The sequence below is a fragment of the Ranitomeya variabilis genome, chromosome 5 (assembly GCF_051348905.1).
Source record: "Ranitomeya variabilis isolate aRanVar5 chromosome 5, aRanVar5.hap1, whole genome shotgun sequence".
Lineage (NCBI taxonomy): Eukaryota > Metazoa > Chordata > Amphibia > Anura > Dendrobatidae > Ranitomeya > Ranitomeya variabilis.
The window spans coordinates 607,768,324-607,840,412 of record NC_135236.1 but is presented as its reverse complement, the minus strand read 5'-3'; positions in this window follow the sequence as shown (position 1 = coordinate 607,840,412).

Here is a 72,089-nt window from a genome sequence, read left to right as displayed (position 1 = left end):
TACTGCTGCCTTTCCAGCTTCTGCCATTGTAGCCAGTACTGGGCAGCGGCGAGCAGTCGTGTTTGGGACTAAGTCCTGCTCTTCCTTTTCTGAGCATGCCCAGGGCAAGATCTCTCGTTGGAGATCAAGGGTCACATGCTTAGATACTGCAGCAAATCCCATTGGTCCATTAGGAAGGTCCTGAAGGTGTTCTTCTTCTGTGGCTGACTCCCATTGGTCCTTCTGGGAAGGTCCTTTTCTTGCTGCAGCTATAAGAGGTTCGCATAACCGCACGGCCATGCACTAGTGTACATTTGGAATCGTGTGTGTGTTGATGAGTGCTAGTCATTCTTTAAAATCCCCTCCCTTGTGTATGACTGTTTGCAAAAGGTGGATGCTTGCTGTCTAGCGCCCGACTAAGCTGTCAACATAAAGACACATGATACAGCATCTATTGCTGTAACCGCCAGTGCGGCGCCGTGCGCTTATAGAGCGCTTTCCTATCCCAAGTCTGGGTGGTTAGTGGCGTCTGCCAAAGCGGCACAGCACGCAATCTTGTGCTTTAAGTTATATTTTCTGTTACTTTGACACCCCAGTTGCGGTGTCAAGCGCAAGTGGTCTGAACGTACTCTAATCCTGTGTCTTGGGATAGAGTCCTGAGACTCCTTGCTTGCTCTTTTGGTGCAGTACTGCGGCCCTGTGACGCAACAGGGTTTGCTTCCTTCACACAGGGTGAAGTTAACCCGTGTGTGTATCCACATTGTACCACCATATAGTCCGTCATTAGTAGCAGGTTCCATCTCTGCACAGTGGACCCCGGGCTGCGAACGCCACCTTATACCATCTCTATTATAATTTGGTGCATGCCGCTAGCCCTAACACTATGTAAATGCCCTGTGTCCGGTCCGATGGGTGGTGTTTCCTCTTCTTTCATTCACCCCTCCCTTTCCCGCTGGCTGCAATATTTTCTTGAATTTCAGTAGGTTTCCTCCCTTGTTCACGCATGCACAATGCAATCTTGCTTTGCGTGTGAGCAGTATGCTTTGCCCAACTGCGGGCAAAGCCATAAAGCATTAGTGTGCATGCACCGCCACACTATGTCCCGGAAGTATTTGGTTGTGTTCCAGGACATTATGCGGTGGCGCATGTGCACTAATGCTTTTCGGCTTTGCCCGCAGTTGGGCAAAGCATACTGTGCGTGTGCAAGGCAAGATTGCATTGCGCATGCGTGAACTACGGATGAAACCTACTGAAATTCAAAAAATATTGCGGCCAGCGAGAAATGAAGGGGTGAATGGAAGAAGAGAAAACACCGCCCATCGGAGCGGACACAGGGCATTTACATAGCCCACCAAATTCAGGTGACAGAATCCCTTTAAGCTGTTGGGGCTTGATCCCAGAACCATGAAAAATTTGGTTGCAAATAGTCAATAAGCGTACAGAAAAAAGACTCATTTTAACTTTCAAAGATGTGAAAAGAATCAAACGTGAAGCGACCAGCAACCCCTTATCCTCTAGTGCTGTCGTATTCCAGAACTTCAGCTGCTCTGCAGTGCCCAGAAGTACACGATGTTCAGTGCTTAGTGACCAAGGTAAAGAAGGCTTCAACTTGATCAACAACACACAGAAATTAAAACATCAAGACCGGGCTAAGATTTGAGAAGAGTCAAACGTGAAGTAACATGTGGATTTATCAATAACGACACAGATCGCCCTTTCTTCCATAAGTTAAACAGGTAAAAATCTACATCATTCAAAAAACCATGATTGTTATGCTGGACAATGCTCCATTGCATGCATCAAAGTCTCCAATGCTTGGCTTGTCAGTAAAGACATTAAATATTAGAGAATGTGCCACCTTCCTTACCTGATCTGAACCATATTAAGTACTTGTGGACCCTTCTTAAATGTAAGATTTACAGTGAACACACCTCTCTGAGCAGTGTCTGGGAGGCTGTGGTTGGTCTTGCTTACTTTTCTCACTTAGGGCTGGAGTCACACTACTGTAGAATATGGCCTAGTGCTATGCGAGAAAACATCACATAGCACATGGCCCAGTTTTAATCTATGGGGCCGCTCACATCAGCGTTTTTCTTCACAGGTGTATTCGGCGTGCGTGTAAAATTGCAGCAGGCTGTGATTGTACTCGTATCATTTGAGCTTCGCAAATGCAAACCTATGGGTGCGAGAAAAACTAGGAGGCCACACGGACCATCCGTATAGCATGCAAAAAATATGCACAAATTTCCGGAAGCCAGGTAATTTCATCATGCAGATTGTCCTGGCAGCCAATAAAAAGACAGGAACACGCCTCCAAGGATACCAGCAACATGGCCAGACATATCAATGTTGAAATACTGATTGTTCTGGTGCAAGAGAGACCTGAAATCTGGGATCAATGTGACGCCAACTATGCAGACAGCAATAGAAAGGATGTAGCTTGGAGATGCATATGTTGCCAGATGCTCCCCAACTGATGTCCCAAGACGGTGGCACAGATGCCGAGATCAGTAACGCCATGAGCGTCAGCAGCGGGCCAAGAGTGATGCAGCAGCCAGTAAAAAGCGGAAAAAATATATATTATGACCAATTGAATTTCCTAGCTCCCATTCTGGATTTAGTTTAGTAAGTGTATGCTTGACATTCATTTTTATACATGGTCTTAAAGTACATAAATTAAGAATTTGTTAACTTAGAATTTTGTCAAATAACAGAACCAAATCCAACATTACTGAACGAGAAACAACATCAGATTCCAAGGTCAACTTGAACCCTGTAAGCTAAGTTGAAGGGGAGGTTGGACCTTCTTCTGGACCATCAGCAACAAATAAACCACCACAACCACAATCTTCTGCATGACAGGAGTCCAGTCGAGATGAGGATGAATGTGGATGTAGCAGTAGTCCTACGCTTCACCTAGATACCTCACCACAGGCTGCAGCTATCCCATGCCGGAGCTGCACAGGAGGGAGCTTCCTACCACTGGTAACAGGCGCCAAGTAGACATTGGTGTTTTAGAATATCTATCGCACACTGTTAACGATGATGTTGAGGTGGCATATGGTCATAGTCTTGCACGGTATATGCGCACAATTCCCAGTGAGGTGAGGCTGCATGCCAGAGGTGAGGGACAAATTATGATAGATTCGTACACCGAACCAAACAATCCAAGTCTAGTTTTCAACTTCCTTGAAAGATGGCAGATGTCCACCAGCAGCCACCTACACATACCTGGAAGCCATGATGACCAGCCTATAGCACGCCCAGGACAACCTCCACCATGAATCCCATCACCTCAGTCACATCAAACCCATACCAACACTGCCAACCATATGTGCACTTCTCAAATCCAGCTGCAAATGCCCAATATGGCCACTTGAACATACCCAATGTAGGAGAGTGGTCTCAACATGGGTATGGTCAACATGGCCATTCTGGCCAAATGTCAAACAAACTATATATATATATATATATATATATATATATATATATATATATATATATATATATATATATATATATATATATATATAGTGGGGCAAAAAAGTATTTAGTCAGTCAGCAATAGTGCAAGTTCCACCACTTAAAAAGATGAGGGGCGTCTGTAATTTACATCATAGGTAGACCTCAACTATGGGAGACAGACTGAGAAAAAAAAATCCAGAAAATCACATTGTCTGTTTTTTTATCAGTTTATTTGCATATTCTGGTAGAAAATAAGTATTTGGTCAGAAACAAACAATCAAGATTTCTGGCTCTCACAGACCTGTAACTTCTTCTTTAAGAGTCTCCTCTTTCCTCCACTCATTACCTGTAGTAATGGCACCTGTTTAAACTTGTTATCAGTATAAAAAGACACCTGTGCACACCCTCAAACAGTCTGACTCCAAACTCCACTATGGTGAAGACCAAAGAGCTGTCAAAGGACACCAGAAACAAAATTGTAGCCCTGCACCAGGCTGGGAAGACTGAATCTGCAATAGCCAACCAGCTTGGAGTGAAGAAATCAATAGTGGGAGCAATAATTAGAAAATGGAAGACATTCAAGACCACTGATAATCTCCCTCGATCTGGGGCTCCACGCAAAATCCCACCCCGTGGGGTCAGAATGATCACAAGAACGGTGAGCAAAAATCCCAGAACCACGCGGGGGGACCTAGTGAATGAACTGCAGAGAGCTGGGACCAATGTAACAAGGCCTACCATAACTAACACACTACGCCACCATGGACTCAGATCCTGCAGTGCCAGACGTGTCCCACTGCTTAAGCCAGTACATGTCCGGGCCCATCTGAAGTTTGCTAGAGAGCATTTGGATGATCCAGAGGAGTTTTGGGAGAATGTCCTATGGTCTGATGAAACCAAACTGGAACTGTTTGGTAGAAACACAACTTGTCGTGTTTGGAGGAAAAAGAATACTGAGTTGCATCCATCAAACACCATACCTACTGTAAAGCATGGTGGTGGAAACATCATGCTTTGGGGCTGTTTCTCTGCAAAGGGGCCAGGACGACTGATCCGGGTACATGAAAGAATGAAAGGGGCCATGTATCGTGAGATTTTGAGTGCAAAACTCCTTCCATCAGCAAGGGCATTGAAGATGAAACGTGGCTGGGTCTTTCAACATGACAATGATCCAAAGCACACCACCAGGGCAATGAAGGAGTGGCTTCGTAAGAAGCATTTCAAGGTCCTGGAGTGGCCTAGCCAGTCTCCAGATCTCAACCCTATAGAAAACCTTTGGAGGGAGTTGAAAGTCTGTGTTGCCAAGCGAAAAGCCAAAAACATCACTGCTCTAGAGGAGATCTACATGGAGGAATGGGCCAACATACCAACAACAGTGTGTGGCAACCTTGTGAAGACTTACAGAAAACGTTTGACCTCTGTCATTGCCAACAAAGGATGTATTACAAAGTATTGAGATGAAATTTTGTTTCTGACCAAATACTTATTTTCCACCAGAATATGCAAATAAAATGATAAAAAAACAGACAATGTGATTTTCTGGATTTTTTTTTCTCAGTTTGTCTCCCATAGTTGAGGTCTACCTATGATGTAAATTACAGACGCCTCTCATCTTTTTAAGTGGTGGAACTTGCACTATTGCTGACTGACTAAATACTTTTTTGCCCCACTGTATATATATATATGTATATATATATATATATATATATATATATATATATATATATATATATATATATATATATATATATATATATATATATATACAGATATACAGTATATATATATATATATATATATATATATATATATATATATATATATATATATAATGATTCTGATATACAGGGGGTATTTTATCACATAAATTGTCTTCATACATTCATTTTGCTCCATAACAGTTGTTTAATGAAAATAATTGAACAAATGATATTATAACACAGGCACAACATAGTCTTGCCATGGAGTATAACCCTCTGGTGATGGAAAATTATTTTGTTAATATGTCTGTATTTACTGTTATACTGTAATGTGTATTGTGTGTACAAGTATCCTCTATAATGTAAAGTGTTGCAGAATATGTTGGTGCTATATAAATAAAAATTATTATTTTTGTTATAATATGTCCCACACTTTAAGGCCAGAGGGCTGCTGACGTGGATTGGCAACATGTGCTGGATCCCTGCCATTATTCCCATAGTTCCATAGTCTCCATAATCAGCATCATTTAATGGACATTAATGGATCCTCGTAAAATTGTGAGAAATGACACAGGCTTTAATGACACCATTGACATTAGCTTCACTTAATTGTATGGCTGACATTAGGATTCCAAAAACTATGAACATAAGGATGAATGACCTCGGGGAGATCAAAACATCCAACACCGCGGAGACACCATCACGTGTTTCTCAACGCAGTGATCCAGAACACTGCCCCCATCCCTTAAGGGAAATATGCACATGCATGTAGAAAAGCCGCGGAGACACCATCACGTGTTTCTCAATGCAAGCAATGAATAGCCAGGTCTTTCACCGGGAAGGAGCAACCACAGGAAGGGCAGCATCCAATTAAGGAAAACTACCTATGCCAAAACATGGTATCCATCCACAGACAGCTGTTTCGGGGTATTTGCCCCTCATCAGTGTGGAGTAGGAAACTGGCTATTAGGAGCAGTGCCTAGTGAAAGGACTATAAACATAGGGATGAATGACCTCGGGGAGATCAAAACATCCAATACCGCGGAGACACCATCACGTGTTTCTAAACGCAGTGATCCAGAACACTGCCCCCATCCCTAAAGGGAAATATGCAAATGCATGTAGAAAAGCCGCGGAGACACCATCACGTGTTTCTCAACACAAGCAATGAATAGCCAGGTCTTTCACCAGGAAGGAGCAACCACAGGAAGGGCAGCATCCAATAAAGGAAAACCACCTGTGCCAAAACATGGTATCCATCCACAGACAGCTATTATCGGGGTATTTGCCCCTCATCAGTGTGGAGTAGGAAACTGGCTATTAGGAGCAGTGCCTAGTGAAAGGACTATAAACATAGGGATGAATGACCTCGGGGAGATAAAAACATCCAACACCGCGGAGACACCATCACGTGTTTCTCAACGCAGTGATCCAGAACACTGCTCCCATCCCTAAAGGGAAATATGCAAATGCATGTAGAAAAGCCGTGGAGATACCATCACGTGTTTCTCAACGCAAGCAATAAATAGCCAGGTCTTTCACCGGGAAGGAACAACCACGGGAAGGGCAGCATCCAATAAAGGAAAACCATCTATGCCAAAACATGGTATCCATCCACACTGATGAGGAGCAAATACCCCGAAACAGCTGTCTGTGGATGGATACCATGTTTTGGCATAGGTGGTTTTCCTATATTGGATGCTGCCCTTCCCGTGGTTGTTCCTTCCCGGTGAAAGACCTGGCTATTTATTGCTTGCATTGAGAAACACATGATGGTGTCTCCGCGGCTTTTCTACATGCATTAGGATTCCAAAGGCACACTCCACCAATCGTCATGCGCAGGATAGCCGATAATTAAACATTCATCGCTGGTGGTCTGTTGTGAATTTGGTTTCTGGGCTCCCCCGGTGGTCACTGGTGGTACTGAACGTGGGTTTGTCATCTCCTCTGTTCACCTGTTTCCATCAGGATGTGGGAGTTTCTATTTAGCCTTGCTCCTCAGTCATTTCTATGCTGGCCAACAATGTTACCAGAAGCATTTCTGTTGCATGTTCCTGCTCCTAGACTACTTTCAGCTAAGTTGGATTTTTGTCCTAAGTTTGTTTGCATTTTTGTTCCAGTTCTCTGTGTTTGAATATTTCTGAGACTGGAAGCTCTTGTGAACTGAAATTGCCACTCTGGTGTCATGAGTTGATATTAGAGTTCTAAAGTAATTTCAGGATGGAATTTTGAATAGGGTTTTCAGCTGGCCGTGAAGTCCCCTTTTCTGTCTTCCTTCTATCTAGTAAGCGGACCTCAATTTTGCTAAACCTATTTTCATACTTCGTATGTCAATTTCCTCTAATATCACCGACAATATTTGTGGGGGCTACTGTCCGCCTTTTGGGGAAAATTTCTCTAGAGGTGAGCCAGGTCTGTATTTTCCTCTGCTAGGGTCAGTCAGTTCTCCGGCTGGCGCTGGGCGTCTAGGGATAAAACGTAGGCACGCTACCCGGCCACTTTCAGTTGTTGTGATAGGTTTAGCTCACGGTCAGCTCGAGTTCCCATCTTCCAAGAGCTAGTCCTTTGTGTATGCTCAACTATGTTCTCTGTGTGTTGAGAACCATGACAGTTTGGCCGGCCAAGGGTTAAAATAATTGGCTGAAGAAAGGAGAGAATTAGAAGTCTGCAGATAATTTTTATTTATTTTTTTTTTTTCCCTGAGTTTGCTTCTCTGCTTATACTGCAGCCTTCGTCTCTCTCTCCTTCTAATCCTTGAATGGCTCTGATCTCACCTGATTAAAATGGATCCTCAGAGTTTAGCTACTGGTTTGAGTAATCTCGCTAATAAGGTTCAAAGTTTACAGGATTTTGTTATTCATGCTCCAATATCTGAACCTAGAATCCCTTTACCTGAATTTTTCTCCGGGGATAGATCTCGCTTTCAGAATTTCAAACATAATTGTAAATTGTTTTTGTCTCTGAGATCTCGCTCCGCTGGAGATCCTGCACAGCAGGTCAGGATTGTAATTTCCTTACTCCGGGGCGACCCTCAGGATTGGGCATTTGCTTTGGCACCAGGGGATCCTGCGTTGCTCAATGTGGATGCGTTTTTTCTAGCTTTGGGGTTGCTTTATGAGGAACCCCATTTAGAGATTCAGGCTGAAAAAGCCTTGATGGCCCTGTCCCAGGGTACAGATGAGGCGGAAATATACTGCCAAAAATTTCGTAAGTGGTCTGTGCTTACTCAGTGGAATGAGTGCGCCCTGGCGGCGATTTTCAGAGAGGGTCTCTCTGATGCCATTAAGGATGTTATGGTGGGGTTCCCTGTGCCTGCAGGTCTGAATGAGTCCATGACAATGGCTATTCAGATTGATCGGCGTTTGCGGGAGCGCAAACCTGTGCACCATTTGGCGGTGTCTACTGAGAAAGCGCCAGAGAATATGCAATGTGATAGAATTCTGTCTAGAAGCGAACGGCAGAACTTTAGGCGAAAAAATGGGTTATGCTTCTATTGTGGTGATGCAACTCATGTTATATCAGCATGCTCTAAACGTACAAAGAAGGTTGATAAGTCTGTTTCAATCAGCACTTTACAGTCTAAGTTTATTCTATCTGTGACCCTGATTTGCTCTTTATCGTCAATTACCGCGGACGCTTATGTCGACTCTGGCGCCGCTTGGAGTCTTATGGATTGGTCCTTTGCCAAATGCTGTGGTTATGATTTAGAGCCTTTGGAAGTTCCTATACCTCTGAAGGGTATTGACTCCACGCCATTGGCTAGTAATAAACCACAATACTGGACACAAGTGACTATGCGTATTAATCCGGATCACCAGGAGATTATTCGCTTTCTTGTATTGTATAATCTACATGATGTTTTGGTGCTTGGATTGCCATGGCTGCAATCTCATAACCCAGTCCTCGACTGGAAAGCAATGTCTGTGTTAAGCTGGGGATGTCAGGGGACTCATGGGGACGTACCTTTGGTTGCCATTTCGTCATCTGTTCCCTCTGAGATTCCGGAATTCTTATCTGATTATCGTGACGTTTTTGAGGAACCTAAACTTGGTTCACTGCCTCCGCACAGACATTGCGATTGTACAATAGATCTGATTCCGGGCAGTAAGTTTCCAAAAGGTCGTTTATTTAATCTGTCTGTGCCTGAACATGCTGCTATGCGTGAATATATTAAGGAGTCCTTGGAAAAGGGACATATTCGTCCTTCGTCATCTCCTTCAGGAGCCGGCTTTTTCTTTGTATCTAAAAAGGATGGCTCTTTGAGGCCGTGTATTGATTATCGGCTTTTGAATAAAATCACAATTAAATATCAGTACCCTTTGCCATTGCTTACTGATTTGTTTGCTCGCATAAAGGGGGCCAAGTGGTTCTCTAAGATTGATCTTCGTGGGGCGTATAATTTAGTGCGAATTAAACAGGGGGACGAGTGGAAAACCGCATTTAATACGCCTGAGGGTCATTTTGAGTATTTAGTAATGCCTTTTGGTCTTTCAAATGCCCCTTCAGTCTTTCAGTCCTTTATGCATGACATTTTCCGTGAATATTTGGATAAATTTATGATTGTGTATTTGGATGATATTTTGATTTTTTCGGATGACTGGGACTCTCATGTCCAGCAGGTCAGGAAGGTTTTTCAGGTTTTGCGCTCTAATTCCTTGTGTGTAAAGGGTTCTAAGTGCATTTTTGGGGTTCAAAAGATTTCTTTTTTGGGGTATATTTTTTCCCCCTCTTCCATTGAGATGGATCCTGTCAAGGTTCAGGCTATTTGCGATTGGACGCAACCCTCTTCTCTTAAGAGCCTTCAGAAATTCTTGGGCTTTGCTAATTTCTACCGTCGATTTATAACTGGGTTTTCTGATGTTGCTAAACCACTGACTGATTTGACTAAGAAGGGTGCTGATGTTGCTGATTGGTCCCCTGCTGCTGTGGAGGCCTTTCGGGAGCTTAAGCGCCGCTTTTCTTCCACCCCTGTATTGCGTCAGCCTGATGTTACTCTTCCTTTTCAGGTTGAGGTCGACGCTTCAGAAATTGGAGCTGGGGCGGTTTTGTCGCAGAAAAGTTCCGACTGCTCCGTGATGAGACCTTGCGCGTTCTTTTCTCGTAAATTTTCGCCCACGGAGCGAAATTATGATATTGGTAATCGTGAACTCTTGGCTATGAAGTGGGCTTTTGAGGAATGGCGTCATTGGCTTGAGGGGGCTAGACATCAGGTGGTGGTATTGACCGACCACAAGAATTTGATTTATCTTGAGTCTGCCAGGCGCCTGAATCCTAGACAGGCGCGCTGGTCGTTATTTTTCTCTCGGTTTAATTTTGTGGTTTCATACCTACCAGGTTCTAAAAATGTGAAGGCGGATGCCCTTTCTAGGAGTTTTGAGCCTGATTCTCCTGGTAATTCTGAACCTACGGGTATCCTTAAGGAGGGAGTGATTTTATCTGCTGTTTCCCCAGACCTGCGACGGGCCTTGCAGGAGTTTCAGGCGGATAGACCTGATCGTTGCCCGCCTGGTAGAATGTTTGTTCCTGATGATTGGACCAGTAGAGTCATCTCGGAGGTCCATTCTTCTGCGTTGGCAGGGCATCCTGGAATCTTTGGTACCAGGGAGTTGGTGGCTAGGTCCTTCTGGTGGCCTTCCCTGTCACGAGATGTGCGAGGTTTTGTGCAGTCTTGTGATGTTTGTGCTCGGGCCAAGCCTTGTTGTTCTCGGGCTAGTGGATTGTTGTTGCCCTTGCCTATTCCGAAGAGGCCTTGGACTCACATCTCGATGGATTTTATTTCTGATCTCCCTGTTTCTCAGAAGATGTCTGTCATCTGGGTGGTGTGTGACCGTTTCTCTAAGATGGTCCATTTGGTTCCCTTGCCTAAGTTGCCTTCCTCATCCGAGTTGGTTCCTCTGTTTTTTCAAAATGTGGTTCGCTTGCATGGTATTCCGGAGAATATCGTTTCTGACAGGGGGACCCAATTCGTGTCTAGATTTTGGCGAGCGTTCTGTGCTAGGATGGGCATTGATTTGTCTTTTTCGTCTGCTTTCCATCCTCAGACTAATGGCCAGACCGAGCGAACTAATCAGACCTTGGAGACTTATTTGAGGTGTTTTGTCTCTGCGGATCAGGATGATTGGGTTGCCTTCTTGCCCTTGGCGGAGTTTGCCCTCAATAATCGGGCTAGTTCTGCCACTTTGGTTTCTCCTTTCTTCTGTAATTCGGGGTTTCATCCTCGTTTCTCTTCCGGTCAGGTGGAGCCTTTGGATTGTCCTGGAGTGGATGCTGTGGTGGAGAGGTTGCATCAGATTTGGGGGCAGGTGGTGGACAATTTGAAGTTGTCCCAGGAGAAGACTCAGCATTTTGCCAACCGCCGTCGTCGTGTTGGTCCTCGTCTTTGTGTTGGGGATTTGGTGTGGTTGTCTTCTCGGTTTGTCCCTATGAAGGTTTCTTCTCCTAAGTTTAAGCCTCGGTTCATCGGCCCGTACAAGATATTGGAGATTCTTAACCCTGTGTCCTTTCGTTTGGACCTCCCTGCATCTTTTTCTATTCATAATGTCTTCCATCGGTCATTGTTGCGCAGGTATGAGGTACCTGTTGTGCCTTCCGTTGAGCCTCCTGCTCCGGTGTTGGTTGAGGGTGAGTTGGAGTACGTTGTGGAGAAGATCTTGGACTCCCGTGTTTCCAGACGGAGACTTCAGTATTTGGTCAAGTGGAAGGGCTACGGTCAGGAGGATAATTCTTGGGTGACAGCCTCTGATGTTCATGCCTCCGATTTGGTCCGTGCCTTTCATAGGGCTCATCCTGATCGCCCTGGTGGTTCTGGTGAGGGTTCGGTGCCCCCTCCTTGAGGGGGGGTACTGTTGTGAATTTGGTTTCTGGGCTCCCCCGGTGGTCACTGGTGGTACTGAACGTGGGTTTGTCATCTCCTCTGTTCACCTGTTTCCATCAGGATGTGGGAGTTTCTATTTAGCCTTGCTCCTCAGTCATTTCTATGCCGGCCAACAATGTTACCAGAAGCATTTCTGTTGCATGTTCCTGCTCCTAGACTGCTTTCAGCTAAGTTGGATTTTTGTCCTAAGTTTGTTTGCATTTTTGTTCCAGTTCTCTGTGTTTGAATATTTCTGAGACTGGAAGCTCTTGTGAACTGAAATTGCCACTCTGGTGTCATGAGTTGATATTAGAGTTCTAAAGTAATTTCAGGATGGAATTTTGAATAGGGTTTTCAGCTGGCCGTGAAGTCCCCTTTTCTGTCTTCCTTCTATCTAGTAAGCGGACCTCAATTTTGCTAAACCTATTTTCATACTTCGTATGTCAATTTCCTCTAATATCACCGACAATATTTGTGGGGGCTACTGTCCGCCTTTTGGGGAAAATTTCTCTAGAGGTGAGCCAGGTCTGTATTTTCCTCTGCTAGGGTCAGTCAGTTCTCCGGCTGGCGCTGGGCGTCTAGGGATAAAACGTAGGCACGCTACCCGGCCACTTTCAGTTGTTGTGATAGGTTTAGCTCACGGTCAGCTCGAGTTCCCATCTTCCAAGAGCTAGTCCTTTGTGTATGCTCAACTATGTTCTCTGTGTGTTGAGAACCATGACAGTGGTCAAGGCCTCTACATGGAAATGGCCTCATTACATTGTGGCTCAATTGAAGTGCCTCATCAGCAAGCATAACATAAGTAACTGCTTCCAAACATGAAACCAGTAGAACACATGGGATGGGATGTCCAAATCATTATTTTACATCTGACGATCCATTATGGAAGATTTGAAGACTCTGGAGTCTCCAGTTCTTCCATAGGCCCCAATATAGACAATTATAAACCTGCATGTGCTGTCGATCAAGGCCAACAGCACTACGGGAAAAAAATTGCTTATAATTGTAATATTGGGACCCTGAGTTTGGTGGCTTACGAACATGGATGTGCTTCCCCATCAAGGGATCCTATGCAGTTGGGGAACTGGCATATTTACTCAAAGTCACGGGATATCCTCAGCCAATCTTCTTGTTTGGGCTCCAGCATAACAGAATTATGGTTAGCCCATATTTCTGTACACGTGGAACGTACACTGCCTGGAGATGGTCAATTTCCCAATCAGAAACTCCAGATGAAGTGCCGCATAGGAGAGACCCGTGGATAGAAGTCTAAAATTAACAATAAATAAACGCAAATTTTGAAAAAAAAACATTTTCACACATAATATTAACAGTGTAGTCCATCATAAATGTAAGCAACATAGCAAACTAAGCCCTGGGTGAACAATAAATGACACTATTAAATGCTAAGGAACAGTTCATTTTGTGAAACCTCAGGGAGTGATAATGACAAAATGTGGTTAAGTAATTGAAGCAAAAATGTCATAAACATTCACACAAATTTATTAAAAATGTATGGTTGGAGCGGATTTTAAAATGATAATAACATTCTATATACCACAAATATAGGATGAATACATACTGTACTGAAAGTAAACAACACTCCTTTGCCGAAATACATTTACACATATTTGTGTCCTGGAAGGTTAGGCCAGGTTGCACTGCCTCCAAAAGAAGGGCAAGTGTAGAGAGGCTTATCCGACAGTACTGAGAGAACTTATCAGGATGGCTGCGTAGAGAACCATACAGTGGAAATGTTCTTTAGTGAGCCATCATCTTATAAGCGAATGTACCCACATTCGCCTCCACCTCCTCGGATCAACAATTACTTGGAAAGGCTCACCAAATCGTTAAGACAACAACCAATATAAAAGATCCCGCTTAGTTGTCTTTAAGGTTAGGCTCTTACACATGTTTGTCACAAACCAGCAAAAACAAGACACCAGTAGGTGCTCGATTTGAAACACTGAGGGAGGGAACTTATTGTGGAGCAAATTATGGCCTCCTTAGTAGATTTTATTCATTTCTGACCATTGAGCATTTTAATTTCATGGGGAAAATGAGTGAGAAATATAAAGCCATACGCATGTCATACGGATACCTAGGTGCGAGAAAATCTCATCATTGCACTGCAAACGCAATGCACATGGATTACCATATGGAGAACACTTGTGCGACTCACGGCAGGGAGACTCCGGTCTTATAGATTAAAATACTGTATACAACTGAGAAGAGAAATTTATGTTTTTAAATTAGTTGTATAAATAATTCTGTACACCAATATTGCTCAGTAATTCTGCACACATACTGCAGATGCTCTCCCTAAGAAAGACAAAACCTCCCTTTTACTTTCTAAAACATTCAAGTTTCAGGTTTATTAACCTTTTTGATTGATCAACAGCACTGTAGTTGTTCAATAATAAAATTAATTATCAAAAATACAAATTGACAGATTATTCACAGTGTACATTTAATGTTTCTGTTCTAAAGATTCCCTGTAATGGGATCAATGGGCCCTTACCTTTGGTCTCTTGTATTTAGAAGACAGCATTGATTGCAGCATTAGAGGTGGTTAAATCATAGATATGTATTACAGTCTATGCCTTACTATATAGGAGAGTGTGATAAAAAAGTCACATGTTCAGCCCTTAGTGCAACATTTCCTTCTCCTCTACTTATTCTTTTTCTGCAATAGCAATAGTATCTGAGTACATATCCTTGATCTATAAATAAAACATGTTCAGATGGGTTTTTATCTGTAAATTATGCTTATACTAGATATTTTTTATCCAAAAATGCACATAAGCATGTGTATTTTTCCAAACTTTAGCCATGATTGCAGGATTTTGGATCAATGTTATGATTGAAAGTCACAACTTTATGATTTTAAGTAAGAATATTGTACTTTTCTTCATAGATAGTGTTGACTCATCTACAAATATACCAATTATACTGTAGTTCTGACCATAACCTTACAAGTTCGTCTCACCACTAGTGATGATCGAGTGTACTCATTGCTCAGTTTTTCCTGAGCACACTCACATGACCTCCAAGTATTTATGACTAGTGTTGAGCATTCCGATACCGCAAGTACAGGTATCGGCCGATACTTGCGGTATCGGAATGCCGATACCGAGATCCGATACTTTTGTGGTATCGGGAATCGGTATCGGGATTAATATCAATGTGTAAAAGAAAGAATTAAAATCACCTCTCCGGCGGCCCCTGGACTTTACCGCCGTAACCGGGAGCCGTTGTACCTAAGAATGCGCGCTTGAAGGGCCTTAGATGACATCACGGCGCTCTGATTGGTCCGTAGCGGTCGCGTGACGGCTACGCGACCAATCAGAAGCTGCGGACGTCTTCTAAGGTATTTCAAGGCCCTTCAAGCACGCATTCTTAGGTACAACGGCTCCCGGTTACGGCGGTAAAGTCCAGGGCGCGTCAGAGGGTGAGTATATCCCTATTTTTTATTTTAATTCTTTCTTTTACACACTGATATGGATCCCAGGGCCTGAAGGAGAGTTTCCTCTCCTTCAGACCCTGGGAACCATACAGGATACCGTCCGATACTTGGTGTCCCATTGACTTGTATTGGTATCGGGTATCGGTATCGGATTAGATCCGATACTTTGCCGGTATCGGCCGATACTTTCCGATACCGATACTTTCAAGTATCGGATGGTATTGCTCAACACTATTTATGACTGCTCGGAGATTTAGTTTTCATACCGGCAGCTGAATGATTTACAGCTACTAGCCTGCTTGATTCCATGTGGAGATTTCCTAGCAACCAGGCAACCCCCACATGTACTCAGCCTGGCTAACAGCTGTAAATCATTCAGCTGCTGCAATGAAAACTAAATCTCCAAGCAGTCATAAATACTCGGAGGTCACCCGAGTGTGTTCGGGAAAACTCGAGCAACGAGTACACTCGCTCATCACTAATCACCACACATCATTTTACTCACGTTTCTCCATATTGTGCTAATTGTGGTTTAACTAAAACAGTCAAACCAGTTGTTTCAGAGCAGTAGTTTCTTATGATTTGTAAACACTATTTCAAACAGATTTCCCTAACAGTTTTGTCTTTATTTTTGTTCAGTCTGATAGCGGCTTGTTGCCAACCAGAAGCACCACTAACATCAAAGGTTCGGGTTCTAGCCATAAACTTCTTGCACAGGGCCCCAGAAATGTTTCAGACTCAACAAGACACAGACACAGTATAGTTCCATGATGGAGAAGGGAAACACACGGTCTCCGCCCTATCATTTCCCACCATGAAGGCCACAGTCCAATGTAGACCTGTCGCTTACAAGATGTACACAAAGAGGTGGAGGAGAAAGACCAGTAGTTGCGTATATTAAAAAGTTTTTTAATAGAGCTATGCATTGTGGGGGTGTTTTTTAAAAATCATTACCCCATATCTGAGTCATTAGAAAGACAATTTTTTTTTTAATAACATAATATGTCACAAAGATCACTATAGACCAAGGAAATCTGGTGACAGTACATCCATATACATCATCATCAGATCTCACTTTTGTAAAATAGCATTAAATTTGCACCGTGATTTTATGAAAGTGCACAACTGCAGATCATAATGCCCCCGGTGTCAGAAAAAAAATCATTTTATTTAGATTATTATTTTAGTATTATAATCCCTTAACTGTCAAAAATGCACTGATAGAACTAGATTCCAAGATTACAAGATATAAACGTACCCATGCAAACCTCTGCCGGCTTGCTGTAGAAGTCAAAAGAGGAGACGGAGGCTTTGTTGGATGGCAACAAGGATTGGGTGAGTATATATTTTTTTACTTTTTATAGTATCACGCAGTAGGGAAATCATGTTGTATATAGTTGAATACATACTGTATATGTAAAGAACAGTGAAAGCATCATGCTGTATATAGGGAGCTACTGTATGTAGATATTATACTGTATAAAGAGAACGCATATACTGTATATAGAAAGCGCTGGGGTCATAATGCTATGTAAAGTGAGCTGTCTAGACTTCATACTGTTTATAGAGGGCTATGAGGCCTCATAATGTGTATAAGTAGAAGTGTGGGCCATAGCACTGTATATAGGGAGCAGTGGAAGCCAGGGGCGGACAGAGACAGCTTGGGGCCCCTGTGCAGGAAATGTGTCTGGGACCCCCTGCTTTTAAGGCGACAAATATATATATATATATATATATATATATATATATATATATATATATATATATATATATATATATATATACTCAAAAAAATAGAGGGAACACTAAAATCCCACATCCTAGGTATCACTAAATGAAATATTCAAACCTTTATTCATTACATAGTGGAATGTGTTGAGAACAATAAAACCTAAAAATGATCATCTTAAATTGCAACTAATATCCGTCGGAGATCTGGAGTTGGAATGATGCTCAAAATCAAAGTGGAAAATGAAGTTACAGGCTGATACTGTCACGGGGGGACTAGGTGAGCGAGAGCTAATAACCCGGGCCCCTGCAGTTTCCCTCAGACTAGGCAAATCCTGACTGATCCTCTACCTGGAGTTTACACTGATGGTGTGCATGTCCAGGCCTCGAACCTCACCCTCACTCCTGTTTTAACCCTAGGCTGATACCTCCGCCCTCCACCCAGTGAAGAGGTAATATTCCAATACCCACAGTTAGCACAGACAAGGATAAAGGAAAATATACACCACGCCGCAGTCACTCAGGAACACACTATAAATGTGCAGGGCAAAATAAATACAAATATAGGAAGGAGTAAATAAGACAGAGGAAAATACACCACCAGCAACGAATCTCCAACAACCAGCTCTCCTCTCCAGACCGAGATAACAACGCACAAGACAGAAGCTATAATCGGTGACGCTCAATGAACAGGAGAACTATTTAAAGGCCATGGGAATGGCCCAGCTTCCAATCCGAGGATAAGGTAAATTAACCCCGAAACAGCTAGATAAAATGTAGCAGACGCCAATGAGCAAATAGTAGTCAAAAGCGGAATTACCGCTGTCTGTCAGACGACCTGGTCTGAACAGCGTCTGACATGACAGTACCCCACCTTCTACGAGGGACCCCAGGGCCCTCACGGCTTATAGGACCCGGCTTGTCTGGATGGCGACGATGAAAAAACCTGACCAGCCGATCCGCATGAATGTCCGAGGCTGGTACCCAGGACCTCTCCTCAGGCCCATAACCACGCCAGTGTACCAAGTACTGTAAAGTGCGACGCACTACATGAGAGTCAACCACCTTGGAGACTTCAAACTCCAAATTACCATCCACCAAGACTGGAGGAAGCATAGGCGCTGCACAGAACCCACCACCTTCTTTAGAAGAGACCTGTGGAACACGTTGTGTATCTTATACACCGTAGGGAGCTCCAATCGGTACGATACTGGGTTAATAACGGCGGTGATCCTAAATGGACCAATAAACCGTGGACCCAATTTAAGGGACGGTATTTTGAGTCTTATGTTTTTTGTGGATAACCACACCCAGTCATCCACACTCAGGTCCGGACCTGGCACACGCCTACTGTCAGCCACACGCTTGTACCTAGCACCCACACTCAACAGGCGCTGCTTAACTCTCCTCCAGACTGATGACAATTGTGTCCCCAACTGGTCCTCCTCCGGAACGCCGGAAGAGCCCCTCTGACTCAAGGTACAAAATTGAGGATGTAGCCCGTAAACACAAAAAAAGGAGACTCCCCAGACGACCCCTGGCGGTGATTATTGATGGCAAACTCAACCGAAGGAAGAAAGGTAGACCACTCCTCCTGGTTATCAGAGACAAAGCAGCGTAAATACTGTTCCAAATTTTGGTTCATATGCTCAGTCTGACCATTTGACTGAGGATGAAACGCCGAAGAATGAGATAACTTGATCCCCAGCCGTGAGCAAAATGCTCTCCAAAATTTTGCCACAAACTGAGACCCCCTATCAGACATGTCAGACGGAACCCCATGAAGTCTGACCACCTCCTGCACAAATACCTGAGCCAGAGTCTTAGTGTTAGGCAACGAAGGCAAAGACACAAAGTGCGACATTTTAGAAAACCGATCAACAATCAACAAGATGACCGTGTTCCCAGCTGATGAGGGCAAATCAGTGATGAAATCCAAGGAGATTTCCGTCCAAGGCTTACTAGGTACCTCAAGAGGAAGTAGTGTGCCAACAGGATGGGAGCGAGGTGTCTTAGCCCTAGCGCACGTGGTACAAGCTGACACGTATGAGACGACGTCCTGTCGGATCTTGGGCCACCAAAACGTGACACCAACTCCAAGGTACCTCTAACCCCTGGGTGGCCAGCCAGGACAGCATCATGATGCACCGCCAAAACCTTTAGGTGGAGATGAAGCGGTACAAAAGATTTGTTGACGGGAAGCTCAGATGGTACCTCCTCCTGAGCCTCGGCAATCTCAGCCTCAACCTCGGTAGTGAGAGCCGAAACCACAACACCCTTTTGGAGGATGGATACTGGATCCTCCCGAGGTTCTCCCCCCAAAAAACACCTGGACAGAGCATCCGCCTTAGTGTTTTTAGACCCCGGTCTGTAAGTGACCACAAAATTGAACCGCGTGAAAAACAATGCCCAGCGAGCCTGCCTGGGGGACAGACGCTTGGCTGACTCCAAATACAGCAGATTCTTATGATCGGTAATAACAGTAACCTGATGTACCGACCCCTCCAAGAAGTGTCGCCATTCCTCAAAGGCCAACTTATTTGCCAACAACTCCCTGTTGCCGATATCATAGTTACGTTCGGCGGATGACAGTTTCTTGGAGAAATAGGCGCACGGACGTAAACCACTGAAAGATGAGCCTTGAGATAGTACCACCCCCACACCAACCTCAGACGCACCGACTTCCACAACAAAGGGTTTAGATACGTCTGGCTGCACAAGAATGGGGGCTGAAACAAAACTGTTCTTAAGAAATTCAAATGCGCGCACAGCAGCGTCAGGCCAAACGGAGAAATTGGTACCCTTTTTAGTCATGTCAGTTAGCGGTTTAGCAATGATGGAAAAATCCTTTATAAATTTCCTATAGTAGTTAGAAAACCCAAGGAACCGCTGAAGTGCTTTCAGGTTATCAGGACGTTCCCAACGCAGCACCGCCTGCACCTTAGCGGCGTCCATTTTAAAACCAGAAGCAGACACAATATAACCCAAGAAAGGCAACTCTTGAACAGAAAATACACATTTCTCAAATTTAGCATACAGCTTTTTCTCTCTGAGAAGCTGTAACACCTGCCTGACATGATCTAAATGAGCATCACGGTCGCAAGAATATATGAGAATGTCATCTAGATACACGATAACGAATTTCCCCAAAACATGCGAGAACACATCATTGATGAAATGTTGGAACACTGCAGGTGCGTTAGTCAACCCAAACGGCATCACCAAATTTTCAAAATGACCCTCAGGGGTATTAAAAGCCGTCTTCCACTCATCACCTTGACGGACTCTTATGAGGTTGTACGCACCCCTGAGGTCAAGCTTGGTAAACCACTTAGCACCTGCCACCTGGTTGAACAAATCTGGTATCAGAGGCATAGGGTATGGATCACAAACCGTAATCTTGTTCAACTCCCTGAAATCCAAACACGGGCGTAATCCACCATCTTTCTTCTTCACGAAGAAGAACCCTACTGCCACCGGCGAGGATGACGGCCTGATGAGCCCTTTGCTCAAGCTTTCAGCAATGTAATCTTTTAACGCTTGTCTCTCCGGACCGGAGATGTTAAACATTCTTGCTTTAGGCAATTTGGCCCCTGGTTTAAACCTGATAGAACAGTCATAAGGACGATGTGGCGGCAACTCTGAACAACCCTTCTCAGAGAACACATCCACAAAATCCAGTAGTGACTCCGGAACGCTTGAAGTCACCGCAGCCACACATGTGGCCAGGCAATTCTCCTGGCAGAACTTGCTCCACCGAATTATGTCCTGAGTTTTCCAGTCAATAACCGGGTTGTGCATAGACAATCAAGGAAAACCCCAAACCACCTGAGCAGGAAGATTCCTGAGCACCTTACATGTAACCCGCTCGGAATGTAGAACTCCTATGTGGAGTTTCACCTCAGCCACAAATTCAGTTATCTCCCCATAAGAGAGAGGAGCAGCATTGATGGTGACCACGCGGATAGGATGAGACAGTTTTTCAATCCTAAAACCTGCTGTGCGCGCAAACTCCTCATCAATGAGATTTGTGGCTGAACCACTATCCACAAAAACAGTAATTGGCAGCTCACTGCCAGCAATAAAAACCTTAGCAGGGAGCATGCATTGAGAAACCTCCAAGGAGGCTATACATAAGCTCAGATTGGTCTCCTCCACACCCTCTGAGCTTAGAAGTTTTCCGCCGTTGCGTTTTTCTTAGGCAGCAGAGGACAGATGTTAATAAAATGACCAGTTTTACCACAGTAAAAACAGGCTCCCTGCTTCCTGAGCTCAGGGGCTTGATGCTTGACATGTGACACCCCTGCGATTTGCATAGGTTCCGTGGGCTCACCTGCAAAAACCTCACGTGAACCTAAACCTTCTCCCACAGGCGGCGTCTCATGCTCCCCCTGACGCAAACGACGATCAATGCGGACAACCAGACTCATGGCGGAATCTAGAGAAGCAGGAGTCTCGTACATCAGAAGGGCTTTTTTAACCCTTCCAGAAATCCCATGTATAAACTGACTCCGCAATGCTGGATCATTCCATTGTGTATTGATTGCCCAGCGACGGAATTCAGAACAGTAATCCTCTGTAACTTGCTCCCCCTGGCGAATAGTGCATATCTTAGATTCTGCTAGAGCCATTCTGTCAGGTTCATCGTAGATTTTCCCAAGAGGAGGAAAAAAACTCTCCACAGAGTCTAATGCAACAGAATCAGATGGCAAAGAAAACGCCCATGCTTGGGGATCCCCGCTTAACAATGACAATACCAGGCCCACACGCTGAGCCTCATTACCTGAGGAGATCGGGCGCATGCGGAAATATAGTTTGCAAGCTTCACGAAAAGAGACAAATTTACTGCGTTCCCCAGTAAATCTTTCAGGCAAAGGAAATTTAGGCTCAGCAACTCTTCCTGTCGCTCCAGCCTACACATTAGATACTGCTAGTCCCTGTTGCTGCACTGCCCCCCTCAACTCCGTGACCTGTAGGGACAGCGCCTCCAAATGGCGGGTTATGGAAGTCATGGGATCCATGACAAAACAAAAAAAAAAGAAACCCCTTTTTTTTTTGCTGTTGGGCCGATTATAATGTCATGGGGTGACTAGGTGAGCGAGAGCTAAAAACCTGGGCCCCTGCAGTTTCCCTCAGACTAGGCAAATCCTGACTGACCCTCTACCTGGAGTTTACACGGATGGTGTGCATGTCCAGGCCTCGAACCTCACCCTAACTCCTGTTTTAACCCTAGGCTGATACCTCCGCCCTCCACCCAGTGAAGAGGTAATATTCCAATACCCACAGTTAGCACAGACAAGGATAAAGGAAAATATACACCACGCAGTCACTCAGGAGCACACTATAAATGTGCAGGGCAAAATAAATACAAATATAGGAAGGAGTAAATAAGACAGAGGAAAATACACCACCAGCAACGAATCTCCAACAACCAGCTCTCCTCTCCAGACTGAGATAACAACACCCAAGACAGAAGCTATAATCGGCGACGCCCAATGAACAGGAGAACTATTTAAAGGCAATGGGCATGGCCCAGCTTCCAATCCGAGGATTAGGTAAATTAACCCGAAACAGCTAGATAAAATCTAGCAGATGCCAATGAGCAAATAGTGGTCAAAAACGGAATTACCGCTGTCTGTCGGACGACCTGGTCAGAACAGCGTCCGACATGACAGATACAACTTCAGTAGAAATGCATCAAGACAAGGAAATGATGCTCAGTAGTGTGTGTGGCCTCCATGTGCCTGTATGACCTCCCTAGAACACCTGAGCATGCTCATAATGAGGCGGTGGATGGTCTTCTGAGGGATCTCCTCCCAGATCTGGACTAAAGCATCCGCAAACTCCTGGAAAGTCTGTGGTGCAACGTGACATTGGTGGATGGTGCGAGACATGATGTCCCAGATGTGTTCAATCAGATTCAGGTCTGGGGAATGGGTGGGCCATTCAATAGCTTCAATGCCTTCATCTTGCAGGAACTGCTGACACACTCCAGCCACATGAGGTCTGGCATTGGCCTGCATTAGGAGGAACCCAGGGCCAACCGCACCAGCATATGGTCTCACAAGGGATCTGAGGATCTCATCTCGGTACCTAATGGCAGTCAGGCTACCTCTGGCAAGCACATGGAGGGCTGTGCAGTCCTCCAAAGAAATGCCACCCCACACCATTACTGACCCCCTGCCAAACCGGTCATGCTGAAGAATGCTGCAGGCAGCAGATCGCTCTCCATGGCGTCTCCAGACTCTGTCACATCTGTCACATGTGCTCAGTGTGAACCTGCTTTCAACTATGAAGAGCACAGGGCGCCAGTGGTGAATTTGCCAATCCTGGTGTTCTGTGGCAAATGCCAAGCGTCCTGCACAGTGTTGGGCTGTGAGCACAACCCCATCTGTGGATGTCGGGCACTCAAACTATCCTCATGGAGTCATTTTCTAACCGTTTGTGCAGACACATGCACATTTGTGGCCTGCTGGAGGTCATTTTGCAGGGCTCTGGCAGTGCTCCTCCTGTTCCTCTTTGCACAAAGGTTGAGGTAGTGGTCCTGCTGCTGGGTTGTTGCCCTCCTATGACCCCCTCCACATCTCCTGGTATACTGGCCTGTCTCCTGGTAGCGCCTCCAGCATTTGGACACTACGCTGACAGACGACACAGCAAACCTTCTTGCCACAGCTCGCATTGATGTGCCATCCTGGATGAGCTGCACTACCTGAGCCACTTGTGTGGGTTGTAAAGTCCATCTCATGCTACACTGTGTGAAAAGCACAAGCAACATTCAAAAGTGATCAAAACATAAGCCAGAAAGCATTGGTACCGAGATCTGGTCTGTGGTCCCCACCTGCAGAACCACTCCTTTATTGTGTGTGTCTTGATAATTGCCAATAATTTCCATCTGTTGTCTATTCCATTTGCACAACAGCATGTGAAATTGATAGTCAAACAGTGTTGCTTCCTAAGTGGAGAGTTTGATTTCACAGAAGTTTGATTTACTTGGAGTTATATTCTGTTTAAGTGTTCCCTTTATTTATTTGAGCAGTGTATATATATTATATATACTGTATATAGCCACACACACATACATGTATATATTACATAGTCTCCTTTATTATGCATATTGCCTTCCCATATTATAGTGCCCTCTCTTGTTATGTACAGCACCGTCCCTTACATATTGGATTTTATAGAGCCTTGTTTTTTATTACATACCATCCTGTCTTGTTAGACTACTTTCAAACATCAGGTTTTTTGTGTCAGTCTAAATCTGGCTAATGTTGTAAAAAAAGGATCCAACTTTTTTTGCAAAGAACTGAGGCGCCGGATCCATTTTTTTAACAGGATCCAGTCTTCTTTAATGCAGAGAGAGAGAGAGACCCCAGAATGGAAAATCTCCATGATTTGCATGGAAAATGCTGGTGAAAACCTCATCCGGACGCCAGATTCTTGTTTCACATCTCCATTTCACCTGTTTTTTGCCGATTCCGTCACTGTGCTTTTTTTTCCGCCGGACAAAAAAACGTTGCAGTGGACGTTTTGTCCGTCCGCCGGAAATGACTATATGGATGTATCCGGCAAAAAACGGATGAAACATGTGGCCATCAGGCACAATCCGGCGCTAACACAACTCTATGGGAAAAAAAAGGATCCGGCGTAAAAAAAAAATGTAATCCATTTTTTTCAAAAATTGCCTGATTGTGCCTGAAACAAAAAGTCTGATGTGTGAAAGTAGCCTTAGCTGTATAATGTAATGATGGCTGATGGAGCATGGGAAAGCTTCTTTTCTAAAGGAGGAGCTGATGGACTGGTAGTCTGGTCACTGGCTTCTCCATCAGTTGTCATTTTATATCTCTAACAAGAGAGGGGACTATGTAATAAAAGAGGGTGCTGTGAATAACAAAAATTACAAGAATACACTATGTAAGAGACAGCACTGTACATAACAGCAGAGGAAGCTATATAAGGGAGGGCATCATATATAACTAGAGAGGATGGTATGTAATAAGGGATGGTGTTATACATAACAAAAGAGGAAACTATGTAACTAAGGATGGTGTTATACATAATAAGTGAGTACACTATACACTAAGCGACTGTGATATACATAAGTAAGTATACTATATACTAAGGGACTGTGCTATACATAATAAGTGAGTACACTGTATACTAAGGGACTGTGTTAGACATAATAATCGATAATAATGTCTTCTTCCACCTCCCTCTGTTCCTAAATCCATAAAACATACCCCTTCCTCCAATCCCAATCCCCCACACCCCTTATTATGCTCCTCCCCCACATCCCATTATTGCCCTCTCCCCCACCCCCATGATTGCCCTCTTCATGACCTCTATCATTGCCTTCTCCCCCACCACCCCATCCTTACCCATTCCATCACCTACATCATCTTCCCCTCCCCCAACACCCCCATCATTGTTTTTTCCACCGCCATCATTATCTTCTCCCCCACAACCCCATCATTACCCATTCCACGACCTCCATCATTTCCTCCTCCCTCACCATCCCCATCATTGCCCTTTCCACCACCACCATTAATGTCTTTTCCCCCACCAACCCACAGACACACAGCATCATTCATCTCTCTGCATACACACACCTCACCTCACCTCTGCGCATGGTATCCTGAAGCCGCACCATCGCCTGCAGCTTCCTGTATCACACAGCTGCACCGCTGAATGATGATGTCATTCAGCCGCTGCTGTGTGAGACAGGAAGCCTAGGCAGGAAGCAGGATGGATACATTCCCTGCAGCTCTGCTGCCATTTTCTCTTGCAGCAAGATTGTTCCCTGCCCGCTGCACATGAGCGCAATCTGGTCAGGGCCCCCTGGAGCCTCAGGCCGGATAAACTGGCCAGATTGCCCTCATTATTAGCCACCCTGCAGGGGCCCCCTGGAGCCTAAAGTCCCCGGTGCAGCCACACCGGTTGAACAGGCGGTATGTCCGCCCATGGTGGGAGCTTCATACTGTGTATAGGAAGCTATGGTGGCCATTATAATGTGCCTTTGAGAGCAGTGATGCCATTACACTTTATAAAGTGAGCTGTTGGGGTCCCATACTGTATGTGGTAGTTGGTAGTATACTGCTTTTTGTAATTGTAGGTACAGTAGGTGCCTGAGGAGAGTTCCAATGAGACAATTGAACAAATCCAAAAAATATGACATTACTGGTCAAGTATTTAGACCTTCATAGAATGAGACTGCATTAAAGTGATAGTGCTATTGAGATAACCAATATGCATTATAATGAAGATCATTAGTTGGCAGCCTAAATACCAACATAAAAGGATGATGATTAGTGTTGAGCATTCCGATACTGCAAGTATCGGGTATCGGCCGATACTTGCTGTATCGGAATTCCGATACCGAGATCCGATACTTTTGTGGTATCGGGTATCGGGTATCGAAACAACATTAATGTAATAATGTGTAAAAGAGAGAATTAAAATAAAAAATATTGCTATACTCACCTCTCCGACGCAGCCTGGACCTCAGCGAGGGAACCGGCAGCGTTGTTTGTTTAAAATTTGCGCGTTTACTTGGTTACGTGAAGTCCCGGCTTGTCATTGGTCGCGGCGGCCATGTTGCCGGGACGCGGACCAATCACAGCAAGCCGTGACGTAATTTCAGGTCCTTGCAGGATTTTAAAATTACGTTCCGGCGTTGTGATTGGGCGCGTCGTGGTCACATGGGCGACGTAACCAATCACAAGCCGGGACGTCACGGGAGGCTGGACACGCGCACATTTTAAAATGCGCGCGTGTCCAGCCTCCCGTGACGTCCCGGCTTGTGATTGGTCGCGGCGGCCATGTTGCCGGGACGCGGACCAATCACAACGCCGGAACGTAATTTTAAAATCCTGCAGGACCTGAAATTACGTCACGGCTTGCTGTGATTGGTCCGCGTCCCGGCAACATGGCCGCCGCGACCAATCACAAGCCGGGACGTCACGGGAGGCTGGACAAGCGCGCATTTTAAAATGCGCGCGTCCAGCCTCCCGGCTTGTGATTGGTTGACCGCGATGCAACCAATCACAAGCCGTGACGTCACGGGAGGCTGGACAAGCGCGCATTTTAAAATACGCGCGTGTCCAGCCTCCCGTGACGTCACGGCTTGTGATTGGTTGCGTCGCCCATGTGACTGCGGCGCAACCAATCACAACGCCGGGACGTAATTTTAAAATCCTGCAGGACCTGAAATTACGTCACGGCTTGCTGTGATTGGTCCGCGTCCCGGCAACATGGCCGCCGCGACCAATCACAAGCCGGGACTTCACGTAACCAAGTAAACGCGCAAATTTTAAACAAAGAACGCTGCCGCTTCCCTCGGTAAGGTGCAGGCTGCGTCGGAGAGGTGAGTATAGCAATATTTTTTATTTTAATTCTTTCTTTTACACATTAATATGGTTCCCAGGGCCTGAAGGAGAGTTTCCTCTCCTTCAGACCCTGGGAACCATCAGGAATACCGTCCGATACTTGAGTCCCATTGACTTGTATTGGTATCGGGTATCGGTATCGGATTGGATCCGATACTTTGCCGGTATCGGCCAATACTTTCCGATACCGATACTTTCAAGTATCGGACGGTATCGCTCAACACTAATGATGATTAGTTCACGCAATGCGTAAAAAAAACATAAAAATTTGAATAGGAAAAATATAAAAAAATATTAAATGACAAAAGTGAAGTGGAAAAATGGTGTGAAAAAGAGTGAAAAAGAGACTTTATACTGGTCATCAAAACAAGGAAGTACATGAACAATATTCCAATATTCCTATGACAAAACCATGTTACATCTAGCTGCTGTGGATGTGACAACTGGGGGTACACAAAAAGTATTTGCATTAGCAAGTCTATATAGTTGTTGTCACTCTTCACAATGAGGTGTCATACATGGTTTATGAAAATAGACAGCAGAGAATGCAGCTAACAAACGATGTACAGGCATATAGTACATCATTATTTGTATAGGGGATTGGATAAGGTAAGATATATGATAGCAGCATGGTAAAAAGAAAATGAAGGAGTGAAGTTATTGGACACTAAAGCTGTATGCTTATCAGATTGCATAAGGAGAAGATTGACATATATGTGTCCAGCGCTGTAGATAGTCCATCGCTGTCAGTGAGGTGCTGAGCTGCACTGAGGCTAGAGACATGGAATTTATGCCAAAATCATGTAATGTGGGGATACACAAAGGTGGCTGAGGGGAGAAGATGGGGAAGGAAAGAAGACCCAGGAACAAACCAGATATATCATGTATCAGATATACCAGAATATATCAGATTTTGCTCCCATTAAGAATGTTAAGGTACCGTCACACAAGGCGATATCGCCAGCGATCCGTGACGTTGCAGCGACCTGGATAGCGATATCGCTGTATTTGACACGCAGCAGCGATCTGGATCCCGCTGTGAAATTGCTGGTCGCTGCTAGAAGGTCTGCACTTTATTTGGTCGCTAGGTCGCCGTGTATCGCCGTGTTTGACAGCAAAAGCAAGGATACCAGCGATATTTTACACTGGTAACCAGCACATACTCACCAGCGCGTCCCCCAGCGTCTGCTTCCTGACACTGACTGAGCGCCGGCCCTAAACTGAAAGTGAAAGCACAGCGGTGACGTCACCGCTGTGCTGTTAGGGCCGGAGCTCAGTCAGTGTCAGGAAGCAGACGCTGGGGGACGCGCTGGTGAGTATGTGCTGTTTGTTTTTTTAACTTTTACGCTGGTAACCAGGGTAAACATCAGGTTACTAAGCGCGGCCCTGCGCTTAGCAACCCGATGCTTACCCTGGTTACCCGGGGACCTCGGCATCGTTGGTCGCTGGAGAGCGGTCTGTGTGACAGCTCTCCAGCGACCAAACAGCGACGCTGCAGCGATCGGGATCGCTGTCGCTATCGCTGCAGCGTCGCTTAATGTGACGGTACCTTTAAAGTACCTCTCTTTTAAGTCCATTAGAATTTTTGGGTAGTTATAGCAAGTTTGATCCCTCAACTACATTGACTTTCTGTTCATGAAGGTTAGGGTGGCGTCAGAAGCAAGAAGCAATAGATTTGTGCATACAATAGGCAAAGGGGTGAAATTTGTGGACAAAAGCCAGCCTTTTGAGGTTAATCCTATTGTTGTTTTGTGAAGTATTTTTTGTGGGTATTCTCGATGAGTGAATTTGTTGTGCATCTCAAACAGTCTAATGAGTCTGAATTGGTTATGTGAAACAATTCTCTCTAGTCCACAAAATTGAGAAGAAGGGATAGATCTTATTTTGGCCATGGGGTGACAGCTGGTAAAGTGTAGTAAGCTATTATGGTCATTGTATTAGTAAACAAAGGCTTCCCTTTCATTTTTGAGAATGGTGCTGTCAAGGATGTTAATTGCATTAAGGTCATGATTAAAGGAACATTGATTTCCTTCAGATTTGAATGGAAAGTAAGTACAGAATCTGTCATGCCTTTTCATATGAGAATGTCATCAATGTAGCTTCACCACATTTTACAATATGTTCAGAAATGATGATTTAAAAAAAAAATTACTCCATGTAATACTGTTGTAGAATACTTCTATATAAGACAGTTTTATAACTAGATTTTTGTAATAATTTGTGTTGTCTAAACTAATACATCTGTGCTGCTGTTTTTTATTACAATCGCATTCCTTCCCTTACCTCATATATTTTTTTTACAAAACCAATAACGTGACTTCCTTCCTGGTATATTCTTTCATCCTTATTTTCCCCCCATTCACTTCTTCCCTCTCCACTGAGTCTTCCCCCTACCCCATTCCACTCTCACATTTTAATCAATAGATCATAGAATAATAATAAGTTTCACAATTGGATGCGTAAATAAAATGTTCCTGTGCTGAGATAATCTTATAAATGTTCCTCTACTGTGTACTGTGTAATGGCCGTGTCTGACCGTATAGGAACATGGTCTAAGCATACCACAGCTCCTGGGCAGGGGAGGAAGCAAAAGACTATACAGACAGGACATCACTGGGTCACAGCTGATTCTTTTTGTGTGCTTTCCATAAATTATCTCATTTTTAGAAGTAGCAACAGGTTGCTGTGAGGAAAGAGAAGAAGCTTTGGCCTTTTTAACCCTGCTGTGAAACCATGGGGTCATATAGACCCCAGCGCTGAATAAATGGAAATATTTCTAAAACTGGTTAATCTCAGACATTGAACTTCTATGTATTTTCAAGTAGCATATTTCTGCTTATGTTAATGATATTTTGAATTTGTTTTTCAATTTTGTTTCAAAGTTATTTTCAATTTTCTGTGTTTGGGATCCTTCTGACCCCATAGTACCTTTATTGTCTGATATTTTTTTTTATATTTTCTGTTTATTCACAGGTTTTGCAATGCAATTGTAAATAAACAATGGCTAGACGAACTGTGATGACTCCTGATTAAATATTGGCAGCTTTGGATGCTACTGGTGATGTCGATACTGATAATGCAATGACTGCAAGAAGTTCATTTGTAAAGAACATGGCACTATGACGTGCAGTGAATGCAAGGGCTAAATTTATTGCCAGATCATTCATTGTCATTATGATTTTACTAAAATCCACACAGTTGCAGTTATTGTACATTTTTTTTATTGAATTTGAATACTTTCAGTTATTAGTAAAGCATTTTGGTATAAATTTCAGTTTGTGTTTGATGATGACAAATAAATCACTTCAAAGTTACGTTGATTTCCTAACTGTGTTCTGAAATGATGACAGAATAAAACTTGATTATTCTGAACAGCCAGCATGTTCATTTTCATGAAATATGACGATTTTGAGCCTGGGGTCATATAGACCCCATGGTACCAAAGCAGTGATTATTTTCATGGTTCCACAGCAGGGATAACTAGCTATCCCAAAAGTATCTTTTTATTCCAATATCAACAATATGTTTGCTGTTTGGAAAATAAAAAACTAATGGCTTTTTAACGAGCCATTAAAAGTATCTATTTGATGGTAGTACTAATGGGTTTGCTGATTTTCAAATAAAGAAGCAATGCCTTCTTAAAAACTGAGCAGAAATTACTCCTGTTTGTGAGCAGTTTAAAGGCTATTATTTTGCCTGTAGAGTAAAGCTCTCAGCAGCAGTACATTATAGCTATGAAACACGCTGGAATTTTGTTTGGCTGCCTAATATCAACTTTTGCAATCTTTTATTGGATGCTAATGATTTATGGAATGGAATATTTCTATGTAATATAATATATCCATTACATCCGCTCATTGCTCACCATCATAGAGGGTTTGGCACCAATGATCAAACTCTATAAACAGTATAAAGCTCTGGCAAAAATTAAGACCACCACATTAAAACCCTGTCATGGAAAGCCCAGTCTCCAGACCTGAACCCCAATGAAAACCTCTGGAATGTAATCAAGAGGATGATGGATAGTCACAAGCCATTGAAAAAAGAAGAACTGCTTACATTATTGCACAAGAAGCAGTGTGAAAGACTGGTAGAAAGCATGCCAAGACGCATTAAAGCTGTGATTAAAAATCATGGTTATTCCACAAAATATTGATTTCTGAACTCTTCCTGAGTTAAAACATTAGTATTGTTGTTTCTAAATGATTATGAACTTGTTTTCTTTGCATTTTTTGAGGTCTGAAAGCACTGGATTTTTTAAAAAAATTGACCATTTTTCTTTTTCAGAAAAAAATACAAAATTTATTGCTTGGAAATTTGGAGACATGTTGTCAGAAGTTTATATAATAAATGAACAATTAACATTTTACTCAAAAATATACCTATAAAGAGAAAAATCAAACTGAACATTTTGCAGTGGTCTCTTAATTTTTGCCCGAGCTGTATATACAGTGGGGGAAAGGAGTATTTGAATCCTTGCTGATTTTGTAGGTTTTCTCCCTGACAAAGACATGAATTGTCTGTAATTTTAAGGGTAGGTAATTTTAAAGGGAACCTGTCACCCCCAAAATCGAAGGTGAGCTAAGCCCACCGGCATCATGTCCTCTTCTTGTCTTCACGCTGCAGCTCCGGTGCAGGCATACTTTGCCTGCCCTGTTGAGGGCAGAACAAAGTACTACAGTGTGCAGGCACTGGGAAAGGTCAGAAAGGCCCAGCGCCTGCGCACTGCAGCACTTTGCTCTGCCCTCAACAGGACAAACAAAGTACGCCTGAGCTGGAGCCGCAGTGTGAAGACAAGAAGACGTCATCCTATGAAGATGGGAGGCCCCGGACCGGACCGCGATGCCCAACGGATCGGACCGCCTGCCCAGGTGAGTATAATCTAACCTCTTTTCTCATCTTTCAAGATACATCGGGGACTTATCTACAGCATTACAGAATACTGTAGATAAACCCCTGATGCTGGTGGGCTTAGCTCACCTTCGATTTTGGGGGTGACAGGTTCCCTTTAACATTAAGAGATAGAACATCAAAAATAAATTCTTAAAATCACATTGTATAAATTATATCAATTTATTTGCATTTTGCAGTGAAAAATAAGTATTTCATCCCTCTGGCAAACAAGACTTAATAGTTGGTGGCAAAACCCTTGTTGGCAGGCACAGCAGTCAGAATTTTTTGTAGCTGATGATGAGGTTTGCTCACATGTCAGAAGGAAATTTGGTCCACTCCTCTTTGCAGATCATCTATAAATCATTAAGATTTATAGGTTGTCACTTGGCAACTCGTTGCTGCAACTGCATAAGTGTTCTACTGCAATAGGTCTGGAGACTGGATAGATCACTCCATGACCTTAATGTGCTTCTTTTTGAACCACTCCTTTTGTTGCCTTGGCTGTATGTATTGGGTCATTGTCTTGGTGGAATACCCAGCCACGACCCATTTTTAAAATCCTGGCGGAGGGAAGGGGGTTGTCGCTCAGGATTTTGCGGTACATGGCTCAATCCTTTCTCCCATTGATGCAGTGAAGTAGTCTTGTACCCTTAGCAGAGAAACATCCCCAAAACATAAGGTCTCCACCTCCATGCTTGACATTCAAGACAGTGTTCTTTGAGTCATAGGCAGAATTTCTCTTTCTCCAAACACAGCGAGTTAAATTAATGCCAAAGAACTCAATTTTTGTCTCATCTGACCACAGCACATTCTCCCAAATCACTCACAAAATCATCTATATGTTCATTGGCAAACTTGAGATGGGCCTGTACATGTGCATTCTTGAGCAGGGGGACCTTGTGGGACTGCAGGATTTTAAACCGTTATCGCATAATGTTTTACAATGCTTTCCCTAGTGACTGTCGTCCCAGCTGCCTTGAGCTCATTAACAAGTTCCCCCATGTAGTTTTAGGCTGATTTCTCACCTTCCTCATGATCAAGGATCCCCCACGAGGTGAGATTTTGCATAGTACCCCAGATCAATGTTGATTGACGGTCATTTTGTATTTCTTCCATTTTCTTACTATTGCACCAACAGTTATCTCCTTCTCACCCAGCATCTTACTTATGATTTTGTGGCCCATTCCAGCTTTGTGCAGGTCTGTTATCTTGTTCCTGGCATCCTCATAAAGCTGTTTGGTCTTGCCCATGTTGTAGAGATTAGAGTCTGACTGATTGAGTGTGTGGACAGGAGTCTTTTATAAAGATGACTATGTAAGACAGCTGTCTTTAATGCAGGTTATGAGTTGATTAGGAGTGTCTAACTGGTTTGTAGGAGCCAGAACTCTTAATGGTTGGTAGGGGATCAAATACTTATTTCTCATTACAAAATGCTAATAATTTTATGTAATTTATGCAATGCGATATTCTGGATTTTATTTTTGATATTCTATCAATGATAAAATTAACCTACTCTTAAAATTATAGACTATTCATGGCTTTGTCAGTGGGCAAATTTACAAAATCAGCAAGGGATCAAATACTTATTTCCTCCACTGTATGTGTATATACAGTAAGTACTTGAAAATACCCTTTTTTAATAAATCATCTTCCAATGTTCCTGTAGCTATTGTTGTTAATTAATATTAACAGGCACCTCAAAAGATAGTAAAATCCTCTCTGTGTGTGAAGAAAACAGAATTTCCCCTAAGAATGAATATAACAGCACTTCTCCAGTGTATTAAAAAATAATATCTCTCTTGAGTACAATTATAACAGCATGACTCCTGTGTATAAAAGGTAACAGAATCTACCTGTATGTGAATATAAGAGTTCTTCACCCACTTATAAAGAAAACAACATATATATATATATATATATATATATATATATATATATATATATATATATATATATATATATATATATATATATATATATATATATATATATATATATTGGGCTGTCCTAGGCAAAATGATGATCCTTGATACAATAATATAAAGCTGCAGTTTTTATCCCACAATGCACTGGCATCTTTATCAAGTGTAAAAAAAGCTGCAACAACTTGTACAATTGAGAAAGATGCCAGTCCGGAGTGGAAACGCATTGTAGAATAAAACATCTTCTTTAAATTAATGGAGCAAAGATCTTCAATTTGGTTAGCGCAGCCAAAATAGGGATTTGTCTTTACCTTTAATCATCCTGGTGGAGGTCTTTCCTCAGCCATGGGACAGCAGTAACCATTACTGAGCTTTCACAGGAGTTGTGTCTACATAACTCGCTCAGGTGACCACAAGTGATGAAAGTGCTCAAGTGCTCAGTACACAAATCAAGCAGGTCGGTTGCTTGGACAGGGTCTACACAAGTAGTGAAAATAATTGAAGCCAATGCAAACTTACGTTTTTTTCGTGAAGACCATTAAAGAAGGCCTGGGGGGGATTCCTGAAATAGATTGAAACAGCACTCTAATAGAATGGGAACAGCATGGGGAAGATGACTGGTTGTTGCTGGGAACAATTTACTTCACTTTTATGAACTGACAATAAAACATACAAAACCGAAGGTAAAATAGATTTTATAGAAAAAACTATTAGGAAACATTTTTTCCTGTATAATGACTTGTATGTAAGGCAAAATTAAAAAGAGAAAAAAAGGGAAAGAAAACCCCCACATCCTCCAACCCTTAATAGCGGGGCTATCGCTCACTATATTTCCCCATCGCCTATGACTATAGTAAATGACATAGTGGAGGGAGAAATGAAAGATTTTGAGCGGGAGTGCCTGATTAACCTATAAAGATTTTGAGCAAGAGTCACCTGATGACTCTGGCTGCTAATATAGTAGAGTAGATGGATGAAGACAAGAAAAAGAAAAAATCATGAACCATATACCATTTTTGGGGTGAAAAGGGGTCCATGGGATTACACTAGTAAAAAATGAATATTTGAATTGGCTTTATGTTCATCTGCTGTCATCTGGTTGGGTTGAGAAGTCTGGCCAACCCAAGCCTTGTTGATTTTGATGAGTCAGCCTGTCAGAATTTCAGTTGACAGGAAGATACATCTATCAGTTATTATGTTACCAGTGGTACTCAAAACCCGCTCTCACAAAACGCTATTGGCAGGGCAGGCCAGCACCTTCAAGGTGTAGAGGGACAGTTCATGTCACGTGTCCAGCTTTAATACCCAACAGTTGTATGGCACAGAGAAATCACGGAGGATGCTGGTACAGTCGGCTAGGTACTCCTTCAACATCTTCAAAAAGTATTCCCTCCTTGTTAGACTCCCCCACGCATCAGGGCCTGGGAGCTGAGAGGGTCCAATGACATTGTCCTAGATAGTGTTCCCCTGACTGTGTTGAACCTGGTGGGTGCCTTTTTCATCTTTTCTTCTTGCTTGCCCAAGGATCTAAGACCTATGCCGCCAGTGTTGAAAGATGGAAATAGTTGTATTAATTGTTCTAGTAGGGCCTTCTGATTTCCTAACCTTCTATGCAGCAGCAAAGAGAAAAGGAAAGTTCTCCTTGTAGCATAGCTTCAAAAGAATGAACAATAATGTGAGGATCACAGGAAAGGTAGCCAGACATAAAGTCCGCCATATATGCCTAATTTCAAACAGGCAATACTTCCTTGTCCCCACCAGGAGGATGACTCTCCATCTACTCCATCTCCCTCTCCTACTACTCCTCTAAAGCCCATCCATATTGAAAACATGGGCTGGAGCTGGTGTGGGTAGTACCCTCTGTTGAGCAGGCAACCATCTCCTTCCTGTTCCTCCTCCTCACTATCATGCAATCAGTTCTGAGAAGATGAGATAAGGCTGGGCTTAGTATTACCACCCTTTGTAATTTCTTCCTCCATGTTCACCTGGTCCACATGGACATCCTCTTTAATTGTAAATAGAGAACATTTGAGTATACACAGAAGGTTATGCTGATTATGACATCATTGCAGCTCCCCATTTTGGTTGATTCTTCAAAGTTTTGTAGAACTTCACAGATGTTAGGCATCCATACCAATTCGATGTACTTATGTGTGGAGGCTGACCGGAATACCGATGGGCATGGTGTAGCTGGTATTCAACTACTTCCCTCTGCTGGTCACAAAGCCTTGTCAACATGTGCAATGTGAAGTTCCAGTGTGTGGTCACGTTGCAAGTCAGTCAATGAGCTGGCACTTGCAAGAGCTGCTGCAGCACTGGCAGACCGACAACAGCTGTTGGGGACTTGCAGGAATGTATGCACAAGCAGTGTACCTACACAAGTACAGTAGCTCAGTCAAATCTGGATAGGTTTTCAGAAACTACTGAGTCACCAAGTTGAGCTTGTGAGTCAGGCATGGTATGGGTGTGAGCTTGCCAAGCTTCAAAGCTACCATCAGGCTACGCCATTATCTCACACGACCATGCCTGCTTGTAGATTCAGCATTGAGAGCCACAGATCTGTTTGTTCTGTTATACCTTTTCGCAACACTGTTGCAGTGTGCTGTTTGTCATCTAAACAAATTATTTTCAACAGAGCCTGTTGCCGCTTCACTGACGTTAAGCTGCAGTGCTTCTGGCTTGGGACTGATATGGACTGAGATGACAATCTTTAGATGGATGTTGATGAGAAAGAGTGGGTGCAGGAACTGGTGTAGGAGGTGGAGGAAACCCTTATGGACATAGTGCTCACAATCCTCGGCGTTGGTAGCACGTGTGCAGCCCCAGGGTGCAACTTGGTCCCAATCTCAAGAAGATTCACTCAGTGTGCCATTAGAGAAATGCAGCATCTCTGGCGACAAGCAGTTGTTCATGTGTCAGTCATTATGTGGACATTCCCAGCAACTAAATTGGTCACGGCATGGGTGGTGTTGTGGGATGAGTGCTGGTGTAAGGTGTGGTTGGCCAACCTGGAAAAATAGGGGCTGCTGAGGACTGAGTACCAAGGGACGGCTGCCACCATGAGATTGAGGAAAGCTTCGGTGTCTACAAGCCTAAACAGCAACATTTCCATGCAAGCATTATGGTATTGTGCCCATTTAGTGTTTGGGCCTGTGGGTGGGAGGCTGGTTATTTTCTGTTTCATTCCAAGGCCTAGGGTAGGGACTGCTGAACGCTGACGTAGAACAAAGAATTGGACGTGGTTGCGGATGGTGCTTGCAAATGTGCAACAACATGTGCAGGGCGGTAGGCATCTGTAAGCACGTTGCACAGGGAAGAGGCAGTGGAGTCACCTGCAGACACTGATTCTTGAACCAAGTATTCAACTGACTAAATCGGGTCCTTTTATGACATGTGCCTGAGCATGCTGGTAGTAGTCAGGCTAGTAGGTGGTCAGGCCCCTGCTGAACTTGGTATGGCACAGGCTACAAATTAATATGATTTTATCATCTGAATGTTCTTGAAAAAAGTGTAAGACTGGGGAAGACCTAACACTTGGATTGGAAACTTGATGTGTGTGGGTGCTTTAGGGATGCTCGCCATCTCTCTCTGGCCACCCCACTGCCTCTTCCTGCCTGTCGAGGTGCTGCAGACACATCCCCTTCCCTCTGTATGGCACTTTCCCAGGTTCGACAGTGACTTCATTGTTCACCACCTCATCCTCCACTTCCACACTCTGGTCCTCCTGATGTGTTGACATTATAACATGACTTGTGGGCCACTGTGTTTCATCATCATCCACCTCTTGAGATACTAATAGACGTTCTCCACCTAAGTCTTCCTGTGTCCATGGCTTCTCAAATATTTTGGCATCACTACTAGTGTTGAGCATTCCGATACCGCAAGTATCGGGTATCGGCCGATACTAGCGGTATCGGAATTCCGATACCGGGATTCCGATACTTGGCGCGTATCGGATACCGGAATCGGAAGTTCAATGATTCAAAATTCAGAAATTCAGCCAATGAGAAAGATTCCAAGTGTGGGCACATCCTGTTTAGCATGGAGGGCATGAAACTACTGGCAAGGCTGTGATTGGCTGCTGAAATGATGTCATGATGCAGTTTAAAAGTCGCTGGCGCCATTTTGCGATCACTCTGCTGTGAATTCAGTTAGTGACAGGACGCTGTTTGCTGACTGAGGGACAGTTTAGAGATAGCGATTTGCTTCTTTGTGCTTTCCAAAGGCTAATTTAGCAACCGCTGTGTTCACCTACTATTCACCTTCCTTTTGCCTTGTAGCGCTGTTTTCACAGCGATCTGCAAGGTCTCTGTGTGTGTGTGTGTGTGAGTGCAGCCCACTCTCTAGTCTGAGTGCAGCCACATAGGCCATCCATAGCTGGTTGTATTCAGTTCAGGGAGGGTGGTTCATTGCCTCATACTGTCCTTTTTTTTTTTTTTTTTGAAGTAGTGCAGGCTGCTGCACATTTTTTCCAAAAATTCCTATTAGTGTCTTTCCACCCGTCTCCAGCTAATTTGTGGAAAAACACTACATAGGATAAAGTAGAGGAGGGTTTTTGGGCCTTGCAGCGCCGTTTACGGCTGTCTGCACGGTCTCCGTGTGACTGCAGCTCACCCTGTAATCTGTGAGCAGCTATAGCCTGGTTGTCTCCAGCTCAGGGTTTTTCACTGCGTCATACCGCCAAATCAATTTTCTTTTTTTTCAAAGTAGTGTAGTCTGCTGCTAATTTATTTTAAAAAATCCTATTAGTGTCTTTCCACCCGTCTCCAGCTAATTTGTGGAAAAACACTACATAGGATAAAGTAGAGGAGGGTTTTTGGGCCTTGCAGCGCCGTTTACGGCTGTCTGCACGGTCTCCGTGTGACTGCAGCTCGCCCTGTAGTCTGTGAGCAGCCGTAGCCTGGTTGTCTGCAGCTCAGGGTTTTTCACTGCGTCATACCGCCAAATCAATTTTCTTTTTTTTCAAAGTAGTGTAGTCTGCTGCTAATTTATTTTAAAAAATCCTATTAGTGTCTTTCCACCCGTCTCCAGCTAATTTGTGGAAAAACACTACATAGGATAAAGTAGAGGAGGGTTTTTGGGCCTTGCAGCGCCGTTTACGGCTGTCTGCACGGTCTCCGTGTGATTGCAGCTCTATCCGTTGTCAGTTCAGCCCCAAAAAAATAAATAAATAATAAAGTTCACCAAACACACCAGTTACACACCACTTTACATTTGTGTAGGCCACATTAGCTCATATTCAAGTCTAGTCCACACTTTAGAAAATTAGTGTGTCTTATACCTGTTAGGAGGAGTTGCTCAGGAATAAGCACACAAAGCCGTTAGTACTTTTCTGCTTATCTTTATCAGTCAACCAAGATGAAGAAGGCAGTGAGTAAGGCACGTGGGCGTGGGCGTGGGCGCGGAGCAGGGAGGGGACGTGGGGATTCTGTGCCTGCTGCGGGCACCGGTGAGTCATCAGCACCCACTTTCACAAGGGAACAGTCGTTCATGCGCAGCTTTGTCGCCGAGCGCCGTACACCGCTGCTGCGTGAAGACCAAATTGAAGCCGTTGTGGGATGGATGGCAGCTAATGCATCAACTTCCATTAGTGCCACATCCTCTCAGACACAGAGCACTGGAGAGCAGCCATCTGTCTCTTCACCACCTGCAAAATTGCCCAGGCAGACAGAGATCCCAGGACAGGAGCAGTCTCTACTTCTGTTCTCTGAATCATCTCTTGGCTTGGAAACAGGGGGCCAGCCAAGCAGCATTGGAGAAATGGAAGAAGAGGCAGGGTGCAGTGATGCCCAACAGCTTTTTCTGTCTTCCTCTGAAGAGGCGGGTGGGCCAGTGGCTCCGGTCACCACCTCGCAGGCCGCATCAGCTGATGATGACACTCAGGTGCCACTTACTGGTGCGTGCTCTGCTGCTGAGACTACCCAGGAGGAGCAGTTGGGGGCAGAGGGTAGTGTAGATGATGAGGTCCTTGACCCATCTTGGCGTCAGGGACAGGAAGGTGGTGGGAGCAGCTCTGAGGAAGAGATTCCCCGTACGGCCCAAAGAGGGAGAGGGAGGGGGAAGACTGCGGATCCTGCAGCCTCCGCTTTGGCACCCGTAAGGAGCATGTCTCTTCCAAAAGTCAAAAGGGGGGCTCCCAAGACTTGCAGTGCCTGGTCCTTTTTTGACACAGTTGCAGATGACATTTGCTATGTCAGATGCAAGGTGTGTCATCAAAAAATCAAAAGAGGTCAAAAAGTCGCCAACCTCAATACCTCCAACATGTGGAAACATGTGCGCAACAGGCACCCGGCGGAGTTAGACAAACACACTGAAGAGCTAGGCCAACCAACAGCGGCAGCTACCACCTCTTCAGCTCGTGTTGCCTCTTCCTCTAGCTCACACGCAGCTGGTTCGGCTTCCTCCCAGGATCGCCGTGGAAGAACCTCTGGCCCTGTTGTCCAGAGACCCGCTGTCATTCCACCCGCAGCACCACTTTCCCAGTCAACCACACACTCCCAGCCCAGTCTACAGCCATCGGTAGTACAGGCATGGGAGAAAAGGCGGCCTTTCTCGTCAAACCACCCACGAGCACAGGCTCTGACTGCAGGCATTGCCAAACTTCTGTCACTGGAAATGCTGTCATTCAGGCTGGTGGAGACTGACAGCTTCCGTGACTTGATGTCATTGGCAGTCCCACAGTACAGTGTGCCCAGCCGCTTTTACTTCAGCAGGCAAGCCGTCCCTGCCCTGCACAAGCATGTGGAGGGACACATAAAACACGCGCTACTGAACGCCGTCAGTAGCAAGGTCCACCTCACCACCGATGCGTGGACCAGTCAACATGGACAGGGGCGATACCTTTCCCTCACTGCCCATTGGGTTAATGTCGTTGAGCCGGGTACAGACCGTGCGAGTGGCGCAGGACGTGTCCTGCCCACTCCAAGGATTGCAGGAATCCATTCTGTACGCATTGACTCCTCCTCTTACACCAGTTCCTCAGAATCATCGCTGCAGGAGCCGTCACAGTCCACCTCCACATGGACCCGTGATGAACGTGTACCTGTTACGACCGACATGAGCACAGCCGTGGCCAAACGTCAACAGGCCGTGTTGAAATTAATTTTTTTGGGGAATCGTAGCCACACAGCGCAGGAGCTCTGGAATGCCATCAAGCAGGAGAGCGATGTGTGGTTTGAGCCAGCGAATCTCCAGCCAGGCATGGTAGTGTGTGATAATGGCCGAAATTTGGTGGCAGCTCTGGGCCTCGGCAACCTCACTCACATCCCATGTCTGGCACATGTGCTCAATTTGGTCGTGCAGAGCTTTTTGAGGGACTATCCGGATCTTGATGCACTGCTGCACAAGGTCCGCCTAGAGTGTGCTCACTTGCGGCGTTCCAGCACGGCAAAAGCGCGCATTGCGGCTCTGCAGCGCCGACACCGCCTGCCGGAACATCGCATCATATGTGACCTACCTACCAGGTGGAATTCCACGTTACATATGTTGGAGCGGTTGTGTGAGCAGCAGCAAGCTGTAATGGAGTACCAGCTGCTTCAGGCGCAAAAAAGTCGCAGTCAGCGCCGTACAGACTTCACAACCACAGAGTGGGCCACTATGAATGACGTCTGCCAGGTTTTGCGTCCCTTTGATTATTCCACGCGGATGGCGAGTGCAGATGATGCACTAGTCAGCATGACTGTCCCCCTTATCTGCCTGCTTGAAAAATCACTGCAAGCGCTAAGGGATGATGTTGTGGAAGAGGTGGAGGATGAGGATTCACCATTTCCATCATCTGTGTAGCCGGCAATGTGTCATGCGACCGCCACGCTGACAAAACAACTGAAATGTAAGGGAATCTGTCCCCCCCCCCCAAGGCGTTTGTTACTGAAAGAGCCACCTTGTGCAGCAGTAATGCTGCACAAGGAAAAAGGTAGCTATTTTGGTTTTGCTCCTTGCACACGCAAAACTTAACACTTATAAAATGTGTCCACTGATACCGTAAAACCGTCCCGGAGGTGGGACTTTCCTTCGTAATATGACGCAGCACAGCCGTCATTCCTACCCCCCCGGCGCCGCGCCCCGGCTCCTCAGCGTTGTTTGATTCCGTCCCGGAGCCTGCGCTGTTATGTTATCCCGTGGCCAGGCACACTTAGCGCTGCCCGTCTTCTGGCATCATTTGGTGTCAGGCTGGCTGCGCCTGTGCGGCCACGCTGGCCGAGAGCCCGCCTCGCAGTGTCTTCTGATTTAATCCCACTGGGGGCCTGGGATCTATGGACATGCGCAGTGCATATCTGAACCTCCACCTCTCACTCATCTCCCTATGGCTTCTTCAGACTGTTCGGTGTCAGCTGGTCCCTAATAGCATGCCACGGCCGTGACACCGCACAGTCTGAAAAAGAAGCCGTAGGGAGGGGAGTGAGAGGCGAGGATATGCACTGCGCATGGCCATGGATCCCAGGCCCCCAGTGGGATTACATCAGAAGACACTGCGAGGCGGGCTCTCGGCCAGCGCGGCCGCACAGGCGCAGCCAGCCTGACACCAAATGATGTCAGAAGATGGGCAGCGCTAAGTGTGCCTGGCCACGGGATAACATAACAGCGCAGGCTCCGGGACGGAATCAAACAACGCTGAGGAGCCGGGGCACGGCGGCGGGGGGGTAGTAATGATGGCTGTGCTGCGTCATATTACGAAGGAAAGTCCCACCTCCGGGACGGTTTCACGGCTTCAGGGGACACATTTTAAAAGTGTTTAGTTCTGTGTTTGCAAGGAGCATGATGAAAAGAGCCACCTTTTCCTTTTGCATCTTTTGTGCTGCACAAGCTGGCTCTTTCAGCTACAAACGCCTTGGGGGGGGGGTTAAAGGTTCCCTTTCGACTTTCTCAGGCTTCGGCCTACATTGTGTTCCTCTGCTTTTCCACCTGCCCCTGGGCTCCAACACCGCTAGTTGCCGTCCAGAAGTGCTGTACGCACAGTCAACAGTCGCTCCTCTGTTATTGGGGTTCAGTAACGTCAGCTGTTCCCCTGCTGTGTGTGTGGCAATCCCTCCTACCTCCTCCAACCTCCTCCAACCTCCTCCTCCTCCACCTGTCCCTGGGCTCCAACACCGCCAGTTGCCGTCCAGAAGTGCTGTACGCACAGTCAACAGTCCCTCCTCTGTTATTGGGGTTCAGTAACGTCAGCTGTTCCCCTGCTGTGTGTGTGGCAATCCCTCCTACCTCCTCCAACCTCCTCCTCCTCCACCTGTCCCTGGGCTCCAACACCGCCAGTTGCCGTCCAGAAGTGCTGTACGCACAGTCAACAGTCCCTCCTCTGTTATTGGGGTTCAGTAACGTCAGCTGTTCCCCTGCTGTGTGTGTGGCAATCCCTCCTACCTCCTCCAACCTCCTCCTCCTCCACCTGTCCCTGGGCTCCAACACCGCCAGTTGCCGTCCAGAAGTGCTGTACGCACAGTCAACAGTCCCTCCTCTGTTATTGGGGTTCAGTAACGTCAGCTGTTCCCCTACTGTGTGTGTGGCAATCCCTCCTACCCCCTCCAACCTCCTCCAACCTCCTCCTCCTCCACCTGTCCCTGGGCTCCAACACCGCCAGTTGCCGTCCAGAAGTGCTGTACGCACAGTCAACAGTCCCTCCTCTGTTATTGGGGTTCAGTAACGTCAGCTGTTCCCCTGCTGTGTGTGTGGCAATCCCTCCTACCTCCTCCAACCTCCTCCTCCTCCACCTGTCCCTGGGCTCCAACACCGCTAGTTGCCGTCCAGAAGTGCTGTACGCACAGTCAACAGTCCCTCCTCTGTTATTGGGGTTCAGTAACGTCAGCTGTTCCCCTGCTGTGTGTGTGGCAATCCCTCCTACCTCCTCCAACCTCCTCCAACCTCCTCCTCCTCCACCTGTCCCTGGGCTCCAACACCGCCAGTTGCCGTCCAGAAGTGCTGTACGCACAGTCAACAGTCCCTCCTCTGTTATTGGGGTTCAGTAACGTCAGCTGTTCCCCTGCTGTGTGTGTGGCAATCCCTCCAACCTCCTCCAACCTCCTCCTCCTCCACCTGTCCCTGGGCTCCAACACCGCCAGTTGCCGTCCAGAAGTGCTGTACGCACAGTCAACAGTCCCTCCTCTGTTATTGGGGTTCAGTAACGTCAGCTGTTCCCCTGCTGTGTGTGTGGCAATCCCTCCTACCTCCTCCAACCTCCTCCTCCTCCACCTGTCCCTGGGCTCCAACACCGCCAGTTGCCGTCCAGAAGTGCTGTACGCACAGTCAACAGTCCCTCCTCTGTTATTGGGGTTCAGTAACGTCAGCTGTTCCCCTGCTGTGTGTGTGGCAATCCCTCCTACCCCCTCCAACCTCCTCCAACCTCCTCCTCCTCCACCTGTCCCTGGGCTCCAACACCGCCAGTTGCCGTCCAGAAGTGCTGTACGCACAGTCAACAGTCCCTCCTTTGTTATTGGGGTTCAGTAACGTCAGCTGTTCCCCTGCTGTGTGTGTGGCAATCCCTCCTACCTCCTCCAACCTCCTCCAACCTCCTCCTCCTCCACCTGTCCCTGGGCTCCAACACCGCCAGTTGCCGTCCAGAAGTGCTGTACGCACAGTCAACAGTCCCTCCTCTGTTATTGGGGTTCAGTAACGTCAGCTGTTCCCCTGCTGTGTGTGTGGCAATCCCTCCTACCTCCTCCAACCTCCTCCAACCTCCTCCTCCTCCACCTGTCCCTGGGCTCCAACACCGCCAGTTGCCGTCCAGAAGTGCTGTACGCACAGTCAACAGTCCCTCCTCTGTTATTGGGGTTCAGTAACGTCAGCTGTTCCCCTGCTGTGTGTGTGGCAATCCCTCCTACCTCCTCCAACCTCCTCCAACCTCCTCCTCCTCCACCTGTCCCTGGGCTCCAACACCGCCAGTTGCCGTCCAGAAGTGCTGTACGCACAGTCAACAGTCCCTCCTCTGTTATTGGGGTTCAGTAACGTCAGCTGTTCCCCTGCTGTGTGTGTGGCAATCCCTCCTACCTCCTCCAACCTCCTCCAACCTCCTCCTCCTCCACCTGTCCCTGGGCTCCAACACCGCCAGTTGCCGTCCAGAAGTGCTGTACGCACAGTCAACAGTCCCTCCTCTGTTATTGGGGTTCAGTAACGTCAGCTGTTCCCCTGCTGTGTGTGTGGCAATCCCTCCTACCTCCTCCAACCTCCTCCAACCTCCTCCTCCTCCACCTGTCCCTGGGCTCCAACACCGCCAGTTGCCGTCCAGAAGTGCTGTACGCACAGTCAACAGTCCCTCCTCTGTTATTGGGGTTCAGTAACGTCAGCTGTTCCCCTGCTGTGTGTGTGGCAATCCCTCCTACCTCCTCCAACCTCCTCCTCCTCCACCTGTCCCTGGGCTCCAACACCGCCAGTTGCCGTCCAGAAGTGCTGTACGCACAGTCAACAGTCCCTCCTCTGTTATTGGGGTTCAGTAACGTCAGCTGTTCCCCTGCTGTGTGTGTGGCAATCCCTCCTACCCCCTCCAACCTCCTCCAACCTCCTCCTCCTCCACCTGTCCCTGGGCTCCAACACCGCCAGTTGCCGTCCAGAAGTGCTGTACGCACAGTCAACAGTCCCTCCTCTGTTATTGGGGTTCAGTAACGTCAGCTGTTCCCCTGCTGTGTGTGTGGCAATCCCTCCTACCTCCTCCAACCTCCTCCAACCTCCTCCTCCTCCACCTGTCCCTGGGCTCCAACACCGCCAGTTGCCGTCCAGAAGTGCTGTACGCACAGTCAACAGTCCCTCCTCTGTTATTGGGGTTCAGTAACGTCAGCTGTTCCCCTGCTGTGTGTGTGGCAATCCCTCCTACCTCCTCCAACCTCCTCCAACCTCCTCCTCCTCCACCTGTCCCTGGGCTCCAACACCGCCAGTTGCCGTCCAGAAGTGCTGTACGCACAGTCAACAGTCCCTCCTCTGTTATTGGGGTTCAGTAACGTCAGCTGTTCCCCTGCTGTGTGTGTGGCAATCCCTCCTACCTCCTCCAACCTCCTCCAACCTCCTCCTCCTCCACCTGTCCCTGGGCTCCAACACCGCCAGTTGCCGTCCAGAAGTGCTGTACGCACAGTCAACAGTCCCTCCTCTGTTATTGGGGTTCAGTAACGTCAGCTGTTCCCCTGCTGTGTGTGTGGCAATCCCTCCTACCTCCTCCAACCTCCTCCAACCTCCTCCTCCTCCACCTGTCCCTGGGCTCCAACACCGCCAGTTGCCGTCCAGAAGTGCTGTACGCACAGTCAACAGTCCCTCCTCTGTTATTGGGGTTCAGTAACGTCAGCTGTTCCCCTGCTGTGTGTGTGGCAATCCCTCCTACCTCCTCCAACCTCCTCCAACCTCCTCCTCCTCCACCTGTCCCTGGGCTCCAACACCGCCAGTTGCCGTCCAGAAGTGCTGTACGCACAGTCAACAGTCCCTCCTCTGTTATTGGGGTTCAGTAACGTCAGCTGTTCCCCTGCTGTGTGTGTGGCAATCCCTCCTACCCCCTCCAACCTCCTCCAACCTCCTCCTCCTCCACCTGTCCCTGGGCTCCAACACCGCCAGTTGCCGTCCAGAAGTGCTGTACGCACAGTCAACAGTCCCTCCTCTGTTATTGGGGTTCAGTAACGTCAGCTGTTCCCCTGCTGTGTGTGTGGCAATCCCTCCTACCTCCTCCAACCTCCTCCTCCTCCACCTGTCCCTGGGCTCCAACACCGCCAGTTGCCGTCCAGAAGTGCTGTACGCACAGTCAACAGTCCCTCCTCTGTTATTGGGGTTCAGTAACGTCAGCTGTTCCCCTGCTGTGTGTGTGGCAATCCCTCCTACCTCCTCCAACCTCCTCCAACCTCCTCCTCCTCCACCTGTCCCTGGGCTCCAACACCGCCAGTTGCCGTCCAGAAGTGCTGTACGCACAGTCAACAGTCCCTCCTCTGTTATTGGGGTTCAGTAACGTCAGCTGTTCCCCTGCTGTGTGTGTGGCAATCCCTCCAACCTCCTCCAACCTCCTCCTCCTCCACCTGTCCCTGGGCTCCAACACCGCTAGTTGCCGTCCAGAAGTGCTGTACGCACAGAGCCAAACACCTCGCCAATGTGTTAGTGGGGTTCAGCACCGCCAGCTGTTCCCCTGCTGTGTATACGGCAACGTGTACTGCGACCGCCACGCAGGCACAACAAGTTAAATGTAAGGGAACCTGACCCCCCCCCCCAGGCGTTTGTTACTGAAGGAGCCACCTTGTGCAGCAGTAATGATGCAAAGGGAAAAAGTGCCTCTTTTCGTGATGCTCCTTGCACATGCTGAACCAAACACTTATGAAATGTGTCCCCCACACAGCGTTAAACCGTCCGGTAGGTGGAACTTTCCTTTGTCGTGTGACGCAGCACAGCCATCATTTTTACCCCCTTGGCGCCGTGCGCCGCCTCCTCAGCGTTGTTTTAATCTGTCCCGGAGCCTGCGCTGTTAGGTTAGCCCTTGGCCATGCACACATGTTGCGCTGCCCGTCTTCTGACCTCATTTGGTGTCAGGCTGGCTGCGCCTGTGCGGGTGCGCTGGCCGAGATCCCGCCTCGCAGTGTCGTCTAATGTAATCCCACCGCGGGCCTGTGATCCGTGCCCGTGCGCAGTGCATATCCTCTCCTCTCACTCCCCTCCCTACGGCTTCTTCAGACTGTGCGATGTCAGCTGGTCCCTAATAGCATGCCACGGCCGTGACACCGCACAGTCTGAAAAAGCCGTAGGGAGGGGAGTGAGAGGAGAGGATATGCACTGCGCACGGGCACGGATCACAGGCCCGCGGTGGGATTACATTAGACGACACTGCGAGGCGGGATCTCGGCCAGCGCACCCGCACAGGCGCAGCCAGCCTGACACCAAATGAGGTCAGAAGACGGGCAGCGCAACATGTGTGCATGGCCAAGGGCTAACCTAACAGCGCAGGCTCCGGGACAGATTAAAACAACGCTGAGGAGGCGGCGCACGGCGCCAAGGGGGTAAAAATGTTGGCTGTGCTGCGTCACACGACAAAGGAAAGTTCCACCTACCGGACGGTTTAACGCTGTGAGGAGACACATTTCATAAATGTTAGGTTCCGCATGTACAAGGACCATAATTAAAAGAGCTAAGTTTACCTTTTCCAGCATTAGTGCTGTACACAATGGCTCTTTCAGCTACAAACGCCTGGGGGGGGGTGGGGGTTAAAGGTTTCCTTTCAACTTGCTCGAGTGCAGGCTTCGGCCTACACTCCGCTCCCCCTGCTCCTCCTGCTGACCCTCGGCTCTAACACCGCCAGTTTTTGCCCAGATGTGCTAGCTGCACAGAGAAAAACACCAGCCAATGTGTCAGTGGGGTTCAGCACCGCCAGCTGTTCCCCTGCTGTGTAGCCGGCAACGTGTCCTGCGACCGCCACGCAGACACAAGAACTGAAATTGAAGGGAACCTGTCCCCCCTCCCCCAGGTGTTTCTATGTTTTACAGCTACCTTGAACAGCAGTAATGCTGCATGTGTTCAAGGTGGCTCAGAAACTTATTCTCCTTGCCCATGTTGAAGTGAACACGTCTAAAATGTGTCCTCTGTGACCATTAAAACGTCCCTCAGGTGTGATTTGACTTTGTATTGACACACGCAACAAGCTCCTTGGTAACGCTGCCCGTCTTCTGGCATCATTGTTTGGCTGGCTGCGCCTCTGCGGCCGCCCTGACCCACACAACAGCCCTCGTTGTCTTATTTAATGGGACTGCGAGGGTGCGATTGATGGGCAGGATCAGTGCATCAGTTCGCCTGTCCCTCCTCTCCTTCCGCCTTCTTCGGACTGTGCGGCTTCATGGCCGTGGCATGCGATAAGGGATCAGATGACGCCGCACAGTCTGAAGCGGGTGTAAGGACCCGAGTGTGAGAGGCGAACATATGTGCTGCGCCAGGCCCTGAATCCCAGCCCCGCAGTGTTTTAACAATGTTAAGACACTGCGGGGCTGGGATTCATGGGCATCGCGAACCGCACCGGCCGACATTACATGATGCCAGAAGATGGGCAGCGCTAACGGCGCTAGGCCAGGGGATAACACGACAGCGCAGACTCCTGTACAGCAAATAACAACGCTCGGGAGGCTGCACCCAGCACCAAGGTGGGATTCTTGACACCTGTGCTGCGTCTCATTACAAAGGGAACTCTCGCCTCCATTACACAGTTTGACTGTATAAAGGGCTAAATGTTATACGTGTTCCATTCAGCGTGTGCAAGGAGAAAAATTACAAGAGCAACCTTTGACTTGCGCAGCACTGCTGCTGCATAAGCTGTGGCTCTTCTACTTTGTAACCCCTGAGGGGGGGTTAAAGGTGACTTTTGAAATCGGTTCAATTAGGCTTCGGCCTACACTCTGCTCCACCTGCAGACCCCGGGCTCCAACAACGCTAGTTGCTGTCCGGAAGTGCTGGCTGCACAGAGCCAAACACCTCGCCAATGTGTCAGTGGGGTCCAGCACCGCCAGCTGTTCCCCTGCTGTGTAGCCGGCAACGTGTCCTGCAAAAGCCACGCAGACACAACACACCCAAAGCTGCCGCCTGTGCAGGCTTCGGCCTACACTCCCCTCCCCCTGCTCCTCCTCCTCCTGCTCCTCCTCCTGCTGTCCCTGGGCTCTAACACACCGCCAGTTGGGGCCCAGATGTGCTAGCTGCACAGAGAAAAACACCAGCCAATGTGTCAGTGGGGTCCAGCACCGCCAGCTGTTCCCCTGCTGTGCAGCCGGCAACGTGTCCTGCAAAAGCCACGCAGACACAAGAACTGAAATTGAAGGGAACCTGTCCCCCCTCCCCCAGGCGTTTTTACGTTATCCAGCCACCTTGTACAGCGGTAATGCTGCATGTGTGCAAGGTGGCTCAGAAACGTATTCTCCTCGCACATGTGGAACTGAAAACACGTCTGAAATGTGTCCTCTGTGTGACCATTTAACCGTCCCGGTGGTGTGACTTTCCTTTGTAATGACACGCTGCAACCCCCTTGGTAGCGCTGCCTGTCTTCTGGCATCATTGTTTGGCTGGCTGCGCCTCTGCGGCCGCCCTGACCCACACAACGCCCCTCGGTGTCTTATTTATTGGGACTGCGAGGGTGTGATTCATGGGCAGGATCAGTGCATCAGTTCGCCTGTCCCTCCTCTCCTTCCGCCTTCTTCGGACTGTGCGGCTTCATGGCCGTGGCATGCGATAAGGGATCAGATGACGCCGCACAGTCTGAAGCGGGTGTAAGGACCCGAGTGTGAGAGGCGAACATATGTGCTGCGCCAGGCCCTGAATCCCAGCCCCGCAGTGTTTTAACAATGTTAAGACACTGCGGGGCTGGGATTCATGGGCATCGCGAACCGCACCGGCCGACATTACATGATGCCAGAAGATGGGCAGCGCTAACGGCGCTAGGCCAGGGGATAACACGACAGCGCAGACTCCTGTACAGCAAATAACAACGCTCGGGAGGCTGCACCCAGCACCAAGGTGGGATTCTTGACACCTGTGCTGCGTCTCATTACAAAGGGAACTCTCGCCTCCATTACACAGTTTGACTGTATAAAGGGCTAAATGTTATACGTGTTCCATTCAGCGTGTGCAAGGAGAAAAATTACAAGAGCAACCTTTGACTTGCGCAGCACTGCTGCTGCATAAGCTGTGGCTCTTCTACTTTGTAACCCCTGAGGGGGGGTTAAAGGTGACTTTTGAAATCGGTTCAATTAGGCTTCGGCCTACACTCTGCTCCACCTGCAGAGCCCGGGCTCCAACAACGCTAGTTGCTGTCCGGAAGTGCTGGCTGCACAGAGCCAAACACCTCGCCAATGTGTCAGTGGGGTCCAGCACCGCCAGCTGTTCCCCTGCTGTGTAGCCGGCAACGTGTCCTGCAAAAGCCACGCAGACACAACACACCCAAAGCTGCCGCCTGTGCAGGCTTCGGCCTACACTCCCCTCCCCCTGCTCCTCCTCCTCCTGCTCCTCCTCCTGCTGTCCCTGGGCTCTAACACACCGCCAGTTGGGGCCCAGATGTGCTAGCTGCACAGAGAAAAACACCAGCCAATGTGTCAGTGGGGTCCAGCACCGCCAGCTGTTCCCCTGCTGTGCAGCCGGCAACGTGTCCTGCAAAAGCCACGCAGACACAAGAACTGAAATTGAAGGGAACCTGTCCCCCCTCCCCCAGGCATTTTTACGTTATCCAGCCACCTTGTACAGCGGTAATGCTGCATGTGTGCAAGGTGGCTCAGAAACGTATTCTCCTCGCACATGTGGAACTGAAAACACGTCTGAAATGTGTCCTCTGTGTGACCATTTAACCGTCCCGGTGGTGTGACTTTCCTTTGTAATGACACGCTGCAACCCCCTTGGTAGCGCTGCCCGTCTTCTGGCATCATTGTTTGGCTGGCTGCGCCTCTGCGGCCGCCCTGACCCACACAACGCCCCTCGGTGTCTTATTTATTGGGACTGCGAGGGTGTGATTCATGGGCAGGATCAGTGCATCAGTTCGCCTGTCCCTCCTCTCCTTCCGCCTTCTTCGGACTGTGCGGCTTCATGGCCGTGGCATGCGATAAGGGATCAGATGACGCCGCACAGTCTGAAGCGGGTGTAAGGACCCGAGTGTGAGAGGCGAACATATGTGCTGCGCCAGGCCCTGAATCCCAGCCCCGCAGTGTTTTAACAATGTTAAGACACTGCGGGGCTGGGATTCATGGGCATCGCGAACCGCACCGGCCGACATTACATGATGCCAGAAGATGGGCAGCGCTAACGGCGCTAGGCCAGGGGATAACACGACAGCGCAGACTCCTGTACAGCAAATAACAACGCTCGGGAGGCTGCACCCAGCACCAAGGTGGGATTCTTGACACCTGTGCTGCGTCTCATTACAAAGGGAACTCTCGCCTCCATTACACAGTTTGACTGTATAAAGGGCTAAATGTTATACGTGTTCCATTCAGCGTGTGCAAGGAGAAAAATTACAAGAGCAACCTTTGACTTGCGCAGCACTGCTGCTGCATAAGCTGTGGCTCTTCTACTTTGTAACCCCTGAGGGGGGGTTAAAGGTGACTTTTGAAATCGGTTCAATTAGGCTTCGGCCTACACTCTGCTCCACCTGCAGAGCCCGGGCTCCAACAACGCTAGTTGCTGTCCGGAAGTGCTGGCTGCACAGAGCCAAACACCTCGCCAATGTGTCAGTGGGGTCCAGCACCGCCAGCTGTTCCCCTGCTGTGTAGCCGGCAACGTGTCCTGCAAAAGCCACGCAGACACAACACACCCAAAGCTGCCGCCTGTGCAGGCTTCGGCCTACACTCCCCTCCCCCTGCTCCTCCTCCTCCTGCTCCTCCTCCTGCTGTCCCTGGGCTCTAACACACCGCCAGTTGGGGCCCAGATGTGCTAGCTGCACAGAGAAAAACACCAGCCAATGTGTCAGTGGGGTCCAGCACCGCCAGCTGTTCCCCTGCTGTGCAGCCGGCAACGTGTCCTGCAAAAGCCACGCAGACACAAGAACTGAAATTGAAGGGAACCTGTCCCCCCTCCCCCAGGCGTTTTTACGTTATCCAGCCACCTTGTACAGCGGTAATGCTGCATGTGTGCAAGGTGGCTCAGAAACGTATTCTCCTCGCACATGTGGAACTGAAAACACGTCTGAAATGTGTCCTCTGTGTGACCATTTAACCGTCCCGGTGGTGTGACTTTCCTTTGTAATGACACGCTGCAACCCCCTTGGTAGCGCTGCCCGTCTTCTGGCATCATTGTTTGGCTGGCTGCGCCTCTGCGGCCGCCCTGACCCACACAACGCCCCTCGGTGTCTTATTTATTGGGACTGCGAGGGTGTGATTCATGGGCAGGATCAGTGCATCAGTTCGCCTGTCCCTCCTCTCCTTCCGCCTTCTTCGGACTGTGCGGCTTCATGGCCATGGCATGCGATAAGGGATCAGATGACGCCGCACAGTCTGAAGCGGGTGTAAGGACCCGAGTGTGAGAGGCGAACATATGTGCTGCGCCAGGCCCTGAATCCCAGCCCCGCAGTGTTTTAACAATGTTAAGACACTGCGGGGCTGGGATTCATGGGCATCGCGAACCGCACCGGCCGACATTACATGATGCCAGAAGATGGGCAGCGCTAACGGCGCTAGGCCAGGGGATAACACGACAGCGCAGACTCCTGTACAGCAAATAACAACGCTCGGGAGGCTGCACCCAGCACCAAGGTGGGATTCTTGACACCTGTGCTGCGTCTCATTACAAAGGGAACTCTCGCCTCCATTACACAGTTTGACTGTATAAAGGGCTAAATGTTATACGTGTTCCATTCAGCGTGTGCAAGGAGAAAAATTACAAGAGCAACCTTTGACTTGCGCAGCACTGCTGCTGCATAAGCTGTGGCTCTTCTACTTTGTAACCCCTGAGGGGGGGTTAAAGGTGACTTTTGAAATCGGTTCAATTAGGCTTCGGCCTACACTCTGCTCCACCTGCAGAGCCCGGGCTCCAACAACGCTAGTTGCTGTCCGGAAGTGCTGGCTGCACAGAGCCAAACACCTCGCCAATGTGTCAGTGGGGTCCAGCACCGCCAGCTGTTCCCCTGCTGTGTAGCCGGCAACGTGTCCTGCAAAAGCCACGCAGACACAACACACCCAAAGCTGCCGCCTGTGCAGGCTTCGGCCTACACTCCCCTCCCCCTGCTCCTCCTCCTGCTGTCCCTGGGCTCTAACACACCGCCAGTTGGGGCCCTAGGAAGACAAGCTTGAATAGGTCCCCATCCGGGTTCCAGTACCGTCAGCTGGTTCTCGGCAGTGTCTTTTGCTCTTGTACCTTCTGCTCCCCATCCTGGTTCCAGTACCGTCAGCTGGTTCCGGGCAGAGCCTTTGGCTTAGGTGCCTCCCTCTGGGTATCCGAGTTCCACCAACGTCAGGTGGTCCTTGGTAGTGCTTTCAGGCACGGGTACCTCCTGCTTAGTAACCGGGTTCCAGTAACGTCAGCTGGTCCTCGGTAGTTCCATTGGCTCTTGGACCTTCGGCTACCCATCCGGGTTCCAGTACCGTCAGCTGGTTCTCGGCAGTGTCTTTTGCTCTTGTACCTTCTGCTCCCCATCCTGGTTCCAGTACCGTCAGCTGGTTCCGGGCAGAGCCTTTGGCTTAGGTGCCTCCCTCTGGGTATCCGAGTTCCACCAACGTCAGGTGGTCCTTGGTAGTGCTTTCAGGCACGGGTACCTCCTGCTTAGTAACCGGGTTCCAGTAACGTCAGCTGGTCCTCGGTAGTTCCATTGGCTCTTGGACCTTCGGGTAGCCATCCGAGTTCCAGTTCCATCAGCTGTTTCTCGGCATTTTCTCAGCCTTCTTGTACCTTCTGCTACATTTCCAAGTTCAAGACCCGAAAGACGATGACCCGGAAGACCACCCCTAAGATGATGACGACACCAGAGACGACAACCACCGAGATGACGACGACCCTGGAGACGATGACCCTGAAGACGACCCCGATGACGACGACCCCGATGACGACGACCCCGATGACGACGACCCTGGAGATGACGACCCTGGAGATGACGACGACAACCTGGAAGACCGAGAAGCAGAAGAACAAGAGGCTGCAGAACAAAGAGCAGAAGAACATTAAGCATAAGACTAAATATCAGAGCAAAAGATATTATCTAAATTATAAGCAGAAGAAGACTAAGCAGTGTATGGGGGTGAGTCCGTTCCTCCTCGTGGTGCCCCTGGATAAAGCCTGATGCTGCAGGCCAAACTGAACGCGGACAAATGTAACTGTTTTGTGACAGGCAGAACGGAAGGTGTAATCTTCAAACTTTTATAGATAACAACTACGGGAATGCCTGTCACAAATAAGAATATGATGAAGAAGTTGAATATAAAAAAGATAATAGTTAAATAAAAAGAATATGAACAATGTAAAAAAAAAAAATATATATATACGTAGAAAAGAAGAAGATGAATAAGGTGAAGAAGTTGATGTCACAGAAGCTGATGATGAGGATAATGAAGAAGAAAGTGTGGGAGAAGTAAAAAATAGGGTGAAGGGCGTGGAAGTAGTGAAACATCAATATCTGACAAAATAAATAAAAAATTAACATAGTCAAATTCTTTCTAACGCCGAACGTCATAAAAAAATTAAAAATACTGCTATTCTATTTGATTGGGATAAACCCCTGTGCCTTTAATGTCTCCGCCACCTCCCCCAATACATCCTACATTATTCTTAGTTGTTTTCCTTCATGTAGAATTAACCTACAAGGAAAGAAAGGGTTTATTTTAATTCCGATATTTTCGTCCCATTGACTTGCATTGGGATCGGGTATCGGTATCGGATTGGATTCCGATACTGTGACGGTATCGGCCGATACTTTCCGATACCGATACTTTCCGATATCGGAAAGTATCGCTCAACACTAATCACTACATATGATCTCATCATGTCCCTCTTGAAATGTGCACGGCGAAAGGTCACAATCAATAAATGGAAATGTAAAGAGCTCCTCGGAAAGTGTCCAAACAGGGGATCACTTGTCTCCTAGGACTCCCTATGGTTGGAAGGAGGATCAGGGTGAGGATTATGTTGTCCAGAATCTTGGTTAAGGAGATTGGACCATGTGGATGACTGGGTGGTGCTGGGAAACATACTGGAAGCACTGTCTGCCATCCAACTGACAACCTGCTTGCACTGTTCTGGCTTCAAGAGTGGTGTCCCACACTCACACGCAAAGTGGGACAGGAAGCTAAGTCTCATAAATGAGCATGTTTGTTGTGCTCCCACAACAAGCATAGTTTTGCCTGGCCCACAGCTTTGGTCTCTGCATGCACCATCACTAGCAACTCTACTTCCCCATCCCTTAGCGCACACACATTTTAAATTAGGGATATATTCCTGCAAATTTTCCAGTATTATAAAGGAAAGGAAAATATTTAGCTCTGAAAAATCCTTTTCTTGTAATGGTGCAGCAGTTATATACAAGAACTGCAATAGCACTATTAAAAGAGGTCTATATGTCTGTAATCCAAAACGATCCACTGAATGCGGGCAACAGCAGTTTTACTAAAGATATTAAAATTTTTAGTCCTGAAAAGGACAGTTCTTTTAATAGTGCAGGATTGGTATACACGTACTGCAATAGCAATATTTTAAACCCTGCCTAGATGCCTCTAATCCAAACCATCCTTTAACGGAATGCAGGTAACAGTGGTTATAGTAGAGAAAGGAAAATACGTATTCCTGGAAAATATTTTTTTTAAATGGTGCAGTAGCGGTATACAAGTACTGCAACAGCAATATTAAATCTTGCATATTTGCTTGTAATCCAAACCATCCCTAAACTGAATTCAGGCAACAGCTGTTTTGCTAGAGAAATGATAGTATGTAGCCCTGGAAAATATTGTTCTTTTAATGGTGCTGCATTGGTATAAAAGTACTGGAATATCAATATGAAACCCTGCGTTTATGCCTGCTCTTAAATACTCTCTATCCTATATCAACTGTCTCTTAACTTCTTCCTGATGACAGTGCACTGGGTCTAACAGGCACCAAACATTTGGGAGGGGGACTCCAGCATGGAACTCGAGCACCCACGATATTCTATCTAGTACCAAGTGTGCCCGATCATCCTGATGCTCGATCGAGAATCAAGCAGTGGCGAGTATACTCCCTCATCACTAGTAAGCACAGTGCCTGGATCAAATATATCTTTTTTTTTAATAAATTATCACCCTATAACCCTATGGTCTGCTGTGCTCTGTTTCCCTACAGTGTTTATCTTACATATCCCATGTATGAATTCAACTACATCTCACTTCTGGATGAGGATAACAAGGCCTCTCCATATATGAAAATACCAGCATTTCTCCTATGTAAGAAGATAAAAGAATCTCACCCTTCATATGAAGGTAACAGCACCTTCCCTGTGACTTAATATAACAGTGCTTTACCCATGTATTGAGATAACAGCACCTCCCCTGTGTATCAATATAACAGGACATTCCCCATCTATAGAGAAAACAACAAACCCCATGTGTGTGAATATAACTACACCTCCCCTGTGTATGAAGATAAAGGCATCTCTTTTGTGTTTATGATGATGAGACCAGCATCTCTGTATATGAAGATAATAGCACCTCCCATGTGTAAGAAGATAACAGCATCTCCGTACTGTATGTCTGCAGCAGAATCTCCCTTGAGTTTATATGCTGCATTCCCCGTATCCCCATAAACAGTGGTATATAAATATAGCTGATAAAGCGTTGTACTTGTATGAATGTTGTACTTACTTAAGGCGCTGTTCATTCTAGATTCATCATTCCAATTTATAATAAGTGCATGACAGCTATGATGGACTGATTTTCAAATGGATACAGGTGAATGCTAATAGCTCCACTGACAATGTTAACGAAGCATTCCCAATAAAATTGTTATCTCCTCAACCTTTCAAAAAGATATTGCCATCTTCCCCAGTTTTTAGCACCGTTCTGGTCCTCAATTCTGACTCATCTGATCAAATTGGGGTTTATGTGAGAACTGGAAGTTGCTTTTACCTCTGTCCATGGATCTTTGTTCTGAGAAGAGGACCAGAGCAGAACTTGAAACCAGGAAAGATGAAGACTCGCAAGTGTGACCCCAGCCTTAGGGGTTGAAATTTTGATGGAAGTGCTTCTTTAAAGTTATGACAAAAAATAATATATTGTTTTAGTCAAGAAAATGCAACAGAAACCTCATCGGTCATAATGGATGCAAATTACAAGAGTCTAACGTTAATAACTATTATGTTAACCCCTTACCGACATCAGGCATAATAGTACACCGATGTCGGTCTCCCTTTCTTTGATGTGGGCTCTGGTGGTGAGCCCACATCTCTCTGGGGACATGTCAGCTGTTTTGAACAGCTGACATGTGCCTGAAATAGACAAAGGTGTTATCGAGACCCACCCGTGGCTATTAACCAGGTAAATGCCGCTGTCAAACTCTGACAGCGGCATTTAAATTGTGATTCCGGTCATCAGTAGTGTTGAGCATTCCGATACCGCAAGTATCGGGTATCGGCCGATACTTGCGGGTATCGGAATTCCGATACCGAGATCCGATACTTTTGTGGTATCGGGATTAATATCAATGTGTAAAATAAAGAATTAAAATAAAAAATAGTGATATACTCACCTCTCCGGCGGCTCCTGGACTTTACCGCCGTAACCGGGAGCCGTTGTACCTAAGAATGCGCGCTTGAAGGGCCTTAGATGACGTCACTGCGCTCTGATTGGTCCGTAGCGGTCGCATGACCGCTACGCGACCAATCACAAAGCAGTGACGTCACCTAAGGTCTTTCAAGCGCTTGAAATACCTTAGAAGACGTCACTGCTTTGTGATTGGTCGCGTAGCGGTCACGCGACCGCTACGCGACCAATCAGAAGCTGCGGACGTCTTCTAAGGTATTTCAAGCGCTTGAAAGACCTTAGGTGACGTCACTGCTTTGTGATTGGTCGCGTAGCGGTCATGCGACCGCTACGGACCAATCAGAGCGCAGTGACCTCATCTAAGGCCCTTCAAGCGCGCATTCTTAGGTACAACAGCTCCCGGTTACGGCGGTAAAGTCCAGGCTGCGTCGGAGGGTGAGTATATCCCTATTTTTTATTTTAATTCTTTCTTTTACACATTGATATGGATCCCAGGGCCTGAAGGAGAGTTTCCTCTCCTTCAGACCCTGGGAACCATACAGGATACCGTCCGATACTTGGTGTCCCATTGACTTGTATTGGTATCGGGTATCGGTATCGGATTAGATCCGATACTTTGCCGGTATCGGCCGATACTTTCCGATACCGATACTTTCAAGTATCGGACGGTATCGCTCAACACTAGTCATCAGGCCTGAAATATGCACACTGGTGACCCACGTCACATGATGACGGGTCACCGGTGTGTTGGCTTGACAACCAAAGGTCCCCTGGAGACCTCTATGGTTGTCAGTGCTGGCTTGCTGTGAGTGCCACCCAGTGGTCGGCGCTCATAGGAAGTGAGTAAATCTGCTATATAGAGGCGATCTGAACATTTCCTCTATGTAGCAGAGCCGATTGGGCTATTGCAGCTTCTAGTCTCCCACGGAGACTATTGAAGCATGCCAAAAGTAAAAATAGAATGTTTTTAAAAATATAAAAAAATAAAAAAATATAATAATCACCCCAATTTCGCCCCATTCAAAATAAAACAATAAAAATACAATCAAACCTGCACATATTTGTTATTGCCAAATTCAGAATCACCCGATCTATCAATAAAAAAAGGATTAGCCTAATCTCTAAATGGCATAGCCAGAAAAAGTCAAAACGCCAAAACTACGTTTTTTTGGTCATCGCGACTTTTCATAAAATACAATAACGGGCTATCATAAAATCATATCTGCACCAAAATAGTATAATTAAAAATGTCATCTTGGAACGCAAAAAATAAGCCCTTGACCAACCAGAGATCACAAAAAATAAAGACGCTAAGGGTATCAGAAAATGGCACAATTTTTTAACACAGTTTGGATTTTGTTCTCCACTTAGATAAAAAGAACCTAGACATGTTTGGTGTCTATGAACTTGTAATGATCTGATGAATCACAATGGCAGGTCAGTTTTAGCATTTAGTGAACTGAGCAAAAAATCCAAACAAAAAACAAGTGTTGGATTGCACTTTTTTTGCAATTTCACCTCACTTGGAATTTTTTTCCTGTTTTCTAGTACATGGCATGGTAAAACCAATTATGTCACTCAAAACTAAAACTCGTCCCACAAAAAACAAGCCCTCACATGGCCATATTGACGGAAAAATAAAAAAGTTATGGTTCTAAGAAGAAGGGGAGCGAAAAATGAAAACGCATAACAGAAAAAAGCTCCAGCGGTTAAGGGGTTAAACATATATCTTATGAATACATATTTTGTTACTTCAATCAAAGACAGGAAAAAAATTTGACAGAAAATTCAACATTTAAAAGGTTATGTACGTCATCTTTATTTTATCAATTGTGTTAGGGAAATAATTTTGTTGAATTTGCTATTGTATAATTATTGCATGTTCCCTTTTTTTAAGTGCTACCCCGTGTCAGTGTTGTTATCCTCAAATAAGTACACATGGCCAGTCCTATTTCCAAGTCTCCTCCAAGTTAATATCAGTTTTCCCAAATGAAGTGTTTTTTAATTAGAAGAGGCCGATACATACAGTAGGTCCAGTGGGAATCCACTTCATTCACTGCTGTTGTAAGAAGTAGAGAACTGAGCAGTATGTGAGGAAGTCTGCACAAATAATCATGTAAAGTTACATAAAGGGGAACTTGTAATATACAGTTTTATGCAAAAGTTTAGGCAGGTGTGGCAAAAATGGAATTGTTAATTTATTTTTATCACATAACAAAATTGATCTCAATCAAACCAATATTTGGTGTGACCACTAGTGATGAGCGAGCACTAAAATACTCGGATGCTCGTTGCTCTGGTCAAGCAAATTGGAATGCTTGGGTGCTCGACCTGAGCAATAACCCAATGTAAGCCTATGGGAAAACCGAGCATTTTGGCCATGGCCCCCTCGGGGGTCTTTTAGAGTCTAAAAATGTCCGAAATTGATGGAAACAGTGTTCAAATAACATGGGAACATCATGGGGAAGACACCTAGAATCATTTCTGACTCCCAGGTCACAGCTGTGAACAATGTTGTCAGAGTCTTTTAGGCTATGTGCACACATTCAGGAATGTCTTCAGAATTTTCCTGAACAAAACTGGACTTTTTCTGCTGGAAATCCGTTTGCGTTTTTTTCGCGGTTTTTTTTTTTTTTTTGCCGATTTTTCACGTTTTTTCTGGAGCTTCCCAATGCAATAATATAGCAGCAAAAACACGAAAAATCCACAAAATTAATGAACATGCTGCGTTTTTTACTGCAATGCATTTTTTTCACGGAAAAAAACGCCGCATGTGCACAAAAATTGCGGAATGCATTAAAATGATGGGATACTTAATGTAAGCATTTTTTAGCATTTTTTCCACAGAAAACAGCCAGAAAAAGGTGAAAAAAACGTGAAAAATCCTGAACGTGTGCACATAGCCTTACAGACTCACGATAAAACATACAAAAACAAAACCAAAATTGATTTTACTGGGAAATATGTTAAGGAACATCCTTTCCAGGGTAATGATTTTTATGTAATGCAAATTAAATAACTCAAAACAAAAAATGTACCTCCACCACTTGGACTATCTTCACACGTAGCTTTTTTGATGCTTTTTTCAACTTTAGCATTGCTTTCATCCAAGACAAATGCATTCGCTGGGAAATGTAATTTTAACATTTTACTACCTTATTTGGCCATGTGGTGTGTGACACATCATCAGACACATCCTGTTTAATTTTTGAAGGAGGGACTCTGAAAGTCACAAAGTCTATTTTTCTAGGGCCAGCAATCGGCCCTCACTATTCTTAAGGAGCCATCAGCCGGCTGAGCTTAGTTGTTCCCATTATTAACCAGTGGGTCCCTTATACTGTTATTGCTTATGCATTGAATGCAAGGCCTGCCCTGCCCCAAAGTTACACACACCCCAATAAGCCTTTGAACCTACGTACTGGATGGCCACATGAAAACCAAGTTCACAATATTCATTTGGTACTGCCATACTCTTTGCTTATGCATTGAATGCAAGGCCTGCCCTGTAGCAATGTTACATACACCCCAATAAGCCTTTGAAGCCACGTACTGGATGGCCACATGAAAACCAAGTTCACAATATTCATTTGGTACTCCCATACTATTTGCTTATGCATTGAATGCAAGGTGTGCCCTGCACCAAAGTTACACGCATCCCAATAAGCCTTTGAACCCACGTACTGGATGGCCACATGAAAACTAGATTCACATTATTTATTTGGTACTCCCAATTTGTTTGCTTATGCATTGAATGCAAGGTGTGCCCTGCACCAAAGTTAAATGCACCCCCTTTAAGCTTTTGATCACACGTACTGCATGGCCACATGAAACAAAAGTTCCCATTACTATGATTTTTTTTTAAGTCACCTAAAGTTTGCCCATGAAGTTAATACAAGGCCTGCCCAAAGTTTGAGCGCACTCCACTCCCCCATGGAAGAAATGTGGAGGACGGCCTCTGAAAAATGTTTTCATAGTTTAAAGGAGCCGGTCACCTATACTTGTAATGCCCATACACTAAGTGTATGGGTTGCCAAACATTTCCCCCTGGGGGGTACACCTCAACATACTGTGTAAATGTTTTTTGAATGGGTATCATAAAGACCCTTGAAAAAAATTACTTGGCTGTTGCATCACGGAACACGTTCACCCTGGTGATCTAGTGGTGGTGTCAAAAGAGACGTGGAGAATGGCCTCTGAAAAATGCTTTCCCAGTTTAAAGGAGCGGGTCTCCTATACTTGTAATGCCCATACACTAAGTGTATGGGCTACCAAACATTTCCCTCTGAGGGGCACACCTCAACATACTGTGTAAACATTTTTTTTAAAGGGCATCAGAAACACCTTTTTACACAATAAATTGGCTGTTGCATCACAGACCACGGTCACCATGGTGAAATAGTGATGGTGGATGATGAAGATGAGGAGAAGGAGGAGGATAACACCAAACAGACAAAATAAATCCATGTGTGGGTGTGAAGTGGTGCATGGGAATACACCTCCCAAAAAAGACACTGTATTAGAGGTTATGTTTCGCTGTTATCATTCATTGGTAAACTGTAGAGAAGTCAGGCCCAATCCAGCCCTTATTCATTTGCCAGCCTGTCAGCATTTTCAGTTGACAGGTGGATGCGCTTATCAGTTATAATTTCATCAGCGGCACTAAAAATACGCTCTGACAGAATGCTAGCAGCAGAGCAGGCCAGGACCTAGGCGTAGAGAGTCAGTTCATGCCACGTGTCCAGCTTGGATACCCAATAATTAAAAGGCACAGAGGAATAATGGAGGACATTGGTACAGTCAGCAAGGTATTCCCTCAGCATCTTCCCAAACTTTGCACTCCTTGTGAGAGTACCCTGCGCCTCTGGGCAAGAGCAATGGGAAGGTCTGAGACAACTCTCCCAGAACTTTGCCAGTGTTCCCTGTTGTGAATTTACCTTTTGGCTCCCTCTAGTGGCTACTAGTGATTTGACTGGGTATGTCATTCATCCCTTGTATGCTCACCTGGGTCGTTAGGTCAGGGGTGTTGCTATATAAGCTCCCTGGACCTTCAGTTCAATGCCTGGCAACGTTGATATCAGAGCTAATCTGTAGTGCTCTTGTCTACTGATCCTGGTTCCTGCTTGATTAAGCTAAGTCTGCTTCCTTGCTTTTTGCTATTTGTTTTGGTTTGCATTTTTGTCCAGCTTGTATATAATCTGTTTCCTGACCTTGCTGGAAGCTCTAGGGTGGCTGGTGTTCTCCCCCCGGGCCGTTAGACGGTTCGGGGGTTCTTGAATCTCCAGCGTGGATTTTGATAGGGTTTTTGTTGACCATATAAGTTATCTTACTACATTCTGCTATTAGTAAGTGGGCCTCTCTTTGCTAAAACCTAGTTCATCTCTGTGTTTGTCATTTCCTCTTACCTCACCATTATTATTTGTGGGGGGCTACTATCCTACTTTTGGGGTCTATTCTCTGGAGGCAAGAGAGGTCTTTGTTTTCCTCTTCTAGGGGTAGTTAGTCCTCCGGCTGGCGCGAGACATCTAGCGACCAACGTAGGCATGTTCCCCGGCTACTGCTAGTGTTGGCGTTAGGAGTAGATATATGGTCAACCCAGTTACCACTGCCCTATGAGCTGGATTTTTGTACGTCGCAGACTTACTTGTTTCTCTGAGACCCTCGCCATTGGGGTCATAACAGTTTGCCAGGCCAGTATTAAATGTTAAATGCATTGCAGAAGCGGGATTATAAGAAAGAAAGCTCTGAGTTTTTTTTTTCTCTCTCTCATTTTTTTTTTTCTTTTCCCCTTTACCTCTGAGTGGCTTGTGTTTGCTGCAGACATGAATGTCCAGACCTTGATTACAAGTGTGGACCAGCTTGCTGCTCGTGTGCAGGGCATACAAGATTATGTTATCAGAAGTCCTATGTCAGAACCTAAGATACCGATTCCTGAACCGTTTTCCGGAGACCGATTTAAATTTAGAAATTTCAGGAATAATTGTAAATTGTTTTTGTCCCTGAAACCCTGTTCATCTGGAGACTCCGCTCAGCAAGTAAAAATTGTTATTTCTTTTTTACGGGGTGACCCTCAGGATTGGGCCTTCTCGCTGGCGCCAGGAGATCCGGCATTGGCTGACATTGATGCGTTTTTTCTGGCGCTCGGTTTGCTTTATGAGGAACCCAATCTTGAGATTCAGGCAGAAAGGGCCTTGCTGGCTATGTCTCAGGGCCAGGACGAGGCTGAAGTGTATTGCCAAAAATTTCGGAAATGGTCCGTGCTGACCCAGTGGAACGAGTGTGCATTGGCTGCTAATTTTAGAAATGGCCTTTCTGAAGCCATTAAGAATGTGATGGTGGGTTTTCCCATTCCCACAGGTCTGAATGATTCTATGGCCCTGGCTATTCAAATCGACCAGCGGTTGCGGGAGCGCAAAACCGCTAATTCCCTCATGGTGTTGTCTGAACAGACACCTGATTTAATGCAATGTGATAGAATCCTGACTAGAAATGAGCGGAAAATTCATAGACGCCAGAATGGCTTGTGTTACTACTGTGGTGATTCTACACATGTTATCTCAGCATGCTCTAAACGTCTTACTAAGGTTGTTAGTCCGGTCGCCATTGGTAATTTGCAACCTAAATTTATTCTATCTGTAACTTTGATTTGCTCACTGTCATCGTATCCTGTCATGGCGTTTGTGGACTCGGGTGCTGCCCTGAGCCTTATGGATCTGTCATTTGCCAAGCGCTGCGGATTTGTTCTTGAGCCATTGGAAAATCCTATCCCTCTTAGGGGTATTGATTCTACGCCATTGGCAAAAAATAAACCGCAGTTTTGGACACAGGTTACCATGTGCATGACTCCCGAACATCGGGAGGTAATACGTTTTCTTGTTCTGCATAAAATGCATGATTTGGTTGTTTTGGGTTTGCCATAGTTACAGACCCATAATCCAGTCTTGGACTGGAAGGCTATGTCAGTGTCAAGTTGGGGCTGCCATGGAATTCATGGAGATTCCCTGCCCTTGTCTATTGCTTCTTCTACGCCTTCGGAAGTTCCGGCGTATTTGTCTGATTATCAGGATGTCTTCAGCGAGTCTAAGTCCAGTGCACTGCCTCCTCATAGGGAATGTGACTGTGCAATAGATTTGATTCCTGGCAGTAAGTTTCCTAAGGGGAGACTGTTTAATCTGTCGGTACCTGAACATACCGCGATGCGTTCATATATCAAGGAGTCTCTTGAGAAGGGGCATATCCGTCCTTCTTCTTCCCCTCTTGGTGCGGGATTCTTTTTTGTGGCCAAAAAGGACGGATCTTTGAGGCCTTGTATTGACTATCGGCTTTTAAATAAGATCACTGTCAAATTTCAGTATCCTTTGCCGCTGTTGTCAGATTTGTTTGCCTGGATTAAAGGTGCCAAGTGGTTCACCAAGATAGACCTTCGTGGTGCGTACAACCTTGTGCGCATTAGGCAGGGCGATGAATGGAAAACCGCATTCAATACGCCCGAAGGTCATTTTGAGTACTTGGTGATGCCATTCGGTCTCTCTAATGCACCTTCAGTTTTTCAGTCCTTCATGCATGACATTTTCCGGAGGTATCTGGATAAATTTTTGATTGTTTATCTGGATGATATTCTGGTTTTTTCTGATGATTGGGACTCGCATGTGGAGCAGGTCAGGATGGTTTTTGAGATTCTGCGTGAAAATTCTTTGTTTGTAAAAGGCTCAAAGTGTCTCTTTGGTGTACAGAAGGTTCCCTTTTTGGGGTTCATTTTTTCCCCTTCTGCTGTGGAGATGGATCCAGTCAAGGTCCGAGCTATTCATGATTGGACTCAACCCTCGTCAGTTAAGAGTCTTCAGAAGTTCTTGGGTTTTGCTAACTTCTACCGTCGTTTTATCGCAAATTTCTCTAGCGTTGTTAAACCGCTGACGGATATGACCAAGAAAGGCTCTGATGTAGCTAACTGGGCTCCTGCTGCCGTGGAGGCTTTCCAGGAGTTAAAACGCCGGTTTACTTCGGCGCCTGTTTTGTGCCAGCCTGACATCTCACTTCCCTTTCAGGTTGAGGTGGATGCTTCGGAGATTGGGGCAGGGGCCGTTTTGTCGCAGAGAGGCCCTGGTTGCTCTACTATGAGACCTTGTGCCTTTTTCTCTAGGAAGTTTTCGCCGGCAGAGCGAAATTATGATGTGGGCAATCGGGAGTTGTTGGCCATGAAGTGGGCATTTGAGGAGTGGCATCATTGGCTCGAGGGTGCTAAGCATCGTGTGGTGGTCTTGACTGATCACAAAAATCTGATGTATCTCGAGTCTGCTAAACGCCTGAATCCTAGACAGGCCCGCTGGTCATTGTTTTTCTCCCGTTTTGACTTTGTGGTCTCGTATTTACCAGGTTCTAAGAATGTGAAGGCCGATGCTCTGTCTAGGAGCTTTGTGCCTGATGCTCCTGGAGTCGCTGAACCTGTGGGTATTCTTAAGGAAGGAGTTATCGTGTCTGCTATTTCTCCAGATCTGCGACGTGTGTTGCAGAGATTTCAGGCTGGTAGGCCTGACTCTTGTCCACCTGACAGATTGTTTGTGCCTGCTAGATGGACCAGCAGAGTCATTTCCGAGGTTCATTCCTCGGTGTTGGCAGGGCACCCGGGAATTTTTGGCACCAGAGATCTGGTGGCCAGGTCCTTTTGGTGGCCTTCCTTGTCAAGGGATGTGCGGTCATTTGTACAGTTCTGTGGCACTTGTGCTCGAGCTAAGCCTTGCTGCTCTCGTGCCAGCGGGTTGCTCTTGCCCTTACCTGTCCCGAAGAGACTTTGGACACACATCTCTATGGATTTCATTTCTGATCTTCTGGTGTCTCAGGGCATGTCTGTCATCTGGGTGATATGTGATCGTTTCTCCAAGATGGTCCATTTGGTTCCTTTGCCTAAGCTGCCCTCCTCTTCTGATCTGGTTCCTGTGTTCTTCCAGAATGTGGTTCGTTTGCACGGCATTCCTGAGAATATTGTGTTGGACAGAGGATCCCAGTTTGTTTCCAGGTTCTGGCGATCCTTTTGTGGTAGGATGGGCATTGAGTTGTCATTTTCATCCGCTTTCCATCCCCAGACTAACGGACAAACGGAGCGAACTAATCAGACTCTGGAGGCTTATTTGAGGTGTTTTGTCTCTTCTGATCAGGATGATTGGGTGACCTTCTTGCCGTTGGCTGAATTTGCCCTTAATAATCGGGCTAGTTCTGCCACCTTGGTTTCGCCATTTTTCTGCAACTCTGGTTTCCATCCTCGTTTTTCCTCGGGACATGTGGAGCCTTCTGACTGTCCTGGGGTGGATTCCGTGGTGGATAGGTTGCAGCGGATCTGGGGGCATGTGGTGGACAACTTGAAGTTGTCACAGGAGAAGGCTCAGCGTTTTGCCAACCGCCGCCGCGGTGTGGGTCCCCGACTTCGCGTTGGGGATTTGGTATGGCTGTCTTCTCGATTTGTTCCTATGAAGGTCTCCTCTCCCAAATTTAAGCCTCGCTTCATTGGTCCTTACAAGATATTGGAAATCATTAATCCTGTATCCTTTCGCCTGGATCTTCCGGTGTCGTTTGCCATCCACAACGTATTTCATAGGTCCTTGTTGCGGCGGTACGTTGTGCCTGTGGTTCCTTCTGCTGAGCCTCCTGCTCCGGTGTTGGTTGAGGGCGAGTTGGAGTACGTGGTGGAGAAGATCTTAGATTCTCGCCTCTCCAGGCGGAGGCTTCAGTACCTGGTCAAGTGGAAGGGCTATGGTCAGGAGGATAATTCCTGGGTGGTCGCCTCTGATGTGCATGCGGCCGATTTAGTTCGTGCCTTTCACGCCACTCATCCTGATCGCCCTGGTGGTCTTGGTGAGGGTTCGGTGACCCCTCACTAAGGGGGGGGTACTGTTGTGAATTTACCTTTTGGCTCCCTCTAGTGGCTACTAGTGATTTGACTCTGGGTATGTCATTCATCCCTTGTATGCTCACCTGGGTCGTTAGGTCAGGGGTGTTGCTATATAAGCTCCCTGGACCTTCAGTTCAATGCCTGGCAACGTTGATATCAGAGCTAATCTGTAGTGCTCTTGTCTACTGATCCTGGTTCCTGCTTGATTAAGCTAAGTCTGCTTCCTTGCTTTTTGCTATTTGTTTTGGTTTGCATTTTTGTTCAGCTTGTATATAATCTGTTTCCTGACCTTGCTGGAAGCTCTAGGGTGGCTGGTGTTCTCCCCCCGGGCCGTTAGACGGTTCGGGGGTTCTTGAATCTCCAGCGTGGATTTTGATAGGGTTTTTGTTGACCATATAAGTTATCTTACTACATTCTGCTATTAGTAAGTGAGCCTCTCTTTGCTAAAACCTAGTTCATCTCTGTGTTTGTCATTTCCTCTTACCTCACCGTTATTATTTGTGGGGGGCTACTATCCTACTTTTGGGGTCTATTCTCTGGAGGCAAGAGAGGTCTTTGTTTTCCTCTTCTAGGGGTAGTTAGTCCTCCGGCTGGCGCGAGACATCTAGCGACCAACGTAGGCATGTTCCCCGGCTACTGCTAGTGTTGGCGTTAGGAGTAGATATATGGTCAACCCAGTTACCACTGCCCTATGAGCTGGATTTTTGTACGTCGCAGACTTACTTGTTTCTCTGAGACCCTCGCCATTGGGGTCATAACAGTTCCCCTGCCTTTGCTGGAATGGAGTTGTATCTCTCTCGCCTGTACTCGTTGATTGTCCAACGAACTGTGACCTCTGCTGCCAGTGTTTTCAGATGGGATTTGTTCTTAATAATTCCGCAACAATGGCCCTCTGGTACTGCAACCTTTTAGTACACTTGTCTGCCTCTGAAGAAGAGATTGAAAGTTCTACTTGTAGCGTGTGTCTAGAAGTTTCACCAACCAGTAATGAGTGTCACCAAAAATTTTGATAATGTGAGGCTCATGGGAAAGGCAGCACAACATAAAGTCAGCCATGTGTGCCAGACTGCTAACAAGCCATCTACGCTGAACAGACGGTATGATAGTTGTGTTTGTAGTACCGTCTATAGCGCATTGTCAACCAATCCATGTTGAGATGACATGAGGTTGGGCTTTGTGTAATCACCCTGTATGGTTCCTTTCTCCATCTCTTCATGCTCCATCTGCAATGCATCCTCTTTCATTGTGAGCAAAGATCTTTTCAGAATGCAGAGAAGCGGGATCGTGACACTAATTATGGCGTCATCGCTGCTCACCATCTTGGTGGAGTACTCAAAGTTTTGTAGGATGGTACATTTGTCTGACATCCATGTCCACTCCTGAGGTCTTATGTGTGGAGTCTGAACTGAATACCGATGGCCTTGTTGTTTCTGGTAGTAAACAACTGCCTTATTCTGCTCACAAATCCTTTTCAACATTTTTAGTTTAGAGTTCCAACGTGTGGGGACATCACACACCGGTCGGTGAGCCGGAAGCTGCAAATGCTACTGAAGCATGGCAAGGGTGGCTGAAGCTGTAGCTGACTTTCTAAAATGGGCACACAGGTGGCGTACTTTCACAAGCAGATCTGGCATCTCCTGGTTGCTTTTTAGAAACCGCTGAACAACAAGGTCAAGCACACGGGCCAGGCATGGTACGTGTGTGAGCTCGCCTCACCTTAGAGATGCCACCAGGTTCCAGCCATTGTCACAGACGACAATGCTTGGCTCTAGGTTCACTATTGTCAGCCACAGATCTGCCTGCTCTTTCAGAGCTGTCCACAACTCTTCAGCATTGTTCGGTTTGTCACCTAAGCATATCAGCTTAAGCACAGCCTGATGATGCCTGGCTGAGGCATTGATGCAGTACTTCCATTGTGTGACTGTTGTGGCAATTTTGGAGATAGGGGCTGAAGAGGAGGAGGAGGTACAGGAGCTGTAGACTTTGGGGGCAACTCTGATTGACATAGTGTCTGCAATCCTCGGCTTCAGGAGGACGTGTTCCATCCCAAGGCCCGACTGGGTCCTGGCTTCCACTATGTTAACTCAGTGTGCCGTCAGTGAGATGTACCTTCCCTGTCCATAAGCACTGGTCCACGTGTCCATGGTTAGGTGGACTTTCCCAATAACAGTATTGTTGAGAATACAGGTAATGTTGTGGGACACGTGCTTGTGTAATGCCGAGTCAACAAACCAGGAGAAATAATGGTGGCTGGGGACCGAGAACCTTGGGATGGCAACCACCATCAGGTTGCGGAAAGCTTCCTTATCCATGAGCCTAAAAAGCAACATTTCAAGTGCAAGCAGATGAGAAATGTGTGAATTTAGTACTGTGGCATGTGGGGTGTTGGCTGCATATTTTAGCTTTCATTCCAATGACTGGGGTATGGACAACAGAAGTCTGCGCTGGGACAAGTACATGGACATGCTTGATGATGTCACTAGTTGAGTGTGGGCAATGACAGGTGCATGGCAGGAGTCATCTTCGCATGCAGCATGGACAAGGGATTGGCTTGCATGCACAACAGTGGAAAAAGCAGGGGTGTCACCTGCAGACACTGTTCCTGGAGCCTGGGGTTCGTCCCACAAAGTCGGGTGCTTTGCTGCCATGTGCCTGATCATGCTGGTGGTGGTCAGGCTTGTAGTTTTGCTACCTCTGCTGATGCAGGCATGGCAGGTGGTGCAAATGGCCTGTTTGGGGTTATCGGCAGAGTCTTTAAAAGCGATCAGACTTGGGAAGACCTTACAGTTGGACTGCCAACTTCCGTCGTGTTGGTGTTACGAGGAATGGTTTCCCACCTTCTATCTGCGGCCACCACACTGCTTCTTCCTGCCTGTTGGGATGCTACACCTCCCTCCCCCTGTGTGCTGCTGTCCTAGCTCTGCCTGCTCTCCTGCCAGGATGGGTCAGTTACTATATCATTCACAACCTCTTCTTCCACTTTCACACCCTATTCCTCCTCCTGATTTTCTGGCAATTGTGTCTCATCTTCGTCCATATCTTGTGACATGTTCCCACCGTCACTTTCGTGTGACCATGACGGCTCAAATATTTGGGCATTGCTACATGTGATCTCATCTTGCCCCACTTCAAGCGGACCGGGTTATTTGCCCAAATCTATAAATGGAAAAGTGAACAGCTCTACGGAGTGTCCAAGTGTGGGATCAGTTGTCTCCGGGCACTCGGCATGGTGGGAGGAAGGAGGATCAGGGTGAGGATTATGCATTCCAGACTCAAGGCTACACAGACTAGATCGTCTGGAAGTCAGGATGGTGATGGTGGTGGCAAATTGACTGGAAGCATTATCCGCTATGCAACCAGCAACCTTTTGAAACTGCTCTGGTTTCAATTTTAGTGTTCTGCAGAACTCTAGTAATTTGGACAGGAAGATCGGGCGAGAAGATGTGGGTGTTTGTTGTGGCACAATTTCAGTTTGCCCACGACCTCGGTCTCTGCATGCACCATCACCATCATGTCCACTTCACTGTCCCTTGCCACGCGCCTTGCCCATTTTAAATGGACTGCAATATTTTCCACATTCACTACAAATGGCTGGATTTGGAGCAAATTTATATGTGATCCGTGTGCAGAAAAAACACAGTTTAAAATATATAAACTGTAGGTAACAATTTTTTTTAGCAAACTTAGTCAATAACTAGGGTAAGA